This window comes from Hordeum vulgare, chromosome 2H, assembly GCF_904849725.1.
Source record: "Hordeum vulgare subsp. vulgare chromosome 2H, MorexV3_pseudomolecules_assembly, whole genome shotgun sequence".
NCBI lineage: Eukaryota > Viridiplantae > Streptophyta > Magnoliopsida > Poales > Poaceae > Hordeum > Hordeum vulgare.
The window spans coordinates 489041176-489113264 of NC_058519.1; the positions used below are offsets into that span (position 1 = coordinate 489041176).

The 72089-nt window shown below is 44.2% G+C and overlaps 1 protein-coding gene across 1 annotated transcript; it reads right to left on the reverse strand.

Moving 5' to 3' along the window:
• Window positions 1–3164: 3164 nt before the first annotated feature.
• On the reverse strand, window positions 3165–9372 carry LOC123426792 (CLPTM1-like membrane protein cnrB). The gene is made up of 12 exons (XM_045110680.1): window positions 9067–9372; window positions 7619–7765; window positions 7411–7525; window positions 7237–7328; window positions 7010–7107; window positions 6270–6307; window positions 5784–6019; window positions 5453–5546; window positions 5169–5359; window positions 4028–4247; window positions 3734–3901; window positions 3165–3637 (listed from the first exon to the last, which is right to left on the reverse strand). Exons 1-12 carry the CDS (start codon window positions 9274–9276, stop codon window positions 3453–3455), a joined length of 1794 nt encoding a protein of 597 aa, XP_044966615.1. The 5' UTR covers window positions 9277–9372; the 3' UTR covers window positions 3165–3452.
• Between the last annotated feature and the right edge of the window lie 62717 nt (window positions 9373–72089).

The following is a 72089-nucleotide window of genomic DNA, read 5'->3' on the forward strand; positions in this document are numbered from 1 at the left end:
ATAAAATTGGAGTGGATGCTAAACGTCCTACAAAAAAAATACAAATGATTCCTTATGGAAAGAAAAATCTATAAGATCCAATCCTACAAATAAAACGACTAGTGTAGGGAGAATTACCAAGGATTCTAGTACTTCAAAAGATCCTATGAAATTCCTTTGAATTAAAGTAACTTTGTTTTGAGATGTTTTATGATTTTGATTAGAGTTTGTGTCCTATTCAGAAAGGCAAGTCGGCAAAGGCTCCTTAAAAATAAAATAAGGTCCTTCCTGCGTAGCCCCCGTCCTGGAGGTCCGTTGTAGTTGAAGGGTGTGTAAAGCTCCGTTGGATCTTGGGAGATTCGGTCAGTGTTTGCTATTGTTGGATCCATTTAGATCTAGTAATCGTTCATCTGCGTTTGCGTTCGGCCGATCGCGTGGCTGTCGTTCGATCCCCTAGATCCAGCATGTGTCTAGCTCACTGCATCTTCCTTTTCAGTTTTTTTTTTGCCTTACCTTCTTCTTCCTCCCTCTCCCCCTTCCCCCTGCAACCTCAGGCGTCGTCGGCGAGCACCGCAGCTTCTCCACCGGCAGCCGCCGCGCCTGACGGCGGTGACCGAGGGTGACCACGCGAGATGCTGCAGCCGGGGCGACGGTTGAAACTTTTTTCATATACGGTTGAAGCTTTTTCTGTCAACGTTTGCAACTTTTCCCTCGTTGAAGTATTTGATTGAAGCTTTTTTCTTAACGGTTGAAGCTTTTCTATATACGGTTGAAACTTTTTTGCTTTCACGGTCGAAGCTTTTTTGTAAACGTTCGAAACCTTTTCCCTTTTTGAGCAGCACTTGGTTAAAGCTCTCTCTATCATTTGGTTGAAACTTTTTTCATCTAAGGTTGAAGCATTTGGTGTCAGCGGATGTATCTTTCCCTGATTTGCAGTGCCAGTTGAAGCTTTTTCCATTTAGGGTTGAAACTCTTTTTCCAGCGTTTGCAACACACGGGGTGAGGTGCGACCGACGAGGTGAGGACCGACGGGCATGAGCAACGGCGAGTGCGCCGGCGAGCGGCAGGGGCAGCGAATGGTCGGGGCGAGCTGAGTCCCGGAGCGCGGGGCGGCCGGGGCGGCGAGCGGTCTAGACGAGTTGAGTCACGGAGCTGCATCCATGTTGCTTCGACGGGCGGCCGAGGCGGCGAGCGGTCGGGGATGAGCTGCATCCATGAAGCTCCAACCGGCGGCCGGGGGCGAGCTGAGTGCCGGAGCGCGGGGTGGCCCCGACGGGGCGGTCGGCGCGGCGAGCGTTTGGGAAGACGAGAACAAGGTAAAAAAACGGCAGAGAAACTTTGATCTGACGGTGTCGCATAGCAGATCGGACGGCTGGGGTTAGACCCGCCGAAAACATTCGGCCTTTGCACCGGCGCCCAGTGTTGCCCTTTAGTCATTGCTATGTGGTATTCAGAGTTGGGAAACGTTTACGTTCGGCGCGCCGGCCGCACGCTACGCCGGATGCGTCCGTGTCGTTGGATGAAAACAAATCTGACCTTTCTTTTTTTAACCGTGAACCTTATCCTCTGCGTCTTCCTTATCTCTTTCTAAATCTTATCCTCTTCCTATCTCCCTTCGTCCTCCTTCACTCATTCTTTTTCTCCATCCTTTCCCAGTTGCTCCCTTCCTCCATGTCTCTTTCCCATTGGCCTTCACTTTCTTTGTTAAGGCATCTATGGTTGTCTGCACACCCTACTGCTCTCCCGTAGTGTCGCCGGGGGTGTCGGAGCTTGGTGGAGCAGCGGCATCCATGGCCTGGGAGCTTGGTGGAGCAGCAGCATCAATTGTGGAATATTGGTTGTAGTAATTTCAATCATTGATGGTAGCAAATTTCTACTACGGTTGTAGCAAAACGACGTCATCGTCATTGCGGGTCACAGCTGATATAAGATGTTTGAAACTTTTTTCAATGCGGTTGTAACTTTTGTAACTGCCAGTTGCAACTTTTTGTTTTTCGTCCATGGCTTCGCCTTCACGGTTGAAACTTTTTTCATAGTTGGATGAAGCTTTTTTCGTTGCTAGATGAAACTTTTTTGTCACCAGTTGTAACTTTTGTTGGTCATCCATAGCTCCCGTCGTATATTGGTTGAAGCTTTTTTTGTAGCCGGTTGAAGCTTTTTCTGTTGCTAGTTGTAGCTTTTTTGTTGTCGGTTGTAGCATTGGGCATCTCCCCCGGAGCTCTTTTTTTGTTGCAAGCTTACACATCGGGGATGAGCGGCGACGAGCACGCCAGCGAGCTTCAGTCGTCCCAACTGGAGCCACAATGGTCTCAACAAGAGCTTCAACCGCAGGGTGCGGTTGTTGCACGGGGCACCAACAAGGCAACCGCCGAGCCGACAAGCTACTCCGGCGAGCGGCGACGAGCTGCTCCAGCAAGCAGGAGGCTCGGGGAGGAAGGGCAATCGGACGGGAAGGAGATGCAGAGGAGTTCGTGGGAGCAGAGGAGTTCGTGGGAGCGAGGAAGAAGACGACCGATCCCAATGCGAACCGTTTTTCCCGATGCGAACGCGTGCGAGATCCAACAGTCATGGTGCTTTCGTGCCGGTCTCATTCAATGGCCCGCGGGCGACCGGACGAATGTTTTAGGCCGGCGCAGATCACTCCCCTTCAAAGTTTCAGAGACATTCTTTTTCACTTTGAAGTTTTTTTGAAAGCTGTTTCACTTTGAACTTAGCTCAGTGGTTGGTGGCTCATCGCCTCATCCGCTAACAATCGAGATAAAATGGAAGCAAACTATGGGCTGGGTCCGTCGGCCGTCGAAAAGACTATGCATGCCATGGGAGATCTGCACAACGCTGGGAGATACACATGCGAGGCGGGCACTACGGGGAAGGAGGCCGAGGTCGGCCACCCTTGCTACACGAGGCGACCTCCGCCGCGCAATCCGTCTCCACTCTCCACCCACATCTAGGAGGGAGTACCTCATCCACACGGATCTATCAGCTCGCCCTCTTCTCATCAATCCACACCATCAGCGATACGCCTTGTCCTCAGCTGCAGTCAACTCCATGTCGTGTCACTTGTCACTGCACACAGGTCCAGGGACATTCCCTCGGCCTCCTGTACCCTGTACAAGACACCAAATCTGAATAATGGCGACCGCACTACGGCCAAAAAGCATGCCATGGCAAAACCAACTAGGCACTGGCGTGAATGATATTTTTCCAGCAGGCAAAACTTATACATCAACATCCTCAAGGTCCATCTAGAAATAGCTGTTGCTAAGCATAGAAAAACAAACCCAAACAAATAAACAGTAATGGCAACAAGACTGTATTGTGTCAACGCGCCCAATCTGAACCTGTTACATCCTTCTTTCTTTTAACAGTCAGCAACGCGTGAAGCTGTTGTGTCCAGCGTCGAATTCGGCACACGGAAAATTTGTGCCCGGTGGCCCAAACAGCCAGTGCTGGCTAGATGCATGTGTTTAGGCTCACTTTGTCTTCTTGTCCTCTGTGCTCGTCTCAGCCTTGGCCTCGATCTGTTGGGCTGCCGCTGCTCCTTCCACAGTTTGGGGTGCTGCCGGTTCGTCTTCCCCTCCGAAACCGAATTCATTGACACGCTTCTTGTCAACTGGGTACACCCACCTCTGGTAGAGGTATATCAAGAAGATAACATCTGCATAGCAACAGGAAGTGCTCAGTAATGAATGCTATGTCTAAAGACAGGATGGAATGCTGGGGGGCCATCAGTAATGATGATAGTTCAGCTTACCATCTCTGAAAACCGAGAGACGATGCAACCATGGCATCTTAATCACAAATGCAAACAGATCATCAATTATAGTGTTAAGGAACTTGTAGGTCATTTGTCTCCATGGCATATGAGCAACGGACTTCAGCTTGTAGTTGATAAATAATTGTGGGCACATCATAATAAAACCTGAAAAGCGTAAAGGCCGTATACATAAGTATCATTGCTAATTCCGTTTCCAAAAAAAAGTACCATTGCTAATTTGCCTAGTGAATCGCACAAAATACGTGAAACGGTGTTGAAGGAATTACTCACCAAACATGTAAACACAACTTGTGAGGGAAGAGAGTATCCACGAGTACCAGCTCTTGTGTTTTTCATACTTGAGTGAATAGATAGCAAAGCCAGCCATAAGGAACAGAAGGACATAGGTAAGGTACTTCATTGCAAGCGCATCATACTCCTTAGTCTTATTCTGTGCGTATGACTCACGGTCCCGGAATCTCAACATGGGAATCTTTCCACTTCTATCAATCTGGAATCAAGTATAGAGAGATTGTGACAAATTGTTCCAACAGAGAAAAACTCAGTGCAACATATTTCTATATCATCAAGCTTTGTGAGAAAAGAATAACTTGTCATAAACTTGACCTCACGGTAGAGAATAATACCCTGCTTCGACAATATATGTATACTTTGACTATCAAAGTCAAGGAACAGTGATGGGATAGTCCTGAGCTAACTGTACAAGGTCATGATTCTGGATCACCAAGACATGGGTTTAAATAAGTGCACCTAGGCAAATGCACAAAACAAGCACTAATCCAGTATTGCAAATTTGCAACTGAATGATGAGAAAGAAATTCAAGTACTACATAATTTGTTACTTCATACATTCACCCATGAGCTTCATTATTTCAATCGAGTCTAGCTCTTCGTTCCATGTTTAAAGTACTCCCTTGTCCCAAAATTCTTGTCTTAGATTTGTCTAAATACGGATGTATCTAGTCACGTTTTAGTGTTAGATACATCCGTATCTAGACAAATCTAAGACAAGAATCTTGGGAGGGACCCTCCGTTCCCCAAAATAAGTATCTCAACTTTATACTAGCTCTAGTACTACAAAATTGTACTAAGCTTAAGCCACTTATTTTGGGACGGAGGGAGTAATATTTACTTTCAGATGAAGACAAACTAGGATCAGGTAGTTCCATCTAGTGCATACTCCCTCCGTCCCAAAATTCTTGTCTTAGGTTTGTCTAAAAATGAATGTATCCAAATACTAAAACATGACTAGATACATTAATATATAGACAAATGTAAGACAAGAATTTTGGGACGGAGGGAGTATTACTCATGCCAAGCGACTGGCTCTGTTTGTATGCTTGTAAGAAGATACTAACAGAACATGATAATACAATGGCCATAATGGATAAAAGTGTCATAAATGGCTTACCTCAACATGCATCGCTTTTCCTATCTTCCAAAATTCAATGCACACACCAACTCCAGAGCTAGCAAGAATCATCCATGATGTATCATTGTCAAGCAGGTACAGAAATATAATCAGCTGACAAATGAAGTTCAGAACAACAGATTTCGCTGAAAGACCTTCCATGGACTTGTTCTTATTCCAGAACTGGATATCTGATCAATGTCAAACAATCATAAACATAAATGGAGTTATTGTTGGGTTATACTCATTTTCATGGTATTAAATAAAACATGCTGTGCACGTACCATTCTTGAAAGCCAGGAAATCGAACAGAGAGTGGAACAGAGATACAATCATGGTCAAGCCCAGTAGATATGGATTCCCTTCAAGGAAAACCCTCTGCAAAAGCAGTCCAAGGTCAGTGAAACATCCTAAAAAGCAAATCTGACCAACACAGTGGGCATATAACAGAAGCAACCATTTCCAAGGAACTCGAACTAAAAATGCATATACTTGGCATCTCACAAAAGAAAGGGGTGTAAGGGACATCATCTCCACACACAACAAAATAGAACAAGTCATATCCCCAAAAAAAGGCAGAGTCTGAACGGGCAACAGTTGAAAACATCCATATACCTTGAGCTCATCAGCCTCGCCTTCAAGCATACTTCCATAACTACGATGAACTTGGAAAGACTGCTCAATCTGTAGAAATAATTGCCACTTGGTCATGCTAATAGGACTAACTTCAAGGTTCAAGGTCAGCTCCTTCACAGTCTCGTTGAGTGCTGTCAATTTGTCCCTCAACAGCCAAAATTCATTGAAGAATACAGTTGGATAGTAGCTGTTTGTAGTTGGATCCACATTCAAAACTGCATATATATGGTCAAGGAAACACCGACCCATCCCTCACTACAAGCAAATGCTAATCTTTAAAAGATAGTATTTCAAACAATAAATTAGGTTCATCAGAAACGTCATCTTCAAGTCTATAAAATTGATTAAGTATAAGAAAAACAAAGTATGGAGTGGTATATAATACGCGTGTGTCCATAGTAAATTCATAGCTAAAACAAGATAAAAAAGATAACATCACACTTAATTGTTACAGTTGAAGGATACATGGAGCAACATTTGGAGGAATGTTGTTTTGGGGATACCTGCGAAATAAAATGGTCAAATGTCAATTGAAAGTTTGGAGGACAGATGAACAGCAACGAATAACTAAAGTCATGAAACTAAAAGGAAACAATTGTGCAGTTGCTACATGGTTAATATGAATCTGAGACGAGGATCCACATATATCAAAATTAACAAAAAAGATCTAAAATAACAGCCAACACATAATTATCTAGCAGCAGTTTCAGAAGAATCTTAAGCACAAACGATCGCACAGTATAGCAGTGCCAGTTTGTGATTAGCATCCAGTGAAAAATAGTTTTCTGCGTGCAGATTGCACTTTGGCATGTATGGAAGAGTGTCTGCCCTTATACAGAAAAAAAAGTCTCCCAAGTCAAACTTCTTTACATTTGAAGAAGTCTACAGAAAAACGTGCTAACATGCACAACCACGACGTCAAATATACATAGTATGAAAATATATTTTATGACGAAACTAATTAAACTAATTTGTTGTTGTCGATGTTGATATATTTGTTCTAGACTTGATGTAAAGAAGTTTGAATTAGGACAAAGCTAGAACTTCAAATCAATTGGAATGGAGGGGGTACTGACTGATATTTCAAAAGGAAAGTAAAAGGTACAGTATAATCACACCAATGGGATTACAATGCAAAATGCATAAACAATAGTTCCAAGCATATACAAGCAGAAATGAGAAACATAGTTTGATCTTGTGCATACCGTGTGAAGTCATCAACAAGATTTATTGTCACATTTGGTTTCCAATAAGCAATATATTCAACTGGGCCCTCCTCTTTGTCGTCGGATTCTTTGTTCTCCTGCAGAAATCAAATATGGTCTTCTGTTAATTGCTTTTTCATGGGAGGTCTTCTGTGTTTCCGGGAGATAATCTATACTATAAATTTTTAGTCCATACTGTCCCAACAATAAAGAATCAAATTAATGACCTTAGGAGGTAGCTTTTCCTCAGACTCATCTGAATCTCCAAGCAAGCTCTTCTTATGACCAGCTTTTGATTTCCGCAAGTATGCCACAATAGCTAAACAGGTATAATACAGTGAGTATTTCATAAGAACATGCATTCACTAAAAAAAGACGGTTGAGATGAACAGGAAACTTACGATGTGTCCTTCCAAATGCAGATTTTTGCTCATATTCAGGATCAGTAGGGTCCACAGGGTAACCCGAACGAGAGAAATAAACATGAGCATACAAAGAGCCATTGTGCTTGAGAGCCTATATATGGCAAGTTGCATCAACCGAAAATTAGGTAATCCAACAAAATATAACCATAACATAATTTGCAGATTGCAGCAAATAGTATTCTACCTCAGTTGGATAGTATGTCAATGTGTGTGTTCGGGTACTGGTAGGCGCCCAGACTGCATATGGTATGTTTGTTTCATGCCAGATGAGTGCATCCTCATTACCAAAGTCGCTAAATTTATCATTCTCCGATAAATACATCCACATATCCTGCAGCAACATAACCATCATTAAATTTGTGTTTCAGGAAAACGCAAATGGGCGAGACTTAAAGACTAGTGCTTCATGCATGCACCGTGACCGTGCCACCTCCGAACTGTCATAAAATTTGGGTGGCGCTACTGAGGAATTTAATAAATCCAGTAACGTCCTTCTGCTTCACGGGTGCCATAAATTTCCTAAAAATACCAAATAGATAAATTTGGCAAGATAACAAAATCGGGCCAAATTTAAGGGGGGGGTTGTCTTCAACTTAATTTACTGAAAACAGGTATACTACATAGCAACCTTCCTGATTTTTAATTATCTTACTAGGTAGACCTGCATAAGACATTACCACATGCCACTGAACCAGCGATTTGACAAAAAATGGTTTTACACCTACTCAATCAAATATTTGAAGCAATTTGATACACCAAGTTACAAGCTCGGTGTGCGCGCATAAACACCAGAAAATAACTTCCCTGCCAAAATAAACAAAGTGACAATGTACCAAATAAATTATAAATTTGGCTTTATCTCGAGGAATACCTAGTCCAGACAACCTCACCAAACTCTACATGACAAACCCGTAACGAGACGTTATCCATGCAACAGTGTGATGTTTTCGGTTTCATTACGGACATACAGTACATTGCATACTGTGACGTCCTAAGCTTCATCATGGACAAACACTTCAAAGAACAACAGAAATAGTGTTTAAACATCAGTCATCTTCACAACTCACTCAATAGTGAACCAGCTAGACTGCATAAACCAAAATTGTTGAGATCCTTGGCGTATCTTTTATTTTTCCCTTGCATACTCTACTAGTTCTGAACAACTAAGAACGCCCTCAGCCTCCTCAGAGATCTTAGAACATCCAACTAACATGTGTGTCTTTCTTTTCACAGTACATCAAACGCAATGATGTGGAGCATCACTATGATCTGCTTGTTTTAGAACACAAACGTGGCATACTTGTTCGACAGCCTCCAACAGGCCCACATACAACAGTGCCTTCGCATAAAACCGACTAAATCAGCTACGCGGATTATAATAATCAGCACATATACACCCTCTGGCATATTATATTAAGAAAAAGAAAAGTTCGAGATCACAGTAAAAAAAATCTGATAAGATCGCTGCACAATTTTCGCCCAGGAGCAAGCAGAACCCAACCGCACTGCATGAGCGCGAAGCCCCCCACCTTCACTGACCCTAATAATAAACCGCTCTAAAACCGCCATAGAAACCTAATACGCCTCCTCTGCCCAAAATCGAAGTATCTGGGGGTTGGGGGGCGTTCTCACCATTGGCTCTCCCTTCTGAAAGAGGTTGGACATGAGCAACCCCGGCTCCGTGGGGGCGCGCTTGGGGCCGAAGAACTTGGACGCGAAGTACCAGAACACGGCCATCCGCAGGATGCCGGCGAGGCTCTGGCCCAGGCCGCCTCCCTGCCGCCCAGCCGGGGCCTGCCCCTGCGGCTGCGCCGCGACGGCGGCGGCAGCCGGCTGCGACATGGCCGCCGGCGAGTTGGATCGGGGCGAGGAGGGGGGAGGAGCCGCCGAGATGCGATGGGAACAAGAGTTCTTTCTGGAGGAGTTGTCTGTGATTGATTCTCCGGGGATTTAAGCGGGGGGCGTGGTTTTACGATAAATTTATAGGTTTCTTTTGCATATACAGACGTGTATTGTTGATGAATTGAGCCTCAAGTCCCTGCTCGTGCGGACGCCGGACTGCTCTGGTTTCGCTACTTTCAGAGACGTAATTTCTGGGAACTTCGGGGGTCCTGTAGGTAAAAAGGTGGATGATGCTGGGATTTGCGCAACGAGGCTAGTTGCCGTCTTTAGAGGAGGCAAATTGTTAGGTGTACCCGAGTCAAGGAATCAGCAAGATATTTTCTGTTTTGATTGACAAACATCAAATAGTACATCTCTTCGAGCGTCAACTACTCACTACGTGAACAAGAGACTAAGATTGGTGAATTCAACGAAGTACATTGATATCGACGTGAATGTCGTATTCACCAAAACATGAATGTGCATTAACGGGATAGGCAGGATATATATCCTAGAGCTTAATATATTTTATATTTTTTATCATCCAATAATTTCATTAGAACCACATGTTTTAGACCTATTGCATACTTCGCAGTTTTATGATTACAAATAAATACAAAAGATCATGCCTTCTCCGCACATGGCATTCATTCTTGTTGTATTTACTATTCAACTCAAGGTCACACAAAAAGGCCCAAAAATTCCATGAAGCAACAAGCAATAAAAGAGTGTACCGGCTAGATTCTTGCTCATTATTGTGTCTAAATCCTAAAATTTTCCAACTAAAAATGTAATTTGCCTCATAAAACAAGAAAATTGTATGAAAGAGAACGTATTCCCGGCCCTAAACAGTCAGGCAACAACTCAATCCAACCGTTGCCTCTGCTTTCTTCTCTAATCCAGATGACCCTCTATCGCCCTGAAGGGGCACGCGGGAGGCGATCCATATCTAGCCATAGTCGCCCTCGCGTGATTTCTATGTTGTCATTGTCATCGGTGTTGCTACAATAGTGATGGGTCATCAATCTCGATGGTGTGGCTCCCTCCCAACGATGTCGTGCCTTCCGAGGATGACTCAATGGTGTAGTAAGAGATTAAAAAAAGACGATGACGAGCGGAGATGAAGGCTCCAACGAAAGCCTACGTCGGGGTGGTTGCGGTGGATAAGTCTGCCACGATTGCGGATGAATTATCCCGCAAAGATAAAGTCACTTCATGGATGTATGCATAAACCGTGCTTGGTTTTCTTATTTATACCTATTAATAAAGTGAGAAGTTTTTCTGCCCTCTACGTGACACCCCGATTCAGAGAACCAAAGGCCCTCGTGTTCTAGCCCAGAGATCTATGTCTTGTGAAACATGACTATAGCTTGGTACAGATAAACCATGATTTATTAGAGTACTCAAATGGTACACGAACTACCGGATCATGATCATTGATTATGTCCGGTCGTGATCGTTGGTGTTGCAAAGAACCGGAATCCGGTCGACTTTGATAAAATTATCGGGAATAAAGAAATCTATGTGATGTTGAGATGACTTTCAATGCTTTCGTTACACCAAGAAATAAGATCTAAATCACTCAAAAATGATCGTTTTGAAGATGTTCTTCCTCTCTTTTTTATCCCGATATTACCTATAGCCCCCAAGCTTCGAGTTTATCAGTTAATGATGACTTGGTGCTCCGCGTAGCAAAATATTTTGACTTTTTAGTTGTTGGGGAACGTTGCATAGGAAACAAAAAAAATTCTACGCACACGAAGACCTATCATGGTGATGTTCATCTACGAGAGGGAGATCGGATCCACATACCCTTGTAGATCGCTAAGCGGGAAGCGTTAAGAAACGCGGTTGATGTAGTGGAACAGCTTCGTGATTCAAATCACCGTCATCCCACGATCCGTCCCGATCTAGTACCGAACAGACGGCACCTCCGCCTTCAGCACACGTACAGCTCGATGACGATCTCCGCCTTCTTGATCCAACAAGAGAAACGGGGAAGTAGATGAGTTCTCCGGCAGCGTGACGGCGCGCCGGTGATGGTGATGATCTATTCCTGCAAGGCTCCGCCCGAGCTCCGCAGAAAACCGATCTAGAGGAAGAACTACAAAGTAGAGGTTTAGGGTTGCACGTGGTAAAGTTGTGTCTCAAAAACCCTAAAACCTCTAGTATATATAGGAGGAGGGGAGGGGCTAGCCTTGGGGCTCAAGAGAGCCCCGAGGGCGTCGGCCGAGTGGAGGAGGAGGGACTCCAACTCCAATTCGGTTTGGGAAGGAGGAGTCCCTTCCTTCCTTCCCACCTCCCTCTTTTTTTTCTCCTTTGATTTTTCCCTTAACCGAAATAGCCCTATTAGGCTGGCCTCACCAGCCCACCAAGGGCTGGTGCGCCACCCATGGACTATTAGGTTCTCTCCCGGGTGGGTGGTTGATGACCCACAAGTATAGGGGATCAATCATAGTCCTTTCGATAAGTAAGAGTGTCGAACCCAACGAGGAGCAGAAGGATTTGACAAGTGATTTTAAGCAAGGAAAAATCTGCACGCACTGAAATTGTCGGTAACAAGTGATTGTGTGGTGAGATGATTCGTAGCAAGCAACAAGTAACAAAAGTAGCAACGGTGCAGCAAAGTGGCCCAATCCCTTTGTAGCAAGGGACAAGCCTTGACAAAGTCTTATAGGAGGAAAAACGCTCCCGAGGACACACGGGAATTTCTGTCATGCTAGTTTCATCATGTTCATATGATTCGCGTTCGTTACTTTGATAGTTTGATATGTGGGTGGACCGGCGCTTGGGTACTGCCCTTACTTGGACAAGCATCCCACTTATGATTAACCCCTCTCGCAAGCATCCGCAACTACGAAAGAAGAATTAAGACAAAGTCTAACCATAGCATTAAACTAGTGGATCCAAATCAGCCCCTCACGAAGCAACGCATAAACTAGGGTTTAAGCTTCTGTCACTCTAGCAACCCATCATCTACTTACTACTTCCCAATGCCTTCCTCTAGGCCCAAATAATGGTGAAGTGTTATGTAGTCGACATTCACATAACATCACTAGAGGAAAAACAACATACAATATATCAAAATACCAAACGAATACCAAATTCACATGACTATTATTAGCATGACTTATCCCATGTCCTCAGGAACAAAAGTAACTACTCACAAAGCATAATAATATTCATGACCAGAGAGGTACTGAGTAGCATCAAGGATCTGAACATAAACTCTTCCACCAAATAATCCAACTAGCATCAACTACAAAGAGTAATCAACACTACTAGCAACCTTACAAGTACCAATTGGAGTCGCGAGACGGAGATTGGTTACAAGTGATGAACTAGGGTTTGGAGATGAGATGGTGCTGATGAAGATGTTTATGGCGACGAATCCCTTCCGGTGAGAGGAGTGTTGGTGATGACGATGGCGACGATTTCCCCCTCCGGGAGGGAAGTTTCCCCGGCAGGATCGTCCTGCCGGAGCTCTAGATTGGTTTTGCTCAAGTTCCGCCTCGTGGCGGCGGCGAAACCACGAAAAAGCTCCTCTGTGATTTTTTTTTTCTGGACGAAACCCTCCATATAGCAAAAGAGGGGGCCAGTGGGCCAGTGGGCTGCCCACAAGCCCCCATGGCGCGGCCTGGGGGGGTGGCCGCGCCGTGCAGGCTTGTGGGCACCCCCTGGTGCCCCTCTGGCACTTCTTCGGCCGAGTATTTTTATAAATTGGGAAAAAATCCCCGTTGATTTTCACGACGATTGGAGTTGCGCAGAATAGGTATCTCAACTTTGCTCCACTTTCAGGCCAGAATTCCAGTTGCCGGTATTCTCCCTCTTCATGTAAACCTTGCAAAACAAGAGAGAAAAGGCATAAGAATAGTACCGTGAAGTGAAATAACAGCCAAAGAAGAGATAAATATCAACATGAAAACATGATGCAAAATGGACGTATCAACTCCCCCAAGCTTAGACCTCGCTTGTCCTCAAGCGAAAGCCTAGCTCAATAAATATGTCCACATGTTTAGGGGGAGAGGTGTCGACAAAACAAGATACGAACATGCATGCATCATGATCAAGATCAGAACAACAATACCAACATATAATTTCTCATGCTAAAGTGATAATTCCTTCACAAAGTAAAGCATGGATCAAGAACCTTACCGAGAAGTAACAAGCGATAGCCTTTAGTCATTGAAGCAATTGCAATTTATCACAACATCAGAAAGAGTCAAATAAGAGCTTGTAAAGCAAATCCACATACTCAATCATTCTTTCGTTCTCTACAATTGTTACAACTCATGTGGTACTCATGAGATCAAAGTTTCAGCTGGACACAGAGAAAGATAGGGGCTTATAGTTTTGCCTCCCAACTGCTTACCTCAAGGGTAATGTCAACAATAATAATTCATGAATGCCTACCTCCAAGTTGACATATAAATATAGATCTTTCCCAAGCATGTGAAGGCAAAACAAGGAATTGGTGAAGATCACCATGACTCTTTCAGGGGCAAAAAGTAAAGGTACAAGATAGGCCCTTCGCAGAGGAAAGTAGAGGTTGTCATGCGCTTTTGAGGTTTGTATGTGTGTCCTCTTAGTGCGGAGGAACGTCACTTTATATTGCCTCCTGTGATAAAGAACTTTATTATGCAGTCTGTCGCTTTTATGTCTTCCTCATCACAGGTTCGTACAAAGCTTATTTTCCACACACTAATAGATCATACATATTAGAGAGAAATTTTTATTGCTTGCACCGATGACAACTTACTTGAAGGATCTTATTCAATCCATAGGTAGGTATGGTGGACTCACATGGCAAAACTGGGTTGATGGTTTATGGATGCACAAGTAGTATGTCTACTTGGTGCGGGAGTTTTGGCTAATATGAGGTGGAAGCAATCGTCACATGCTAAGGGATCTCTAATCATATAACATTGTTCGGAGCCAAGCAAACACAATTCATTATGTTGTCTTCCTTGTCCAACATCTACTTCTAGGCATGCAATAGTTTAGTGAGTGTTCACAATCATAGATGGTGTCAGAGATGATATATTTATATGTGAACCTCTCCTTCTTTATCACTTCCTATTAATTGAAACAATGACCAAGGTCTACGTTTGCCTACCCTCAACAAGTTTCAATCCTCATTCTTTTTATATGTGAAGCCACCACTTCCCACAAGATCATTACATGATCTTTCATGCTTTTGTTCTATTCTCACTCTTTTGATCATGGCAAGAGGCAAAGCCCTTCAACTAAGACACTCTTTATTATATGGCTCACGAGCAAGAATACATTGGGGGTGACACAAAGCAAAACTCAAGACTAAAACACTAAGACTTTTAAACTACTAGAGAAAAAGAAAACTGAAAAGGAAAACTAAAGCAGAGGTAAAGGCAAAAGATGTGATGGTGATACGATACCGGGGCAACTCCCCCAAGCTTGGCACAAGCCAAGGGGATTGCCCATACCAATGCTCAGTTGTCTTCCTTTGGTGGTGAAGGTGGAGGAGTTGTTGAAGCGGTCTTGAGCTTGTCTAATTTCCACTTGAGCATAAAGTTCTGCTCCCTCAGATCATCATTTTCCTCCTCCAGCTTCAACACTCTTTGGCATAGCTCCTGTTTACTCTCCTGCAAGAAACGAGAAGGGATAAACAAGGTCTTAGGCTTCTTCCTTGAGTCAGGGAGGCTCGACTTCTTGAACTCCACATGTGTGCGTCCAGGTTGAGGTAGAGGAGCCTCCTCTTCATCGGAACTTGTTTGTTCCTTCCCCTTGGGATCATAGTCTTCTTCCTCATCAGTGGTCCAGCCATATGGATCAAAAAACCCATAGACCTTGGGGTTAGCAAGGTAATCAACCACATAGCTCTCCCCCTTTGTATACTAAGAAGACATCTTGACCAAGATCTGCGGCAGAAAATAGGCTCGAAACGAAAAACAAAGGAAATATGCGTGATGTAGGGGTCAGACCAAACGGAAGTATATATAATGATTTTTTCCAGACCAGAAGGAGTACCCCGTAGGAAAACGGAATCCGGGAGGCGCACGAGGTGGCCACAAGACCTCACGGCACGGCCAGGGGGTGGGCCCGCGCTGTGCAGGCTTGTCTCCTCCTCGCGCACTTTCCGGACTACTTCCAATTTTTGTATTTTTTCAAATATTCCAAAACGGAGAAAATTTTCCTATTGGAAAAGTTTTGGACTCTGTTTTCTTACCGAATCACATACCTCTTCGTTTTCGGAGTCTGAAACTGGTTGATAAATGTCCCTTAGGTATTCTTCGGGAGTTATGGTATTGATGATATTGCTTTCAACATTTATGGGAGTACCTGAGATATAATGCTTGATTCTCTGCCCATTTACCATCTCGGACAGTTACCTTCCGTATTGTTGATCTTGATAGCACCGGAACGATATACTTCCTCAACAACATAGGGACCTTCCCATTTAGAGAGAAGCTTGCCTGCAAAGAATCTTAAACGAGAGTTATATAGCAAGACACAATCACCTACATTGAACTCACGCTTTTGTATCCTCTTATCATGCCACCTCTTAACCTTCTCTTTGAACAGCTTGGCATTCTCATATGTGTGAGTTCTCCACTCATCAAGCGAGCTAATATCAAATAACCTCTTCTCACCGGCAAGTTTGAAATCAAAGTTGAGCTCTTTGATTGCCCAATAAGCTTTATGCTCTAGCTCAAGAGGTAAATGACATGCTTTCCCATACACCATTTTGTACGGAGACATGCCCATGGGATTCTTATAGGCAGTTCTATAAGCCCACAGTGCATCATCGACCTTCTTAGACCAATTCTTTCTAGACCTGTTGACAGTCTTTTGCAGAATCAGTTTAATCTCTCTATTACTTAGCTCTACTTGACCACTGGACTGAGGGTGATAAGGAGATGCAATTCTATGGTTGACATCGTACTTAGCAAGAGTTTTACGGAAAGCACCATGAATGAAGTGTGAACCACCGTCGGTCATCAGATATCTAGGGACTCCAAATCTAGGGAAGATAACTTCTTTCAGCATCTTGATAGAGGTGTTGTGATCAGCACTACTAGTGGGGATAGCTTCTACCCACTTAGTGACGTAATCAACAGCAACTAAGATGTGAGTGTACCCATTGGATTTTGGAAAATGTCCCATATAATCAAAGCCCCAAACATCAAATGGTTCAATGACAAGTGAATAGTTCATAGGCATTTCCTGACGTTTGCTAATATTACCTATTCTTTGACATTCGTCACACGACAAGACAAACTTACGGGAATCCTTTAAGAGAGTGGGCCAATAGAAACCTGGTTGCAATATCTTGTGTGCAGTTCTATCTCCCACATGGTGTCCTCCGTAGGCCTCGGAGTGACACTTCTGTAGGATCTGTCCCTGTTCATGTTCAGGTACACAACGTCTAATAACACCATCTACTCCTTCCTTATAAAGGTGAGGATCATCCCAAAAGTAATGTCTCAAGTCAAAGAAGAATTTCTTCTTTTCCTGGTACGTGAAACTAGGTGGTATGTATTTGGCAACGATATAGTTCGCATAATCAGCATACCACGGTGCACTACGTGAAGCATTGATGACACTCAATTGCTCATCGGGAAAGCTATCATCAATAGGTTGTGGGTCATCAAGAACGTTCTCCAACCTAGACAAGTTATCTGCTACTGGGTTATCAGCACCCTTTTTGTCGACAACATGCAAATCAAATTCTTGTAGCAAGAGAACCCATATGATAAGTCTAGGTTTAGCGTCCTTCTTCTACATGAGGTACTTAATAGCAGCGTGATCAGTGTGAATAATGACTTTGGAATCAACTATGTAAGACATGAACTTTTCACACGCAAACACGACTGCTAAAAACTCCTTCTCCGTAGTAGCATAGTTTCTCTGGGCACTATCTAGAGTTTTACTAGCGTAGTGAATAACATTCAACTTCTTATCAACTCTTTGCCCTAGAACAACATCAACAACATAATCACTAGCGTTGCACATGATCTCAAAAGGTAAGTTCCAATCAGGTGGTTGAACAATAAGTGCAATTATCAAAGCCCTCTTAAGTATTTCGAAGGCTTCCTCACAATCATCGTCAAAGACAAAAGGAATATCCTTTTGCAAGAGATTGGTAAGAGGCCTAGAAATCTTATTGAAGTCTTTAATGAACCTTCTATAGAAACCAGCATGACCAAGGAAACTTCTTATACCCTTGATATCTGTGGGGTATGGCATTTTCTCGATTGCATCAACCTTAGCCTTATCGACTTCAATACCTCTTTCGGAAATTTTATGTCCTAAGACGATGCCTTCATTAACCATAAAGTGGCACTTCTCCCAATTCAAGACAAGATTGGTGTCTTTACATCTCTTTAAGACTCTGATCTAGGTTGCTGAGGCAATCATCAAAGGAAGACCCGTAAACGGAGAAGTCGTCCATGAAAACCTCAACAATCTTTTCACAAAAGTCAGAGAATATAGCCATCATACATCTTTGAAAGGTGGCAGGTGCATTACACAAGCCAAAAGGCATACATCTATAAGCTAAGGTACCGAAAGGGCAGGTGAAAGTGGTTTTCTCCTGATCAGATTGTGCAACTGGTATTTGGGAGAAACCTGAATAACCGTCTAGAAAGCAAAAGTGCATGTGTTTGGATAGCCTTTCTAGCATTTGGTCGATAAAAGGCAGAGGGTAATGATCTTACCTAGTGGCCTTATTCAATTTCCTAAAATCAATCAGCATCCTATAGCCAGTAATAATCCTCTGTGGGATCAATTCATCCTTATCATTAGGGAGAACGATAATGCCTCCTTCCTTAGGAACGCAATGCACCAGACTCACCCAATCGTCGTGAGCAACAGGATAGATAATACCCGCTTCCAGGAGCTTTAGTATTTCTTTTCTTACGACCTCTTTCATCTTAGGATTTAATCTCCTTTGAAGATCAACAACTGGTTTGAATTCAGGATCAGTTTTGATCTTGTGCTGGCATAGAGTGGGACTAATGCCCTTAAGATCATCAAGAGTATATCCAATAGCAACACGATGCTTCCTCAAAGTTTTTAGTAACTTCTTTTCTTCATGCTCTGAGAGGCTAGCACTAATTATAACAGGATATATCTCCTTTTCATCAAGATAGGCACACTTAAGAGTATCAGGCAACTATTTAAGCTCGAACACAGGATCACCCTTTGGTGGAGGTGGATCCCCAAGCAGTTCAACAGGCAAGTTATTCTTAAGGATAGGATATTGTTCTAAGACAACTCTATCTATCTCATCCCTTTCATCCATATGCATATCATTTTCATGCTCAAGAAAGTATTGCTCTAAGGGATCAGTAGGAGGTACGGCAATAGAGGCTAAGGCAATAGTTTCATCCCTACTAGGCAACTCCTTTTCATGAGGTTGTCTACCAAACTTGGAGAAATTGAACTCATGTGACACGCCTTCAAAGCCAACAGTGACAGTTTGCTTCTCACAATCAATATGAGCATTGACAGTATTGAGAAAAGGTATACCAAATATGAAGGGACAAAAGCTATCTTGTGCGGTAGCAAGAACGAGGAAATTAGCAGGATACTTCGTTTTACCACACAAGACTTCAACATCCCTAACAATTCCCACAGGGCAGATAGTATCTCTATTGGCAAGCTGAATAGTGACATCTATAGGTTCTATCTCAACAGATGCAATCTCATCTTTGATTTCATCGTATAAGGATTGAGGTATTGCACTAACACTAGCACCCACGTCACATAAGCCATGATAACAATGATCTCCTATCTTAACAGAAACCACAGGCATGCCAACAACATGCCTATGTTTGTCTCTAACGTGAGGTTTAGCAATTCTACCAGCATCTTCACATAAGTGAATATTATGTCCCTCAACATCGTCAGACAAAAGATCTTTGATAATAGCAATGCTAGGTTCAACTCTAATTTGCTCAGGGGGTGTAGGTGTTCTAATATAGCCTCTACGTATCACAGTTGAAGCTTTAGAATGATCTTTATGCTAACAGGGAAAGGTGGTTTCTCAATGTAAGCACTCGGAACAACAGGATCATTATAGGCAATGACTTTCTCTTCAACTGGAGTGGGTTTAACTACATTGACTTCTAAAGGAGGATGATATTTGAACCACTTCTCTTTGGGGAGATCAGTATGAGCAGCAAATGATTCACACAATGAAGTTACTATCTCAGAGTCAAGTCCATACTTAGCGCTAAAGTCACTAAAGTTATTTGTCTCAACAAAGGATTTAACGCAATCAAAAGTGAAATGCATACCTGACTCCTTACCTTCTTCAAGCTCCCAATCTTCAGAGTTGCGTTTAATTCTCTCCAATAAATTCCACTTGAAGTCAATATCTCTCTTCATAAAAGAACCGATACAAGAAGTGTCAAGCATGGTGCGATCATCATGAGAAAGCCGAGCATAGAAGTTCTGAATGATAATTTCTCTCGAGAGCTCATGATTGGGGCATGAATATAGCATTGATTTAAGCCTCCCCCAAGCTTGAGCGATGCTTTCTCTGTCACGAGGCCAAAAATTGTAAATATAGTTTCGATCACGATGTACTAAATGCATAGGATAAAACTTTTGATGAAATTCCAATTTCAACCGATTGTAGTCCCATGATCCAGTATCATCACATAGCCTATACCATGTAAACGCCTTATCCTTCAAAGATAAAGGAAAGACCTTCTTCTTGACCTCATCCTCGGGCACACCCGCAAGCTTAAATAAACCACAAACTTCATCTACATAGATCAGATGCAAGTCTGGATGTGATGTTCCATCTCCTGTAAAAGGATTAGCCAACAGTTTCTCAAGCATACCCGAAGGAAATTCAAAGCAAATATTTTCAGTAGGTGCAGCAGGTTGAGGAGCAACTATTTGTGCTTCCGTTCGAGGTGAAGATACCCCGAACAAGCCCCTCAAAGGATTAGTATCCATAGTGACAAGTGACAATAAATTTCAGCACACTATATGAATGTTTCCTTACCAATTTCCACTTACCAAAGGCGCTTGACTCCCCGGCAACGGTGCGAGAAAAGAGTCTTGATGACCCACAAGTATAGGGGATCAATCGTAGTCCTTTCTATAAATAAGAGTGTCGAACCCAACGAGGAGCAGAAGGATCTGACAAGTGGTTTTCAGCAAGGAAAAATCTGCACGCACTGAAATTGTTGGTAACAAGTGATTGTGTGGTGAGATGATTCGTAGTAAGCAACAAGTAACAAAAGTAGCAACGGTGCAGAAAAGTGGCCCAATACCTTTGTAGCAAGGGACAAGCCTGGACAAAGTCTTATAGGAGGAAAAACGCTCCCGAGGACACACGGGAATTTCTGTCATGCTAGTTTCATCATGTTCATATGATTCACGTTCGTTACTTTGATAGTTTGATATGTGGGTGGACCGGCGCTTGGGTACTGCCCTTACTTGGACAAGCATCCCACTTATGATTAACCCCTCTCGCAAGCATCCGCAGCTACGAAAGAAGAATTAAGACAAAGTCTAACCATATCATTAAACTAGTGGATCCAAATCAGTCCCTTACGAAGCAACGCATAAACTAGGGTTTAAGCTTCTGTCACTCTAGCAACCCATCATCTACTTACTACTTCCCAATGCCTTCCTCTAGGCCCAAATAATGGTGAAGTGTTATGTAGTCGACGTTCACATAACACCACTAGAGGAAAAACAAAATACAACATATCAAAATACCGAACGAATACCAAATTCACATGACTATTATTAGCATGACTTATCCCATGTCCTCAGGAACAAAAGTAACTACTCACAAAGCATAATCATATTCATGATCAGAGAGGTAATGAGTAGCATCAAGGATCTGAACATAAACTCTTCCACCAAATAATCCAACTAGCATCAACTACAAAGAGTAATCAACACTACTAGCAACCTTCAAGTACCAATCGGAGTCGCGAGACGGAGATTGGTTACAAGTGATTAACTAGGGTTTGGAGATGAGATGGTGCTGATGGAGATGTTGATGGTGACGAGTCGCCTCCGATGAGAGGAGTGTTGGTGATGACGATGACGATGATTTCCCCCTCCGGGAGGGAAGTTTCCCCGGCAGGATCGTCCTGCCGGAGCTCTAGATTGGTTCTGCTCAAGTTCTGCCTCATGGCGGCGGCGAAACCACAAAAAAGCTCCTCTGTGATTTTTTTCCGGACGAAACCCTCCATATAGAAAAAGAGGGGGCCAGTGGGCTGCCCACAAGCCCCCATGGCGCGGCCTGGGGGGGGGGGGTGGCTGCGCCGTGCAGGCTTGTGGGCACCCCCTGGTGCCCCTCTGGCACTTCTTCGGCCCAGTATTTTTGATAAATTGGGAAGAAATCCTAGTTGATTTTCACGGCGGTTGGAGTTGTGCAGAATAGGTATCTCAACTTTGCTCCACTTTCAGGCCAGAATTCCAGTTGCCGGTATTTTCCCTCTTCATGTAAACCTTGCAAAATAAGAGAGAAAAGGTATAAGAATAGTACCGTGAAGTGAAATAACAGCCAAAGAAGAGATAAATATCAACATGAAAACATGATGCAAAATGGACGTATCAGTGGTCCCCTCCCAGTAAAAACCCGGAACCCATTCGTCACTCCCGGTACACTGCGGGCAATGCTCGAAATCTTTTCGGAGGCCAAATGAAACAATCTTATATATCAATCTTTGTTTCCGGACCATTCTGGAAACCCTCATGACGTCCGTGATCTCATCCGGGACTCCGAACAAACCTTCGGTCACCAACACCTATAACTCAACTATACCGAAACGTCACCGAACCTTAAGTGTGCAGACCCTGCGGGTTTGAGAACTATGCAGACATGACCTGAGACACTTCCCAGTCAATATCCAACAGCTGGACCTGGATGTCCATATTGGATCCTACATATTCTACGAAGATCTTACCGGTTGAACCTTTGTGCCAAGGATTCATATAATCCCGTATACCGTTCCCTTTGTCCTTCGGTATGTTACTTGCCTGAGATTTGATCGTCGGTATCCCTATACCTATTTCAATCTCGTTACTCGTAAGTCTCTTTGCTCGTTTCGTAACACAAGATCCCATGACTAACACTTTAGTCACATTGCTTGCAAGGCTTATATACGATGCTGTATTGCCGAGTGGCCCCCCACATACCTCTCTGTCACACGGAGTGACAAATCCCAGTCTTGATCCATGCTAACTCAACGGACACCTTCGGAGATACCTGTAGAGCACCTTTATAGTGACCCACTAACGTTGCGACATTTGATACACATAAGGTATTCCTCGGGTGTCAGTGAGTTACATGATCTCATGGTCATAGGAATGAATACTTGACACGCAGAAAACAATAGCAACAAAATGACACGATCACATGCTACGTTCATAGTTTGGGTCTTGTCCATCACATCATTCTCCCAATGATGTGATCCAGTCATCAAGTGACAACACTTGCATATGGTTAGAAAACCTTAACCATCCTAGATCAACTGGCTAGTCAACTAGAGACTTACTAGGGACATAGTTTTGTCTATATATCCACACATGCATTTATGTTTTCATTCAATACAATTATAGCATGGATAATAAACGATTATCTTGAAACAGGAAATATAATAATAACTATTTTATTATTGCCTCTAGGGCATATTTCCAACAGTCTCCCACTTGACTAAAGTCAATAATCTAGTCTCACATCGCTATGCAATTTACATTGGAATGAATCTAACACCCATACAGTTCTGGTGTTGGTCATGCTTCGCTCGTGGATGAGGTTTAGTCAGTGGATCTGCAACATTCAGATCCGTGTGCACTTTGCAAATATTTACGTCATCTCATTCGACATAGTCGCGGATGAGGTTGAAGCGCCGTTTGATGTGTCTGGTCTTCTTGTGAAACCTTGGTTCCTTGGCTAGAGCAATGGCACCAGTGTTGTCACAGAACAGAGTTATTGGATTTAGTGTGCTCGGCACAACTCCAAGATCCGTCATGAACTGCTTCATCCAGACACCCTCCTTAGTCGCCTCCGAGGCAGCCATGTACTCCGCTTCACATGTAGAATCTGCTACGATGCTTTGCTTGGAACTGCACCAGCTTGCCGCACCCCCATTAAGAATAAATACGTATCTGGCTTGAGACTTAGTCATCCGGATCAGTGTCAAAGCTTGCATCGACGTAACCCTTTACGACGAGCTCTTGGTCACCTCCATAAACGAGAAACATTTTCTTAGTCCTTTTCAGGTACTTTAGATATTCTTGACCGCCGCTCAGTGTTCCACTCCTAGATCACTTTGAAACCTGCCTGCCATACTTATGGCCAGGCTGACGTCCGGTCTTGTGCACAACATTTCATACATGATAGACCCTATGGTTGAAGCATAGGGGATAGTACTCATCTTTTCTCTATCTTCTGCAGTTACTGGACACTGAGTATTACTCAACTTTATACCTTGTAAGACTGGCAAGAACCCCTTCTTGGATTGCTCCATTTTGAACTTCTTCAAAACTTTATCAAGGTATGTGCTTTGTGAAAGTCCTATCAGGCGCCTCGATCTATCTCTATAGATCTTAATGCCTAATACGTAAGCAGCTTCTCCTAGGTCTTTCATTGAAAAACATTTGTTCAAGTAATCCTTTACGCTCTCCAAAACTCCACATTGTTTCCAATCAGCAATATGTCATCTACATATAATATTAGAAACGCTACAGAGCTCCCACTCACTTTCTTGTATATACAAGATTCTCCAACAACTTGTATAAACCCAAACGCCTTGATCACCTCATCAAAGCGTTTATTCCAATTCCGAGATGCTTGCACCAGTCCATAAATGGATCGCTGGAGTTTGCATACTTTGTTAGCATTCTTGGGTCGACAAAACCTTCGGGTTGCATCATATACAACTCTTCCTTAAGAAAACCATTAAGGAACGCCGTTTTGACATCCATCTGCCAGATTTCATAATCGAAAAATGCAGCTATTGCTAACATGATTCGGACGGACTTAAGCATCGCTACCGGTGAGAATGTCTCATCGTAGCCAACTCCTTGAACTTGTGAAAAACCTTTTGCCACAAGTCGAGCTTTATAAACAGTCATATTACTGTCCGCGTCCGTCTTCTTCTTAAAGAGTCATTTGTTCTGAATAGCCTTGCGACCTTCAGGTAATAGTTCCAAAGTCCACACTTTCTTTTCATACATAGATCCTATCTCAGATTTCATGGCCTCTAACCATTTATTGGAATCCTGGCCCACCATTGCTTCTTCATAATTTGCAGGCTCATTGTTGTCTAACAACATGATAGATAAGACATGATTTCCGCACCACTCAGGAGCAGTACGTGATCTTGTCGACCTGCGAGGTCCGATAGTAACTTGATCCAAAGCTTCATGATCATCATCATTAGCTTCCTCCTCAACTGGTGTTGCCTCAACAAAGATTTCCCTCTGCCCTGCGCCACCATCTTGAGGGAGCAGAGGTTCCAAAACCTCATCAAGTTCTATCTTCCTCCCACTCAATTCTTTTGAGAGAAACTCTTTCTCAAGTAAAGCCCAGTTCTTAGCAACAAACACTTTGCCCTCGGATCTGAGATAGAAAGTGTACCCAACTGTCTCTTTTGGATAACCTATGAAGACACACTTTTCCGCTTTGGGTTCCAGCTTTTCAGGCTGAATCTTTTTGACATAAGCATCGCATCCCCAAACTTTAAGAAACGACAACTTTGGCCTCTTGCCATGCCATAACTCATATGGTGTCGTCTCAATGGATTTTGATGGTGCCCTATTTAAAGTGAATGCAGTTGTCTCTAATGCATAACCCCAAAACAATAATGGCAAATCGGTAAGAGACACCATAGATCACACCATATCTAACAAAGTACGATTACGACGTCCATACACACCATTACGTTGTGGTGTTCCAGGCGGTGTCAACTGTGAAACGATTCCACGTTGTCTTAAGCGAGCACCAAACTCGAAACTCAGATATTCGCCCCCTCGATCAGATCGTAGGAACTTAATCTTCTTGCTACGATGATTTTCAACTTCATTCTGAAATTGCTTGAACTTTTCAGACGTTTCAGACTTGTGCTTCATCAAGTAGATATATCCATACCTACTCAAATCATCAGTGAAGGTGAGAAAATAACGATATCTGCCGCGCGCCTCCACACTCATTGGCTCGCACACATCGGTATGTATGATCTCCAACAAGTCACTTGCACGCTCCATTGTTCCGAAGAACGGAGTCTTAGTCATCTTGCCCATGAGGCATGGTTCGCACGTGTCAAGTGATTCAAAATCAAGTGACTCCAAAAGTCCATCAACATGGAGTTTCTTCATGCGCTTTACACCAATATGACCTAAGCGGCAATGCCACAAAAAGGTGGCGCTATCATTGTTAACTCTACATCTTGTGGTCTCAATGTTATGGATATGTGTGTCATCACAATCAAGATTCAATATGAACAAACCCCTCACATTTGGTGCATGACCATATAATATATTACTCATAAAAATGGAACAACCATTATCCTCTGACTTAAATGAGTAACCGTCTCGCAATAAACAAGATCCAGATATAATGTTCATGCTTAACGCAGGCACTAAATAACAATTATTTAGGTTCATAACTAATCCCGATGATAACTGAAGTGAGTGTTGGAAATATGCCCTAGAGGCAATAATAAATTAGCTGTTATTATATTTCTTTGTTCATGATAATCGCTTATTATCCATGCTATAATTGTATTGATTGGAAACACAAATACATGTGTGGATACATAGACAAAACACTGTTCCTAGTAAGCCTCTAGTTTACTAGCTCATTGATCAAAGATGGTCAAGGTTTCCTGACCATAGACAAGTGTTGTCACTTGATAATAGGATCCCATCATTGGGAGAATGATGTGATGGACAAGACCCAAACTATGAACGTAGCATGTGATCGTGTCATTTTGTTGCTATCGTTTTCTGCGTGTCAAGTATTCATTCCTATGACCATGAGATCGTGTAACTCACTGACACCGGAGAAATACCTTGTGTATATCAAACGTCACAATGTTAGTGGGTGACTATAAAGGTGTTCTACAGGTATCTTCGAAGGTGTGCGTTGAGTTAGAATGGATCAAGACTGGGATTTGTCACTCCGTGTGACGGAGAGGTATCTCGAGGCCTACTCGATAATACAACATCACATATAATCCTTGCAATCAATGTGACTCAAGTTTTAGTCACAGGATCTTGTATTACAGAACGAGTAAAGAGACTTGCCGGTAACGAGATTGAAATAGGTATAGGGATACCGACGATCAAATCTTGCGCAATTAACATATCGAAGGACAAAGGGAATGTTATACGGGGTTATATGAATCCTTGGCACAGAGGTTCAACCGATAAGATCTTCATAGAATATGTAGGATCCAATATGGACATCCAGGTCCCGCTATTGGTTATTGAGCGGGGAGTGTCTCATGTGATGTCTGCATAGTTCTCGAACCCGCAGGGTTTGCGCACTTAAGGTTCGGTGACGTTTCGGTATAGTTGAGTTATAGGTGTTGGTGACCGAAGGTTGTTCAGTGTCCTGGATGAGATCACGGACGTCACGAGGGTTTCCGGAATGGTCCGGAAACAAAGATTGATATATAGGATGGTTTCATTTGGTCTCTGAAAAGATTTTGGGCATTACCGTCAGTGTACCGGGAGTGACGAATGGGTTTCGGATCTTCACCGGGAGGGTCCCACCCACCCGAGATTGATCCTAGTGGACCAGGGGTGGGGGACCAACCCTTAGTGGTTTGGTGAGTCCATCCCAAGAGGGCCATGTTGGCTAGGAAGAAAACCAAAGCGAAAAGAAAAAAAGAAGAGGGAGGTGGGAAGGAAGAGGAGGACTCCTCCTTCCCCAAACCGAATTGGAGTTGGAGTCCTCCTCTCCACTTCGTCCGGCGCCCTAGGGGATCCCTTGAGGACAAGGCTAGCCCCTCCCCTCCTCCTATATATACTAGAGGTTTTACGGTTTTTGAGACACAACTTTGCCACATGCAACTCAAACCTATACCTCGTAGTTCTTCCTCTAGATCGATTTTCTGTAGAGCTCGGGCGGAGCCCTGCAGGAATAGATCATCACCATCACCAGCTCGTTGTAACGCTGCTGGAGAACTCATCTACTTCCCCGTATCTCTTGCTGGATCAAGAAGGCAGAGATCATCATCGAGCTGTACGTGTGGTGAACACGGAGGTGTCGTCCGTTCGGTGCTATATCGGGACGGATCATGGGGTGGATCGTGAGACGACGGTGATTTGAATCACGAATCTGTACCACTACATCAACCGCGTTTCTTAACACTTCCCGCTTAGCGATCTACAAAGGTATGTGGATCCAATCTCCATCTCGTAGATGAACATCACCATGATAGGTCTTCGTGTGCGTAGGAAATTTTTTGTTTCCCATGCAATGTTCCCGAACAGTGGCATCATGAGCTAGGTTCATGCGTAGATGTAATCTCGAGTAGAACACAAAAGTTTTTGTGGGTGTTGATGTTCGATTTGCTGCCCTCCTTATTCTTTTCTCGATTCGGCGGTATTGTTGGATTGAAGCGGCCCAGACCAACCTTACTCGTACGCTTACGAGAGACCGGTTTCATCGACTAACATGCAACTTGTTGCATAAAGATGACTGGCGGGTGCATGTTTCTTCAACTTTAGTTGAATTGGTTTTGACCGAGGCGGTCCTTGGAGAGAGGTTAAATAGAAATTTGCACATCACCGTTGTGGTTGTGCGTAAGCAAGATGCGATCATACTACATACCCATAGCAACCACGTAAAACATGCAACAACAAATTAGAGGACGTCTAACTTGTTTTTGCAGGGTATGCATGTGATGTGATATGGCCAAATACATGATGTGATATATTGGATGTATGAGATGATCATGTTGTAATAGTTAAATATCGACTTGCACGTCGATGCTACAGCAACCGGCAGGAGCTATAGGGTTGTTTTTAAACTAACGTTTGTGCTTGCAGATGTGTTTACTATATTGCTAGGTTGTAGTTTTAGTAGTGATAGCATATATAGCACGACAACCTAGATGGCGACACGATGATGGAGATCATGGTGTGGCGCCGGTGACGATGAAGATCATGACGGTGCTTTGGTGATGGGAATCAAGAAGCCCAAGATCATGGCATATCATGTCACTTATGAATTGCATGTGATGTTAATCCTTTTATGCACCTTATCTTGCTTAGAACGATGGTAGCACTATAAGGTGATCCCTCACTAAAATTTCAAGATAAAATTGTGTTCTCCCCGACTGTGCACCGTTGCGACAGTTCGTCGTTTCGAGACACCACGTGATGGTCGGGTGTGATAGACCCAATGTTCACATACAGCGGGTGCAAAACAGTTGCACACGCGGAACACTCGGGTTAAACTTGACGGGCCTAGCATGTACATACATGGCCTTGGAGCACAAGAGATCAAAAGGTCGAGCATGAATCATATAGTTGATATGATAAACGTGGAGATGTTCACCACTGAAACTATACTCAACTCACGTGATGATCGGATTTGAGTTAGTGGATTTAGATCATGCACCACTCAAATGACTAGAGGGATGTATATTTTGAGTGGGAGTTCTTAAGTAATATGATTAATTGAACTAATTATCATGAACATAGTCAAAAGGTCTTTGCGAATTATGTTGTAGCTTGCGCTGTAGCTCTACTGTTTTTATACGTTCCTAGATAAAATTTAGTTGAAAGATGATAGTAGCAACTTTGCGGACTGAGTCCGTAAACTGAGGATTGTCCTCATTGCTACGCAGAAGGCTTATGTCCTTAATGCACCACTCGGTGTGCTGCACCTCGAGCGTCGTCTGTGGATGTTGCGAACATCTAACATACATGTTTTTGATGACTACGTGATAGTTCAGTGCGTAATACTTAACGACTTAGAAGCAAGGCGCCGAAGAAGTTTTGGACGTCACGGAACATAAGCGATGTTATAAGAGATGAAATTGGGATTTCATGCTTGTGCCCTTGTTGAGAGGTATGAGACCTCCGACAAGATTCTTTGTCTACAAAGTAAAGGAGAAAAGCTCAATCGTTTAGCATGTGCTCAGATTGTCTGAGTACAACAGTCGCTTGAATCAAATGGGAGTTAATCTTCCAGATGAGATAGTGATGGTTCTCCAAAGTCACTGTCACCAAGCTGCTAGAGCTTCGTGATGAACTATATCATATCAAGGATAGATATGATGATCCTTGAGCGATTCGCAATGTTTGACACTTCGAAAGTAGAAATCAAGTAGGAGAGTCAATTGTTGATGGTTAGTAAAACCACTAGTTTCAAGAAGGACAAGAGCTAGAAGGGATACTACATGAAACAACAAACCAGTTGCTGCTCCAGTGAAGAAACCCAAGGTTGAACCCAAACCCGAGACTAAGTGCTTCTGTTATGAGGGGAACGGTCACTGAGGCGGAACTACCCTAGATACCTGGTAGATGAGAAGGTTGGCAAAGTCGACTAAAAGTATATTGGATATACCTGATATTGATGTGTACCTTACTCCTAGTAGCACCAGGGTATTAGATACCGGTTCAGTTGCTAAGTGTTAGTAACTCGAAGTTATGGCTACAGATTAAAATGATACTAGCAAGGGTGAGGTGACGGTGTGTGTTGCAAGTAATTCTAATGTTGATGTGATCAAGCATCGCATGCTCCCTCTACCATCGGGATTGGTGTTAAACCTAAATAATTGTTATCTAGTGTTTGTGTTGAGCATGAACATGATTGGATCGTGTTTATTGCAATACGATTATTCATTTAAAGGGAATAATTATTATTCTATTTGCTTGAATAATTACCTTCAGTGGTTTATTGAATCTTGATCGTAGTGATACACATGTTTATAATATTGATGCCAAAAGATACAAAATACTAATGATAGTACCACTTACTTGTGGCACTGCCGCTTGAGTCATGTCGGTATAAAATGCATGAAGAAGCTCCATAGTGATGGATCTTTGTACTCACTCATTTTTGAAACGTTTGAAAACATGCAAACCATACATATTGGTATTAACGCATGAAGAAACTCCATACAGATGAATCGTTTGGACTCACTTGATTTTAAATCACTTGAGACATGCAAATCATACAACATGGGCAAGATGACTGAAGGCCTCGTTTTCCTGTGAGATGGAACAAGAAAGTAACTTGTTGGAAGTAATACATTTTTGATGTGTGCAGTCCAATGAGTGTTGAGTCATGCAGTGGATATTTTTATGTTCTTACTTCACTGATGATTTGAGTAGATACACGAGTATTTACTTGATGAATCACAAGTCTGAAGTATTGAAAAGTTCAAATCTATTTCAGAGTGAAGGTCATCGTGACAAGAGGATAAATTGTCTACGATATGATCACAGAGATGAATATCTGAGTTGCGAGTTTTGGTACACAGTTAAGACAATGTGGAAATTGTTTCGCAATTCATGCCACCTAGAACACCATAGTGTGATGGTGTGTCTGAACGTCAGAGCTGCGCCCTATTTGATATGGTGCATACTATGATGTCTCTTATGAAAATACCACTATCGTTTATGGGTTATGCATTAGAGACAACCGCATTCACTTTAAATAGGGCACCGCGTATTTCCGTTAAGATGACACGGTATGAACTATGGTTTGGAGAAACCTGAGCTGTCATTTTTTGAAAGTTTGGGGCTACACACTTATGTGAAAAAGTTTCAGTCTGAATAGCTTGAACCGAAAGCGGATAAATGCATATTCAGAAGATATCCAAAACAGTTGGGTACATCTCCTATATCAGATCTGGAAGCAAAGTGTTTGTTTCTAGAAATGGGTCCTTTCTCGAGGAAAGGTTTCTCTCGAAAGAATTGAGTGGGAGGGTGGTGGAACTTGATGAGGTTATTAAACCGTCACTTCAACCAGTGTGTAGCAGGGCGTAGGAAGTTGTTCCTGTGGTGCCTACACCAATTGAAGTGGAAGCTGATGATAGTGATCATTAAGCTTGGATCAAGTTACTACAAACCTCGTAGGTCGACAAGGTCGCGTACTACTACAGAGTGTTACGTTAACCCTGACTTGGAGGTCATGTTATTGAAAACAATGAACCTACGAGCTATGGAGAAGCGATGGTGGGCCTGGATTCCGGCAAATGGTTGGAGGCCATGAAATTCGAGAGAGGATCCATGTATGAAAACAAAGTGTAGACTTTGGAAGAACTACTTGATGGTCATAAGACTATTAAGTAAAGATGGATCTTTAAAAGGAAGACAGATGATGATGGTTAAAAGTCACAATTAAGAAAAGCTCGACTTATCGCAAACATGTTTCTGACAAGTTCAAAGAGTTTACTATGATGAGACTTTCTCACTCGTAGCGATGCTAAAAGTCTATTGGAATTATGTTAGCACTTGCTGCATTATTTATGAAATATTGCACATAGGATGTCAAAACATTGTTTCCTCGACGATTTCCTTGAGGAAAGGTTGTATGTGATACAACCAGAAGGTTTTGTCGATCCTAAGGATGCTAACAAGTATGCAAGCTCCAGCGATCCTTCCATGGACTGGTGTAAGCACCTAGGAGTTGGAATATACGCTTTGATGAGATGATCAAAGCTTTTGGGTTTGTACAAGGTTTATGAGAAACTTGTATTTCCAAAGAAGTGAGTGGGAGCACTATAGAATTTCTGATAAGTATATGTGGTTGACATATTGCTGATCGGAAGTAATGTAGAATTTCTGTAAAGCTTAAAGGGTTGTTTGAAAGGAGTTTTTCAAAGGAAAACCTGGATAGAGCTACTTGAACATTGAGCATCAAGATCTATAGAGATAGATCAAAACTCTAAATCGAACTTTCAATGAAATGCATGCGTTGATAAGTTTTTGAAGGAGTTCAAAATAGATCAGCAAAGAAGGAGTTCTTGGCAGTGTTGTAAGGTGTGAATTTGAGTGAGACTCAAAGCCCGACCACGACATAAGAAAGAGAAAGGATGAAGGTCGTCACCTATGCCTTAGCCGTAGCCTCTAAAGTATGCCATGTTGTGTACCAAACCTCATGTGTGCCTTGCCATAAGTCTGTTAAGGGGTACAAAGATGTAACACCCTGATTTTTCAAAACTTTTCTTTTTAAAATATTTTTGAAGATCACTTGCAATTTGGTGGATTTTCAAATTCTCAAAGCAAGTTGGATTATGAAATCTCTCATTTCTGGTCTCCAACAACCCAAAACCATTTCCTTCTTACTAAAACCTTTCTGAGATTTATTTGTAATATTTTATTGTATTAAATAATTCTCTTCTTCTATTTTGGAAATTATGCCATCACTATGGGTTGTGAAGCAACCTATAGCTTGGATGAGCTTTAAGACCCAAAACTTTTGCAACATCTTCTCAATGCCATATGATTTCAAAATATTCAAAAATATTTCTTTGTCCAATGGATAATTATGGCGAGAATAATTATTTATTATCTCACCAGAATTATCCCTTTGTGAAGCTACCCTATGATTCCTGTTTTGAAAAATTCCAAATAAATTCCTGTAGTTACTATGGATCATATATGGTTCCAATATGTAAAAACATCCCATGGTCCAATAAAAATTTTGAGCAAAAACACTCTGCTAAGTTTTTGCTAAAACAGGACCTTTGTGAAGAAAGTGCTAGCTAGGAGTGCACAATAGAGCTACAAATTTTTGGGCATGTGTGCACTACCAAATGACACTTCCCCACCAAATAAACTGGTAGCAAAGCTTGTAATTGAGTGCTAGGAGCTCATTTGTGCTGTGGACCAGAAAGATGGTTTACAAAGGAACTATGTTCATTGGATCTTCAAACCTTGCCGATTTTTGCCAGTTTAGAGTCTCTTCTATGCTCATTCTCGTAGACATCCTATCTTGCTCTTATCCCATCCCTGCTGAAAAGACCTCGATGACACCTAGAGGGGGGGGGGGGTGAATAGGCTATTTAAAAACTTCTTCGGATTTGGCTTAAACCTAATGCGGAAATAAACTAAGAGGGTACTTGTCAAGCACAAATCCTAAATGCACTAGGCACTGCAACGTGTATCAACAACACGATCTACCAAGATAGACACAATACAGTTACTAACAAGCACAAGTAAGTTACACAAACTTACCTGAGCTATATCACACGACAAGTAGGTGAACGACACAAGATACTAGATCACACTATAGCACACGATATATCAAAAGCTGCAAGTGTGAACGTGTGGATATAGAGGGTATGCTTGAATGATTAATCTTGTACAAGAAATAGCCAACACAATATAATGAGCACAACCAATATGCAATGTATGTATGCTCAAGTAACACAAGTAAACCACAAGTAAGGAGTTAGGGTTAAGGATAACCAAGGTCACTGAGACGAAGATGTATCCCGATGTTCACTTCCTTGGAGGGAAGCTAGTCACCGTTAGATATGTCTGGAATCACTGTGAGTTGAACAGGGACCGGACGTCCGGAGAAGGCCGGAAGTCCGAGTTATTCGACTCAAACTTCTCTGGTGCAGGATTCTAGATTTCCGAAAGGGGACAGACGTCCGGCCCTCGGATGTCCGGAGGGAGCCGCAAGTCCGAGTTATATGGCATAGGTTCTTCTAGTGCAAAGCTTCGGATTTCCGAAGTTGGTTGGACGACCGGCCCTCGGACGTCCGGAGGGAGCCGGAAGTCCGAGTTATATGGCACAGGTTCTTCTGGTGCAAAGCTCCAAATTTCTGAAGCTGGTTGGACGACCGGCCCTCGGACGTCCGGAGGGAGCCGGAAGTCCGAGTTATATGGCTCTGATTTCTCTAGTAAAGGATTCCAGATTTCCGAAGCAGGTCGGACGTCCGTCCCTCGGATGTCCGGAGGGAGCCGGATGTCCGAGGCACTGGTCCTGTTTTCTGATAACAGCAGAGCAGTGGAGATGTGGTATGAGCCGAACAATGGATATCTAGTTTGAGCAAGTTCATCACAAAACCTGTGATCCCCTCTTAATAGTGTGGGATCCCTAAAGACTCAAGAATTGTAAAAGGGGTACCGATGATCCATACTTGAGTGTATACTTTTATTCGCTGATCATCACTCCGCACCGCTAACTTCAAAGGAACTAATACCTTTGAGTTAGCCCTTTCACTTGAGCTTGATGTTGTTGTTCCTTCTTGGCTCAATGTTGAAAGCAAGGCATGATGAAGTCTTCAAGTAGCTCTCCCATACACAATGTGGAAAGCCTATCTTATATATTCATCTTCATTTGTCCACCATGTGAACATCCACAAGGATCAAGCATGTAGTGCTCAGGAATGCTTATCTTGATCTTCTCCTTGTTAGCACATGAGCTTGTCCTTATCAACACATGATCATTCACAATAGCTTAAAAAGGGATTAGTGATTAATTATCTATATGTGTGTTGTGAGCAACACAAAAACACGATTAAGGGCATGACGGCACTTTCAATCTCCCCCTTTTTGGTAGTTGATGACAACATACATATAACTCTCAAAAATAGTGATAGACATGTGTGGCTTAGGAGAGTTTTGTTACGATGCTTATGAAGTTCCCCCTTATTATATGCATAGTAAAATAGGTAAGTGCGGGAGCTCCCCCTTAATGTGTGCATTGAACATAGTAGGATGATATAACACCATAATAGTTCAACAATACATAGCATATCATATGAATCAATAGGATAGCATAAAACTCATCATCATATGACACAACGATAATATCGTGATATCTCATCACCACATGATAGTTCAACAATACATCATCCATAGGTGATGGCATAGCACACCATCCATAAGTATCGTTACATGATGACACATCATTAAGTTCGACATAATACATCATACCATACATTGTGAGAGGAACTAAAATCGAAACTAAGATAAGATAATGTTCTCCCCCTTTGGCATCAAGGACCAAAAAGGAGGGAAAACCGACAATGCTATCACATACTCAAATATCACCCTCATCAATATCATCATTAATCAGGCATCATCCTCATCATCAGGCAAACCACTGCCACCAGCCTCATCAAGAAAATCAGCCCACTCAGGACCAGATGGGAAGCCAAAGTCAGAAGGAGGAGCATCAGGAAGGGCCTCATCGTCACTCACATCAAGAGCGCCCGAGTCTCTCAGACGAGCCTTGAGGGCATTCTTGAGGAGATGAGACGAGAAACCACATCATGGGTTTGACCACACTGGAAAGAGACGGCCTTCATCATAGCAGAATGTGCCTTGCCAATGAATTTGGCAAAGCGACCGAGAGGAGCTGAGCTGGATGAAGGGGTTGCTGAACGGGCAACAGTGCGGCGAGTGGAGGTGGACGATGGGGTTTTCTTGGGAGCATAGTTATCCGCCATGTGAGTGGGAATGACCCACTTGTGATGTGTGTGAGTGACAGCAACAGTGAAGTCAGCAACATGGTTAATAAGAGCCTGAATGAAGGGGGCATGAGGGAAGGCTCGCTTGTATTGGAAACTAGCAAGCCGAATCTCATGCCATAGAAAGTGAGGCACATTATTTTTTCTCTTGGGGTGCTCGTACAAATGTGACATGATGTCAATACAATAGCCAGTGCAGGATCCCTTATCACCCATCTTGGGATAGATGGTGCGGATAAGACACTGAAAGATGATAAAGTAGGGAGAACGCCAGATGGATACCTGGTTAAGATCCTTCATTCGTTCGTCTGCATCAAGTTCACGGAGTGGTTTGAGGAGATACCCACATGCCTCAATTGGCTTATGTGCATGGTTAGGATCATTCTTATGGATTTTGAAACCGGAGTTGGGAAAACCAAGTGCGACAACAGACGTATCATAAGAGGCTGTGAAGTGAACGTCAGAGGTTATCCAGCTAACAGTGTTGTTTGGACCAAAGAAACATGTGGCATAAAACTGGTGAATAGCAGCAGCGTTAAAATCGCGACGAAAAGCAAAGGGGGCAGCAAGCCCCGATGACTCAATTAGCTCAATGGCACCCGGGTATTTTGCCGGGTGCATGCGAATATGCTCAAGATCTATGAAGTGATGAACAGAGAGACCCTTAGGAACTATGACCGTAGTAAAGATGTCCGCCTGGACGTTTGTGCGGAAACATGAGTCCATAGAGTCACGTACGACAGAGAATTGATCAACGTCGCGGCGGAAAGTGAAGTAGGAGGACTTAGCAACCGTGGTGAAGTTCTTGACTTCACGACCTAAAGTAGCAGGAGGTTCAAGTGAGATGCGACGAGCTTCACCTTCGGGCTGTTCACGAGGAGGTGGTGGCATATAGGAGGGCCTGCGAGTCCCAGGCTTGGGCATAGACCTCCGAACGGCGGGTTGGTCAGCACGGTCCTCGGCGGCAAGCTCATCCTCAAAGTCAGAGCCATCAGACGACGAGGGGAGCTGTTGACACGGAGGACGCCGGGAAGTCCGTTTGAAGGGACGACGTTGCCCTTCCGAGTCCTACCCCGTGCCAGTAGGGGCACGAGCGGATGAGCCAGCAGTGTCCTTCCGGGCGGCGTGCTTAATCTTGGGCATGATGAACAAAAGCCTACATGGGTGGAAGCCCAATGGGGAAACGGTCATGGTCAAACCATATGAACGAACACGTGGACTTGAGAGAAAAGGGAACCAAACGTGAGGGGAAAGGAGGAGATACCTGCAGATCGAGAGAGGAGAGGAAGGGGAAACGAATCCCGCGGAGGAGATCGGATCCCGCGGAGGGGATCAGCCAGATCCCGGAGGTGGCGGCGCGGGCGAGTTCCCCTGGTGCTGGCGGCGGCGGCTGGGAGGAAAAGGAGGCGCGTGGGGGCTAGGGCAAAGCCCAGCCCGAGCCCTTCTATTTATAGGACCCCAATGTGTCGGACGTCCGACAGGCGTCGGACGTCCGGAGTGGATTTAGCCGTCGGACGACCGACACTGGCCGGACGTCCGGAATGAGTTTAGCCACCGGACGTCCGAGACACGTCGGACGACTGAGACAGGGGCAAATACTGGAATTTGGATGATGAGGTGAGAGTATTCTCGCATGTGTAGCAACCAAAAAGGGACCTCTCAACTAACATATTTTGGACATGGTCTGATGTAAGTCTTTTAGTATGATTACAGTGATAAGTGTGGGTCCAAAATATCGTCAAACGCATGAGTGTATATAATCATGCACAAGTTATCCTCTTATAAGAGCAAGGCACATGACACAAGGGTCATGGCACAAATTTGTCTCATTCATATGACCATGTAGAGCTAGGAGAACACCAACACTAAGCATTTCATCAATGTGATTGGCAGGGACATGCAGGGAATTACAAAGTGGAAAAGGTATTATGTTCATGCCATGATGCAACCTACACAATGTTGACTCTAATGTTGTACATGCATGAAGTAAATACTTGTTACCGGAAAAGCATTGGTATGGCGTAGAAGTAGCCGAGTCCTGTCTTGACTCTAATTTCTTCGTGACCAGCACCATCTTCTTCTGAGAATAAGTCAAGATAGCAATGCTTCTCCAAAGTACCTAAAACACCAATTAAGCACAATATGGTCCCCAAACTTATTGGGTCCGAAGTAGTTAGTCCAACTACAATATATATAGGGTAAGATCACTCAATTATGTGCATATAGATATAAGTTTTACTTTCAAGCACACCCTAACCTTTTAATGGATACGTCTAATTTACCATATACATATACTGGATCAAAGATACGATAGACACGACATGTGCATCTACACATAGCAGATATGCCTACACAATCCTATCAAAATCCAAGGATATACAATTTGTGAACACATAATTTTCTATTACAGAACATTCATGTCGTCCAAAATGGATCAGGGTGACAAATCAACATATGGTAGCACCCCAAGTTCAACACATGAACCGGTCAAGGCATCAAACCATGTAAGGCATGCATTTTGCACAACCTTACATGCATGTCTCACCCCGGTAGATGTATAAGTGTAGGTAATATGATTATAACTCCCACAACATTGTGAAATAAATAGTGCGAGCTCTACCGGGAGACACATGAATTTCTCGACACGTTATGTAGGTCAACTGAAGATAAAGCCGAAATAAAATGACCATGAAAAACACTACCAAGCCACAAATACCATGTGTGAGAGAACAAAATGACATTTAGAGTTATCAGTGGTGGTAGGTGCCAAACGAGCACAAAGATCATTTTATACTCACACAAGTGTGATATGGGAGTTCAACCATAAGCATAATATTTAGATGTCATACGTTAACATCCCAATTAGTTAGATCATAGTGTGGATAATTAATTCGAAAGGCATGCATCAACAATGCCCTTCTTTTAGATACGATCTAGCGGCTAAGCCATGAGCATTGGTGTAGTAGGACATTATACTCACGCACATCTAAGGGATTTAGATACCAACAGGGCTTATTATGCGAATTAAGATATGTGGAGCATGACACGCCACACAGTTATAGGATAACCCCATGTGGTAGATTCTGAGTGGCATACATCGGATGTTTTATCTAACCAGGGGATGTGAGATGCACAAAGCATATCATACTCCCATAATGTGATAATCCATGTATTTATCATACAAGGCAATCAATCATCCAACTAAGGTGATAAGTGGATGCCAATTTAAACTTCGGATGGCTTTGACATCAAACTAATTGATTGGATAATCTTGCACCGAATACTACATGGAGTCCAATACATATATACACATTTTGGGTTAGTGGTGTGCATAGAGCAGAACACTCCCCCTTAATGTGATGAGCTATTAATGCCTCAAAAGACCCACACAACGGTGCAACTAGGATGCAAGTAATGATCAGGACTACACACAACTATATGACATATATAACGACCTACACCTGATAGATAACATATAACAATCATACTAGTAGGCGCTACATGTCAAAGTACATGCTAGGTACCAAACCTAAACATGAGAAGGAGTGGGGCAGGCAACTTTCAATGTAAACAATTTAATTACAAGTCACCGCAAAGAGGCACATTGGATACGGGATATGGGCTCGATAATCCAAGTGACTTGGCTTGAGATGATACGAATGATGAAGAGTCCTCAAATCTTCGTTGTGTATCCAAGTCTCCAATGTCCTCCATAGTCACCTATTGATCAAGTTTGAGTTTGTTGGTCCCCAACTACGTTGGGTCCTAAGAGGTTAGTCACAATAGGCTTGGCAACCCAAATGGTTCTTTTCTTGACACCATTTTGAGCTCCATCAAACTTGGCAAACACATTGCCAACCTTATCCTTCCCAAGGGAATAGCTATCATCAATAGTGATTGGGTTGGATAAGTTACCTCTCGTGCAAGACGAAGCGATGTGACCCTTCTCACGACATAAGTAGCAACATCTACCCTTTGTTTTCTTCCCAGTTGATTTCTCACCTCGGGGAGTGTTGGCTTGGGTCTTATTGGGAAGAGGCCTTCCTTCAACTTGTAGTTGAGTGTGTGATTGAGTTTGTGGCCGCTTCCCTTGTTGCTTGTGACTTTGAGACTTCGTATTCAGAGGGCAAGATCTAACATGGCGCCCTTTAACTTTGCACTTGAAGCAAATGATTTTGGCCAAATTCTTAACTCGTTCTAGGCCACTCTTGTTCTTGTTTGAGTTTACTCCAACATCGTTTTTGTCATTCAGAGATGTTTGCTCACACAGGACGTTGTTGAGTGTGGACATCCCTTCATGACACTGTTCCAAGTCTTTCTTTAAAGAAGTGACTTGGGCCTTGAGCTCTTCGATTTCCTCTGCACGGTTAGTGTCAATGCAATTACTAGAGGAAGTGTAAGCTTCATTGTTAGAGCAACAAGGCAAGGAAAGTAATTCATCACACGAGGTAGCAACATTATGAGTAGACGAATTACGAGGACTAGCACATGGAAATATAGTACTTTGATTAGAAGTGGTGCCATTGTCCACATAAGGCTCACTTGATGTTACCTTGGTGATGATAGCCTCATGAGCTAACTTTTGCACATTATGGGATGTTAGAAGATCGGCATGGGAGCTTGTGAGCATTACATGGTTTTCTTCCAACTTCCCATAATTGCTAGTTAGTAAATCAAGTTGAGCACGTAGCTCAACATTCTCCTTCAATGTTGATACTTTAAAAGAGATAGGGTTAGATGCATAAGTATCATCAACAATATGAGAGGAGCAGGTAGCGATTAGAGACTTCTCATGAGTAGATTGAAGCTCCTCATAGATCTTAGAGGTTTTGATGAGCTCTCCCTTGACATTCTTGCATTCAAGGAGAAGGACCTCAAAATTCTTTTTAAGTTTATCATGAGCAACTTCAATCTCTCCTTTTGAAGATCTTAAGTCTCTACATGCTTGATGACTCTTCTCAAGTTCATGTTCAAGTTGTTCACTTTTAGCTTGTTCATGATTAAGTGAATCATTACAATTTTCAAAGTAAGCAAGAACATCTTGGAATCTTTGAAGAGCGTTATTTTTAGCTTTATGAAGAATTTTACTGATCACATAGATATTTTCAGTCAAGTCATCATCATCATCCTCATCGCAAATATCATCGTTGTTGCACAGGGAAGATGATACCTCATTATTACCTCTTGCCATGAGGCACATGTGAACTGGAGGAGTTGATGATTCTTTTGGTGAATCAGATTCTTCATTAGTCAAAAGTACTTCATATTTCTTGGTTTCCCTTAAATGATTAGTCATAGAACAACTAGGGAGAAACAAGATATTTTGATCAAGAGGACACGGGAAAGCAGGCATATCACCACAGACATTTGTCGAGGGATCTTTAGGTGAAATGCATGACCTATGAGCACAATAATTTACACTATGTGTGGTGCTCGATATGCTCGTGTCCATGGAGGCTATGACATTTTCATCATCATGTATTTCTTCACTCACCATATCGTTACCTTGTGAGATTGAAGATGCTGAGGTGTGCAAGCAATCGGATATGGAAGTAGTGGTGGAATCTTTATGATCGAAAAGAGTGAAGAGCTCGTGCACCAACTCCTTCATCATAATATTGTCTTCATCAAGATTGGACCCACCATATATATCTTCAAGTTTAGTCCAAACTTCATGAGCTGAGTTGCAAGTCGAGATAGACTTAAACACTTCAGGACTTATGGTTCGATGAATGGCAAGAAAAGCCTCACAATCAAGATACATTTCATTAGTAGATGAAGATGCATCATCCTTTTTGTCGGCAATCCCTACAAGAACAATTCGTAAAGTATTTGGGCCCATGGCCCGAAAGTGATGAAGCATACGAATTCTCCATAGGGTATAATTTGTGCCATCAAAGTCAAAGGTGTCATTGTGCACTAATCCAATAGTCGACATCGATACTCTCTAGGTCGTGAAACCTAATTAAAGAGAGACCTTGCTCTGATACCAATTGAAAAGACCTCGATGACGCCTAGAGGGGGGGGGGGGTGAATAGGCTATTTAAAAACTTCTTTGGATTTGGCTTAACCTAATGCGGAAATAAACTAAGAGGGTACTTGTCAAGCACAAATCCTAAATGCACTAGGCACTGCAACGTGTATCAACAGCACGGTCTACCAAGATGGACACAATACAGTTACTAACAAGCACAAGTAAGTTGCACAAACTTACTTGAGCTATATCACACGACAAGTAGGTGAACGACACAAGATACTAGATCACACTATAGCACACGATATATCAAAAGCTGCAAGTGTGAACGTGTGGATATAGAGGGTATGCTTGAATGATTAATCTTGTACAAGAAATAGCCAACACAATATAATGAGCACAACCAATATGCAATGTATGTATGCTCAAGTAACACAAGTAAACCACAAGTAAGGAGTTAGGGTTAAGGATAACCAAGGTCAGTGAGACGAAGATGTATCCCGATGTTCACTTCCTTGGAGGGAATCTAGTCACCGTTAGAGAGGTGGATGTTACCACGAAGGCACACCAACGCCATGAAGGCTCACCCTATTCTCCCTTTGAGATAACACCACGAAGGCGTTTCTCAACCACTAGTGGTAAGCTTTTGAGGTGGCTTCCAAACCCTCACAAACTTTTTCGGGGGTAATCACACGGATTGATTCCTCTCCGAAGAACTCCTACCGCCTAGGAGTCTCCAACCTCCAAGAGTAACAAGATCACAGGGAATGCTCAAAACTTGCTCAAATCTCAAATAGCTTGGGTTGAGAGAAGGAGAGGGAGACGATCTATCTTTTGATTGGAACAACTTTCAAAGGGGCTCACAAATGCTCTTGGGATCTAAGATTTGGTGTGAGCAAATGTGTGTGAGGTAGAAATGTGTTCTTATGAGGATATGGCTGTGTTGGACCCCCCTCCCACGAAGTGGGAGGGGGTATATATAGTGGGGAGTGTAAAACAGTCGTTGGGGACACTTTAAGTCACACAGGGTTCGGACATCCGGCAGTTCAGGATGTCCGGGTGTCCACAAGGAGTCGGACTTCCGACAGGGGTCGGTCGTCCGAGGGCTGTAGATATGTATGGAATCACTGTGAGTTGAACAGGGACCGGACGTCCGGAGAAGGCCGGAAGTCCGAGTTATTCGACTCAAACTTCTCTGGTGCAGGATTCCGGATTTCCGAAAGGGGACGGACGTACGGCCCTCGGACGTCCGGAGGGAGCCGGAAGTACGAGTTATATGGCACAGGTTCTTCTGGTGCAAAGCTCTGGATTTCCGAAGCTGGTCGGACGACCGGCCCTCGGACGTCCGGAGGGAGCCGGAAGTCCGAGTTATATGGCTCTGATTTCTCTAGTAAAGGATTCCGGATTTCCGAGGCAGGTCGGACGTCCGGCCCTCGGATGTCCGGAGGGAGCCGGATGTCCGAGGCACTGGTCCTGTTTTCTGATAACAGCAGAGCAGTGGAGATGTGGTATGAGCCGAACAGTGGATATCTAGTTTGAGCAAGTTCATCACAAAACCTGTGATCCCCTCTTAATAGTGCGGGATCCCTAAGGACTCAAGATGTAAAAGGGGTACCGATGATCCATACTTGAGTGTATACTTTTATTCGCTGATCATCACTCTGCACCGCTAACTTCAAAGGAACTGATACCTTTGAGTTAGCCCTTTCACTTGAGCTTGATGTTGTTGTTCCTTCTTGGCTCAATGTTGAAAGCAAGACATGATGAAGTCTTCAAGTAGCTCTCCCATACACAATGTGGAAAGCCTAGCTTATATATTCATCTTCATTTGTCCACCATGTGAACATCCACAAGGATCAAGCATGTAGTGATCAGGAATGCTTATCTTGATCTTGTCCTTGTTAGCACATGAGCTTGTCCTTATCAACACATGATCATTCACAATAGCTTAAAAAGGGATTAGTGATTAATTATCTATATGTGTGTTGTCAGCAACACCAAAGCACGATTAAGGTCATGACTGTACTTTCACCTACTGAGCTCTAGAACCTCCCAAAGTCTGCTGGCAGAACCCGTTGTTGATGTTCCTAGTCGGAGCAGAGCTTGTATGTTCAGGCAAGCAGTGGATGGTGACTGATGGAGGGTTGGTCGACGCAATAGACAAGGTGTCAAGGCTTGCGTGGCATCAGGGTGACCGCAACCATGGTGATCACGGTACTGGCATGCCACAGAGCGTGCTCTGCGCAGCTCCAGTGACAGACGAGCCGCCCCGAGCCGTCAGTCGATGCCCCCCTTGTCCTAAGCACCGACGAGGTCCCTGGTAGCCGCGTGGCACCTCCCGAACCCTCTGGTTAGCCGGAGAAGGCCGCCGTCGCTCCGAGCCAAGCTCCGCCACGGGCAACACAATGGGCTTCGGCCACTGTGGTCGTCCGCACGCCATTAATGGCTCCGGACCCGTCCTGTCGCTCCCCTGACCTCCTCCATCACCTCACCACCGCGCTGCGCCAGCCAGCTCGTCGTCCTTGCTCCAGTGGCAAGCCCGAGCCTCGCCGCTTTGGGAGAGCTCGACAGCGCTCGTCGCTGGCCTATTTAAGGTGCTGCCCGAACCCCTCCTAGCTCTCACCCCTGTCCTCCACCTCTGGATTAGCCCTAGAGACCCGAGCAAGAGTCGGGAGCTCATCTCCCTCAGCTCCGGCGACAAGCTCCGCCGCCAAATCCCCTCTATCGCCAGCCTCCTCCGCCCGTCCCCAGTCGAATCCAAGGCCACCAGTGTGTTCCTTGGGTCCCTCTGGTGCTCCTCGAGCCGTCGGTGAGTTGAATCCCTGCCGGAACCGTCGCCGTCGACGACCACCGTAGCCTCCACCCGCCGGAGAAGAAGGGGCGACGCCGTCCGTCCACCTCCGGAGGAGCTACGAGTACACGGAGGATCGCCGTCGAGAGCCCGTTCCATTCCCGTCATCTCCCAGCCTCGTTGCCGTCTCTATCGCCGGTGAGACGCCCTCCTGTGTTTAAAAGGGCAGGCCCCACCATTTAAATATTTTTATTTACAAGTCCAAATCACTTGATTCTCTTTGCATTGGGTTGGTATTCAAATTCTTTACAATCTGGTAAATTTTGGTATTTTTCCCATACTAATAGAATTTCTGGTTAATAAAAAGATATTTAATGCTTTTCCTTTTCCTTTGCTATTTCAAACACATTTTCAGAGGGAATCTTTGAAGGCCAAGAGTGTTTGAACAACCCCACTGATCAAGGCAAGCCATCATATCCATGTGATGTAGTTTTGCATAGCATAGCTCACATATTCATGCATTATACTTGCTTAACTTACTAAGAAATAATCATTTAATATACCATCATATAGAGATATATGCTTATGATTATGAATCACTATGGTTGATGTGATATGGTGGATGATCATGAGTCATGTGACCGGGCATAATCGTACAACCACCTCTTGCCGGTATGGGAAGGCTGTGACTTGGGCTGTCCACGTGATCTCTCACCGATATGCCCCAAAGAGGGAGGGTTATGCACGTGTGCCAACTTGGCCCGGTGGGCGGTGATAACCCTGTGAGCCCAGTTAAGTTGAGTTGGGCCCGTCCCCGTTTGGGGCAGTTTTGTTTGGCTACGACGGTGGCAGGTGTCATGAGGACACATGTGTCATGAGGACACACGGCCACCCAGGGCAGGACTCCGGAAGGGAGTGGTTGTCGGGGATATGATGAGAGAGTCACGGGTCAGGCAAGTCTCATTGGATTAATGCTGGTCCACCCAAATGGGATCATGAGGTCAATGCTCCAGAGTGTGGGTAAAGTGTGCAACCTCTGCAGAGTGTCAAAACTATTCGAATAGCCGTGTCCACGGCAACGGATAGCCCGACCAGACCTCAATAGATGGTCACCCGTGTGGATGTTAGTAATGATGGAAGAACTCTCTAGTTGAGTGGAGATGCTTGATAAGCATTCCGGTGGTTGTGAGACAACCCCGGACATGAGTAAGTGAATGTTATAAAGCTAAGTGGTATAATTCTTAATTTGTTGCCATGCTATTGTTTGCTGCATTGCTTGGTTATTATGAGTTTTCGAGTACATTCCAAGTACTCACCTGGCGTATCATGCCAGATGCAGGAGAAGCCGAGGACGGAGGTCTTGAGGATGCGTACCAGGAAGCGTCCACAACAGTGGCCGTGTGTATGGAGTTGCCGCTATGTTCCGCTACGCCGTAGAAGTACTTAGTAGTTTCGAGGCACCGCTATGTCTCATAAATAATGTAGATATTGTGCTGCACCAAGGGTGACTTTGGACTCGCTATCATTGGAAGATATGATCTTGTAACATTATGCTATAAATAAAGTCAGTTCAGTTCTGTGCCAAGTTGTTGAGTGTTTCCAGAAGAGATGATCTCTGGGTTGGAAACACTGGTAATCCGATTCATTGAGTCGGGGTGCCACAACGCTTGGTATCAGAGCCACGCTGACTGTAGGACACCCTAGTCACCGCTTTAGCACAATGAGTAGTATAGGGTCATGAGTATGCATTTGCTTGTTGCTTTTGGATGCTGCGTTTGATTGTTGCATGGCATGCATCATGATTCATTGTGTTACTAACCTTTGGCTTCGTGAGTGTAGATGGCACCAGTTCCGTATCATTTCTAGTATGAGCCTGCACCATCCTCCTTCCCATAACTGCTGCAGAACGTCTGGTTTCGATTGTACCCGCATGGCGAGGAACGAGTGTACCAGGTGTTTTGGGAGCAGCTTGCCGAGTCCGTGTACGCGTTCCATGCTCAGGCTTACCTGGTTGTCAGCTCGGATATTGACAGCTATACTCGCTCTACTAAGGGCAGAACGGCTTCTACTCCAGAGATGGCAATCCAGTTTGCTGTGGTGGAGGCTCTCACCGACTTGCACTACCAAGAGGTGGAGATGCAGACTCATCCAGGTTTCTTCCATTACCCCACCTTGTCGCCTTCGACAGGGCGAGTCATTTTTGCTCCCGTAGACCCGACATGTGATCGTGCGACTACTGTGCTGTCTCGCTATGTGAGCGCCAACTATCATACGATCGTGTCCCTAGCTGAGGAGCTATCCCGTCTTCGGGCGACACTTTTCATTGCAACTGCAGTTCCACCCCACCCCAGTCTTCTGTTCCACCCTCAGATGCACCACCAGTTCCACCACCACCTGGATTTGAGATCCCAACTAGTTCTTTAGCACCGCCAGACACTTCGTTTGGCAGTCGCCGTGAGACTCATTCTAAGTGGGCCTCTGATACATCTCCAATGTATCTATAATTTTTGATGGTTTCATGCTATTATCTTGTCAAACTTTGGATGTTTTGCATGCCTTTTATATATTTTTTGGGACTAACTTATTAACTCAGTCCGAAGTGCGAGTTCCTATTTTTTCCATGTTTTTGACCCCTTTCAAAGGAGATTTTGAAACGGAGTCCAAACGGAAGAAAATCCCCGAAAAGATTTTTTCCGGAATGGAAGAAGATCGGGAAGCTTGAGAACCAAGGTAGGGGAGCCTGAAGGGCCCCACAAGCCCCCACCCCGCGTCCAGAGGGGTAGGCCGCGGCCCACAGGCTTGTGGCCCCCCTGAGCGTCGCCTGACCTAGGGGTTGCGCCTATAAATTCCCTAAAAATCCCAAAAAAATCAGGAGATCATCGAAATTACTTTTTCGCCGCCGCAAGCTTCTGTCTCCGCAAGATCCCATCTGGGGCACGTTATGGTGCCCTGCCGGAGGGGGGATTCAGACACTGAGGGCTTCTTCATCAACACCATGACCTCTCCGATGATGCGTGAGTAGTTTACCATAGACCTACGGGTCCGTAGCTAGTAGCTAGATGGCTTCTTCTCTCTCTTGGATCTTCAATACAAAGTTCTCCATGATCTTCATGGAGATCTATCCGATGTAATCTTCTTTTGCGGTGTGTTTGTTGAGATCCGATGAATTGTGGATTTATGATCAGATTATCTATGAATCTTATTTTAGTTTCTTCTGATCTCTCTTATGCATGATTTCATATCCTTCTAATTCTCTTCGAGTTGTGGGTTTTGTCTGGCCAACTAGATCTATGATTCTTGCAATGGGAGAAGTGCTTGGTTTTGGGTTCATACCGTGCGGTGACCTCACTCAGTGACAGAAGGGGTAGCGAGGCACGCATCATGTTGTTGCCATCAAGGGTAAAGAGATGGGGTTTTCATCATTGGTTTGAGATGATCCCTCTACATCATGTCATCTTGCTTAAGGCGTTACTCTGTTCGTCATGAACTCAATACACTAGATGCATGCTGGATAGCGATCGATGTGTGGAGTAATAGTAGTAGATGCAGAAAGTATCGGTCTACTTGTCTCGGACGTGATGCCTATATGTATGATCATTGCCTTTGATATCGTCATGACTTTGCGCGGTTCTATCAATTGCTCGACAGTAATTTGTTCACCCACCGTGATATTTGCTATTATGAGAGAAGCCTCTAGTGAACACTATGCCCCCCAGGGTCTACTCCACACCATATTTTCAGCCTTACACTTTTTACTTCGTTGCACTTTCCGCCTTCAGATCTCACTTTGCAAACAATCTTGAAGGGATTGACAACCCCTTTGAAGCGTTGGGTGCAAGCTTGTTTGTGTTTGCGCAGGTACTGTGGACTTGATGAGGCCCTCCTTCTGGATCTATACCTTGGTTCTCAAACTGAGGGAAATACGTACTGCTCCTGTGCTGCATCACCATTTCCTCTTCAAGGGAAAAACCGACGCAAACCAGAGAAGTAACAAGAAGAATTCGTAGCGCCAAGGAAGGACTTTTGTTGCCGCAGCAGCCTCATTCCTTGCCACTCCTGCTGCCCCGATATTGAGGCTTCGTGCTCCTTCGGAAGCAGGACCATCTCGTCAACGTCTCCGCGTAGACTTTGCTCCGAAGATTGAGGTCAACATCATCAGTTCAGACTCTGACTCAGGATCAGGCGACGAGGAGTCGGAGGTCTTCCAGTGTTCGTACCATCCGCGCCGCTAGAGCCGAGGTTGGAGTTGTTGAGCATGCATCTTTGCATATGTCAACTGCCGTGTGAGCGGTCTAGTCATGATATGTTCCCCTACTAGCTTGCCAAGAGTGATGTCAATTTTCATTGTATAATTATGTTCTTTGCTTATTCACCTTTTCATGAGAATTTCTTCGGTGTTTTATGACCATGCTTTTCCCTTATGGATGTTGCTCATCGATTCGGTACTTTGCAATGGGAACAATAATTTAGGATGAAAGGGAGCTGTAGCCAAGGCAACGATGGAACCCCCATCCGTCGGTCCGCCAGGCAGGCATGTCAACCACCAGAAGACCTAGCACCTCCACCACCCGAGGCACCAAATACTGAGCAGATCATGAGAATGTTTGAGGAAAAGAGGAATCATGATCTCATGGAATTCCTGAGAAGCATGCAAGCTATGGCAGGCCAGAATAACCACAACGGGGCACGATCCAGGTTGTCAGATTTTCAGCGTACTAAGCCTCCCAATTTTGGCCAAGCCGCGGATCCGATTGAAGCCGACGACTGGATAAGGACTACGGAGAAGAAGCTAGACATAGCCCGTTGTGAGGAAGCAGACAAGGTTCCCTTTGACACTCACTACCTAGAAGGTACAACAGCTATATGGTGGGATAATACTAAGGTAACATGGCCCTATGGAGAAGATATTACATGGGAAAGATTCAAGGAATCATTCCGCAAATATCATATTCCTACGGGTATTATGAAGGTGAAGCAAAGAGAATTCCTTGCTCTTACACAAGGAAACATGACGGTAGCCGACTATCTGAGCAAGTTTAACAATCTCGCATGATACTCGACCCATGATGTATCCACTGAGGAAAGGAAGGTTGATCACTTCCTAGGCGGTCTAAACCATGCCCTCCGTAGTCAGCTTTGTATGCTAGACTTTCCAAACTTCCAGACACTGGTAAAGAAAGCCTTCATAGACGAACTAAAGCTTAATACTGGATACAATGACCGCAAGAGGAAGTTTGAACCCAAGAAGGACAGCAAGGAGCAGATTGCACAAAAGCCACGTACCTCGCAGCCAAATACCACTGTCTACAAGCCCACTTGGAACAACAGTAACAACACTAACAAGGCAGTGAGCCAGAACAAGGCCTTCGACAAACAACCAGTGCTAGAGGATTGTCGTTGCAACAACACCCGTTTCACTTGCGGCCAAAGTGGACACTATGCAAAGCAGTGCCCCATGATGCGTCCATTTTGCATCATGTTTTTATGTTGATATTTATCGCTTCTTGGGTTGTTATTTCACTTCACGGTACAATTCTTATGCCTTTTCTCTCTTATTTTGCAAGGTTTACATGAAGAGGGAGAATACCGGCATCTGGAATTCTGGCGTGAAAGTGGAGCAAGTTTGAGATACCTATTCTGCGCAACTCCAAACGTCGTAAAAATCAACGAGGATTTTTTTCCCGGTTTATCAGAATACCGGGCCGAAGAAGTGCGAGAGGGGCGCCACGGGGTGGCCACAAGCCTGCACGGCGCGGCCACCCCCCCAAGGGGCTTGTGGGCACCCTGCTGGCCCAGTTTCCCCCCTCTTTTGCTATATGGAGGGTTTCTTCCAAGAAAAAAAATGAGGGAGGAGCTTTTTCGTGGTTTCGCCACTACCACGAGGCGGAACTTGAGCAGAACCAATCTAGAGCTCCGGGAGGACGATCCTGCCGGGGAAACTTCCCTCCCGGAGGGGGAAATCATCGCCATCGTCATCACCAACACTCCTCTCATCGGAGGGGACTCGTCACCATCAACATCTTCATCAGCACCATCTCATCTCCAAACCCTAGTTCATCACTTGTAACCAATCTCCGCCTCGCGACTCAGATTGGTACTTGTAAGGTTGCTAGTAGTGTTGATTACTCTTTGTAGTTGATGCTAGTTGGATTATTTGGTGGAAGAGTTTATGTTCAGATCCTTGATTCTACTCATTACCTCTCTGGTCATGAATATGATTATGCTTTGTGAGTAGTTACTTTTGTTCCTGAGGACATGGGATAAGTTATGCTAATAGTAGTCATGTGAATTTGGTATTCGTTCGGTAATTTGATATGTTGTATGTTGTTTTTCCTCTAGTGGGGTTATGTGAACGTCGACTACATAACACTTCACCATTATTTGGGCCTAGAGGAAGGCATTGGGAAGTAGTAAGTAGATGATGGGTTGCTAGAGTGACACAAGCTTAAACCCTAGTTTATGCGTTGCTTCGTAAGGGGCTGATTTGGATCCACTAGTTTAATGCTATGGTTAGACTTTGTCTTAATTCTTCTTTGGCTAGCACAAAAGATACAACGATCGAACGAGGCGAGGCCTCCTGCCTGGGAACCTCCTAACTACTCGTGATCATCAGCGGCCTCCACGTAGTAGTAGGCACCGTCGGGGTAGCAGTCATCGTCGGCGGGGACCTCCATCTTCTGGGCTCCATCATCTGGTCGCAGCAAACGGATCAAGGGGACAAGGGGGGAGCAAAGCAGCGGTGAGTACTCATCCAAAGTACTAGCAAGTCTTACATCAGAACTATACTAAATATGCACCAGTATCAAAGAAGGGGGTTATATGTGGACTGACTGCAGCAATGCGAGAATAGAGAGAGAGAGAGGGCCTAGTCCTATCGAAGGCTAGCATCTTCAGGGTCTTGCAGCAATAGACGAGAGTAGAACAGGGGTAAAACATTAATAGCCATATTGTTGCAGCAATATTAAAGTGAGGTCACGCCTAAAGATCCTCCCTCGACTCCGTGCGAGGAAGCAATCCCGAGTCAAACTAATTCCAGTTAAGTAACCATTGTAGTTGTATAAGATCGAGGCACAACTCCAAGTCGTCCTGTAACCGTGGACACGGCTATCCGAATAGTTAATTTTCATCCCTGCAGGGGTGCACCACATGTCCCGTCACGCTTGATAACACTCTGGCCGGACATACTTTTCTGGCTCCTGCCCGGCCTCGGAATATCGACACGTCGCAACCCCACCTAAGACTAATCAGAGAGGTCAGCCCGCCGGTCTAAATCCTAAGCGCAAAGGGTTCATGGGCCCAGTTCCCCTCCGCGCTCCTGCACGATGTGAGGGCGGCCGACGTCAGTCCTAGCATCCCTTAATCACAAGCGCAATGCATCTCGAGACCACTCGGGCGCGCGCCACTACAATTGCTGACATCTGAAAAGCTTCGGCTGATACCGCGACGCCGAGTACCCATAATTCTTCCCGCGTAGCCGGTTAGTGCGAAAAGGTCTCCAACCAACCCAGATCAAATACCCAAATCCATTAACATTTTAATTAGGCCAACAACACAGTCTCACGAGAATCCACCCGTCTTACAACTAATCACGAAAGATCCCAGTAACATGGTCGAGTAACTGTGTGGTTGTAACATCGAGGGGAATCTGAGGTATCACCCTCGTTGGATTCCGAACAATGTACCCGTCAAGGTGGGCTTAGAGGAATCACCCTCGGGGGTCCCACACTTGAGGAGTTGCACGACAGAGGCGTCATCAGGAATGGTGAAAGAGGAATCACTCTTGATAACCACGACCGACTAGCTATACTACAGAGATATCATTAGGAGTACTTAGCGAGGTGTCACCCTCGGTACCCGATAGTATCTCTGTAGCGTCGTACAACGAAGGGGGTGTATGTGCTGTGTCGGGTCTGGCTCGTCGATCAAAGATCGAGATTTGATAACAAGCGGGGCAACTGAACTACGGGGTCAGAGGGGATGACTGCTCCACCTATACTAAGCATATTTAAAGTACATGACTGAAAGTAGCAGTTCATCAAAAATAGGCTATGCATCAGATATAGGAGCTAACTACAACAGTAGCAAAATACTAATGCAAGCAGTAGGAAGAAAGACATAGGCGATATAGGAATGATCAAGGGGGGGGGGTTTGCTTGCCTTGCTGCTCTGCGGCAAAGGACTGATCGGCAGGGTCGTAGATGTATCCGACAGCAGCGTCAGTCTCGGGGTCTACCGGTAAGAAGAGGGGGAAGAAACAATAAATAATAGCAACGGTGTAACACAAAGCATGACATGGCAAGATGCAGGCTAGACATGAGCTAACGCAGCAACATCCGTCATAGACGGGTCAGAAGAATATCTGACGATATTTTCCGGGTCTCGGGCTACTACCGGTCATACTGGAAACGATGGAAATGTTCCACGTTTGCTATGCTAGGGACGCGTGACAGACGAATGGACCGTGTATCCGGGTTCGTCTCGTTCTGCTGATCAACTTTCATGTTGAAAATGTTTTGATCTGACTTACGGTTTATTTAATATTAATTTTTAAAGTTTTATTCAATAATTAGAAATTAAAAACAGATTTAAATAATTTTAAAAAAATGCTATTATGACATCAGCATGATGTCATGCTGACATCAACAGTTGACTCGTCAACTGACCAGCGGGTCCCGAACGTCATAGGCACAAGTTTTAATTAAGATTAAAATATTAATTAATCAGATTAATTTAGTGGGGGACCCACGTGTCATATTCTAGTTATTCTAATTAATAGATTATCTTATATATCTATTTAACTAATTCATTAAATAATTAATTAATTATTATATCTAATTATTTATTTATTTAATAAAAAACATATATTTTATTATGTATATTTTAATTTCCATTTTCTTCAAAGCGGGTGTGGGGCCTCCCTGTAAGTGGGTGTGGAGGTATGGCCCCACCGGTAAGTGACATAGGCCACATACATACTAAACACACATACACCCAATCATACATAATGTATTTTCTTACGTACATGCATTCATACATATTAATACATACATACGTACATGCTTTATACATATATCATTTTTTGTTTCTCTCTCTAACTCTTTCTCTAACCTCTCTGCTAACAAACAACATCTCACAGAACCTTCTCATCTCAACAAAAAGAGGGAGGAGACAACCTCCACCTCTACCTGCATGAACCTAACAGCGTCGGAATGCGGCGGCGTTCGTCGGAACGGATCCGGAGGGGAGAGAGGAGAAGAGGGATTGTTCTCACCGAGCCCGTAGAGGTGCAAAACGGGCTCGAGATAGGGCGATGGCCGACGTGGTGCTGCAGTCCGGCGAGGTAGGCGGAGGAGCTCCGGCGTGGAGGCTGTGGCGAAGATGGCCGATCCGGGTGGCGAGGCGGAGCCGTCGGGTCGAGGGAGGCCGGAGGTGAGGACAGCCGGAGGTTCGATCGGCGACGAGGGGAAGGCCTGAAGGGCCGACGAGGGGAGGCCCTCGCGGTAGGGCGACGGGGATGGAGAGGCGTCGGGGCCAGTGGGGGGGGGGGGGGTGAGGTGGATGAGAGGAGGGAGCACGGGACGATGGGGGTCGTTGTGGGAAACAGGGGCGATTCCCAGGGGAGGAATCGGCGGGAGGGGGCGAGGTGGAGGCAGGCTCCCGCAGGGGGGGGGGGTCGCCAGGAGGAGCGCAGGGGAGGGGCGAGCTCGGTGGGGGAAGATCTGGGGCTCGTCGGTCGTGAGGAGGGGGCTGGGAGGTTGCGGCATGAGTGGGGGTTGGTGGGCTCGAGGGGGAGAAGGGATAGAGAGAGTACCGAGAGGTGAGGGTGGCCTCTCGTGGGTGTCGTGGGAGGGGGCCGAGAGAGTAGGTGGGGGTGGGGCCCGGGTGGTTGATGGGAAGCAGGGGGCGAGAGGCTGGGGGTGGCTCTCGCGGGGGAGCCTCTCGCGGCGGCGGCCGAAGGGAAACGGGAGGAACCGGGGTTGGCGCTAGGGTGTAGGTGGTGGGGGCGGTTGGGGCGTGGCCAGTTGGGCCTCTTGGCCCAGCTCGGCCAGGGGTGGGGGTTGTTTTGCTTTTTTTTCTTTTTTTCTTTCTCTTTCTTTATTTGTATTTCATTTTCAGTTTTATTTTACCCTTTTGCTTATTTATTTATATATATTATTTTTCTGCATTCTAGTTTAGAAAATATATTAACCACTATTATCTGGTACAACTCAAACATTTTTATTTTTCTTACATGTGAAAATTTAATTCATTTGTCTTTAAATTAAAAATGATAACTGTTTTGATTTTTATTAAGTGACAACCTAGCTCAGTTAAATATGATGACCTAGCATCCTTAGGGTGCGGTTACTGTAGCTTAATTACCGGGGTGTCACAGCAGGTGTGCCCGAGGATGAGGTCAAGAAGAAGGTCTTTCCTTTATCTTTGAAGGATAAGGCGTTGACATGGTATAGGCTATGTGATGATACTAGATCATGGGACTACAATCGGTTGAAATTGGAATTTCATCAAAAGTTTTACCCTATGCATTTAGTACATCGTGATCGGAATTATATTTATAATTTTTGGCCTCGTGACAGAGAAAGCATCGCTCAAGCTTGGGGGAGGCTTAAATCAATGTTATATTCATGCCCCAATCATGAGCTCTCGAGAGAAATTATCATTCAGAACTTCTATGCTCGGCTTTCTCATGATGATCGCACCATGCTTGACACTTCTTGTACCGGTTATTTTATGAATATAGATATTGACTTCAAATGGAATTTATTGGAGAGAATTAAACGCAACTCTGAAGATTGGGAGCTTGAAGAAGGTAAGGAGTCAGGTATGAATTTCACGTTTGATTGCGTTAAATCCTTTGTTGAGACAAATAGTTTTTGCGACTTTAGCGCTAAGTATGGACTTGACTCTGAGATAGTAGCTTCACTATGTGAATCTTTTGCTGCTCATATTGATCTCCCCAAAGAGAAGTGGTTTAAATATCATCCTCCTTTAGAAGTCAATGTAGTTAAACCCAATCCAGTTGAAGAGAAAGTCATTGCCTATAATGATCGTGTTGTTCCCAGTGCTTACATTGAGAAACCACCTTTCCCTGTTAGGATAAAGGATCATTCTAAAGCATCAACTGTGATACGTAGAGGCTATATTAGAACACCTACACCCCTGAGCAAATTAGAGTTGAACCTAGTATTGCTATTATCAAAGATCTTCTGTCTGAAGAAGTTGAGAGACATAATATTCACTTCTGTGAAGATGCTCCTAGAATTGCTAAACCTCACGTTAGAGACAAACATAGACCTGTTGTTGGCATGCGTGTGGTTTCTGTTAAGATAGGAGATCATTGTTACCATGGTTTATGTGACGTGGGTGCTAGTGTTAGTGCAATACCTCAATCCTTATACGATGAAATCAAAGATGAGATTGCACCTGTTGAGATAGAACCTATAGATGTCACTATTCAGCTTGCCAATAGAGATACTATCTACCCTGTGGGAATTGTTAGGGATGTTGAAGTCTTGTGTGGTAAAACGAAGTATCCTGCTGATTTCCTCATTCTTTCTACCGCACAAGATAGGTTCTGTCCCATCATATTTGTGTTCTGGAACGTCGCATGGGAAACAAAAATTTTCCTACGCGCACGAAGACATATCATGGTGATGTCCATCTACGAGAGGGGATGAGTGATCTACGTACCCTTGTAGATCGTACAGCAGAAGCGTTAGTGAACGCGGTTGATGTAGTGGAACGTCCTCACGTCCCTCGATCCGCCCCGCGAACAATCCCGCGATCAGTCCCACGATCTAGTACCGAACGGACGGCACCTCCGCGTTCAGCACACGTACAGCTCGACGATGATCTCGGCCTTGTTGATCCAGCAAGAGAGACGGAGAGGTAGAGGAGTTCTCCGGCAGCGTGACGGCGCTCCAGAGGTTGGTGATGACCTTGTCTCAGCAGGGCTCCGCCCGAGCTCCGCAGAAACGCGATCTAGAGGAAAAACCGTGGAGGTATGTGGTCGGGCTGCCGTGGAAAAGTCGTCTCAAATCAGCCCTAAAACCTCCGTATATATAGGTGGGAGGGAGGGGACCTTGCCTTGGGGCTCAAGGAGCCCCAAGGGGGTCGGCTGAGTCCAAGGGGGGAGGACTCCCCCCCAAACCGAGTTGGACTTGGTTTGGTGGGAGGGAGTCCCCCTTCCTTCCCACCTCCTCCTTTTTTTTCCTTTTCTCTTGATTTTCTCTTCTTGGCGCATAGAGCCCTTTTGGGCTGTCCCACCAGCCCACTAAGGGCTGGTGTGCCACCCTCAAGGCCTATGGGCTTCCCCGGGGTGGGTTGCCCCCCCGGTGAACTCCCGGAACCCATTCGTCATTCCCGGTACATTCCCGGTAACTCCGAAAACCTTCCGGTAATCAAATGAGGTCATCCTATATATCAATCTTCGTTTCCAGACTATTCCGGAAACCCTCGTGACATCCGTGATCTCATCCGGGACTCCGAACAACATTTGGTAACCAACCATATAACTCAAATACGCATAAAACAACGTCGAACCTTAAGTGTGCAGACCCTGCGGGTTCAAGAACTATGTAGACATGACCCGAGAGACTCCTCGGTCAATATCCAATAGCGGGACCTGGATGCCCATATTGGATCCTACATATTCTACGAAGATCTTATCGTTTGAACCTCAGTGCCAAGGATTCATATAATCCCGTATGTCATTCCCTTTGTCCTTCGGTATGTTACTTGCCCGAGATTCGATCGTCAATATCCGTATACCTATTTCAATCTCGTTTACCGGCAAGTCTCTTTACTCATTCCGTAATACAAGATCCCGCAACTTACACTAAGTTACATTGCTTGCAAGGCTTGTGTGTGATGTTATATTACCGAGTGGGCCCCGAGATACCTCTCCGTTCACACGGAGTGACAAATCCCAGTCTTGATCCATACTAACTCAACTAACACCTTCGGAGATACCTGTAGAGCATCTTTATAGTCACCCAGTTACGTTGCGACGTTTGATACACACAAAGCATTCCTCCGGTGTCAGTGAGTTATATGATCTCATGGTCATAGGAATAAATACTTGACACGCAGAAAACAGTAGCAACAAAATGACACGATCAACATGCTACGTCTATTAGTTTGGGTCTAGTCCATCACGTGATTCTCCTAATGACGTGATCCAGTTATCAAGCAACAACACCTTGTTCATAATCAGAAGACACTGACTATCTTTGATCAACTGGCTAGCCAACTAGAGGCTTGCTAGGGACGGTATTTTGTCTATGTATCCACACATGTAAATGAGTCTTCATTCAATACAATTATAGCATGGATAATAAACGATTATCTCGATACAGGAATTATAATAATAACTATATTTATTATTGCCTCTAGGGCATAATTCCAACAGTCTCCCACTTGCACTAGAGTCAATAATCTAGCCCTCACATCACCATGTGAATTACATTGTAATAAATCTAACACCCATACAGTTCTGGTGTTGATCATGCTTTGGCCGTGGAAGAGGTTTAGTCAGCGGGTCCGCTACATTCAGATCCGTGTGCACTTTGCATATATTCACGTCCTCTCCCTCGACGTAGTCGCGGATGAGGTTGAAGTGTCGTTTGATGTGTCTGGTCTTCTTGTGAAACCGTGGTTCCTTTGCTAAGGCAATGGCACGAGTGTTGTCACAGAACAAGGTTATTGGATTCAGTGCGCTTGGCACCACTCCAAGATCCGTCATGAACTGCTTCATCCAGACACCCTCCTTAGCCGCCTCCGAGGCAGCCATGTACTCCGCTTCACATGTAGAATCTGCTACGACGCTTTGCTTGGAACTGTACCAGCTTACTGCACCCCCATTAAGAATAAATACGTATCCGGTTTGCGACTTAGAGTCGTCCGGATCTGTGTCAAAGCTTGCATCGACGTAACCTTTTACGGCGAGCTCTTCGTCACCTCCATACACGAGAAACATCTCCTTAGTCCTTTTCAGGTACTTCAGGATATTCTTGACCGCTGTCCAGTGATCCACTCCTGGATTACTCTGGAACCTACCTGCCATACTTATGGCCAGGCTAACATCCGGTCTAGTGCACAGCATCGCATACATGATAGAACCTATGGCTGAAGCATAGGGGACGGAGCGCATATGCTCTCTATCTTCATCAGTTGCTGGGCACTGAGTCTTACTCAATCTCGTACCTTGTAGAACTGGCAAGAACCCTTTCTTGGACTGTTCCATTTTGAACCTCTTCAAAACTTTATCAAGGTATGTGCTTTGTGAAAGTCCTATCAGGCGTTTTGATCTATCCCTATAGATCTTAATGCCTAGAATGTAAGCAGCTTCTCCTAGGACCTTCATAGAGAAACTTTTATTCAAGAAATCCTTTATGCTCTCTAAAAACTCTACGTTGTTTCCAATCAGTAATATGTCATCCACATATAATATTAGAAACGCCACAGAGCTCCCACTCACTTTCTTGTAAATACAAGATTCTCCAACCACTTGTATAAACCCAAATGCTTTGATCACCTCATCAAAGCATTTGTTCCAACTCCGAGATGCTTGCACCAGTCCATAAATGGATCGCTGGAGCTTGCACACCTTGTTAGCATTCTTAGGATCGACAAAACCTTCGGGTTGTATCATATACAACTCTTCCTTAAGGAAACCGTTAAGGAACGCCGTTTTGACATCCATCTGCCAGATTTCATAATCGAAAAATGCAGCTATTGCTAACATGATTCTGACGGACTTAAGCATCGCTACGGGTGAGAAAGTCTCATCGTAGTCAACTCCTTGAACTTGTGAAAAACCCTTTGCCACAAGTCGAGCTTTATAAACGGTCACATTACCGTCAGCGTCCGTCTTCCTCTTAAAGATCCATTTGTTCTGAATGGTCTTGCGGCCCTCAGGTAGTACCTCCAAAGTCCACACTTTGTTCTCATACATGGATCCTATCTCGGACTTCATGGCTTCCAGCCATTTGTTAGAATCTGGGCCCAACATTGCTTCTTCATAATTCGCAGGTTCATTGTTGTCTAACAACATGATTGATAAGACGGGATTACCGTACCACTCTGGAGCAGCACGTGGTCTCGTCGACCTGCGTGGTTCGACAGAAACTTGAACTGGAGTTTCATGATCATCATCACTAACTTCCTCCTCAACCGGCGTCGCAATGACAGAGGTTTCCCCTTGCCCTGCGCCACCATCCAGAGGGATGAGAGGTTCGACAACCTCGTCAAGTTCTATCTTCCTCCCACTCAATTCTCTCGAGAGAAACTCCTTCTCGAGAAAAGCTCTGTTTTTAGCAACAAACACTTTGCCCTCGGATTTGAGATAGAAGGTGTACCCAACTGTCTCTTTTGGGTAACCTATGAAGACGCACTTTTCCGCTTTGGGTTCCAGCTTTTCAGGCTGAAGCTTTTTGACATAAGCATCACATCCCCAAACTTTAAGAAACAACAACTTTGGCCTCTTGCCATACCACAGTTCGTATGGTGTCGTCTCAACGGATTTTGATGGTGCCCTATTTAAAGTGAATGCAGCTGTTTCTAATGCATAGCCCCAAAACGATAACGGCAAATCAGTAAGAGACATCATAGATCGCACCATCTCTAATAGAGTACGATTACGACGTTCGGACACACCATTACGCTGTGGTGTTCCAGACGGTGTTAACTGTGAAACAATTCCACATTGTCTTAAGTGAGCACCAAACTCGAAACTCAGATATTCACCCCCACGATCAGACCGTAGGAACTTGATCTTCTTGTTACGATGATTTTCCACTTCACTCTGAAATTGCTTGAACTTTTCAAATGTTTCAGACTTGTGCTTCATCAAGTAGACATAACCATATCTACTTAAATCGTCAGTGAAGGTGAGAAAATAACGATATCCGCCGCGTGCCTCCACGCTCATCGGACCACACACATCGGTATGTATGATTTCCAACAAGTCACTTGCACGCTCCATTGTTCCTGAGAACGGAGTCTTAGTCATCTTGCCCATGAGGCATGGTTCGCACGTGTCAAGTGAATCAAAGTCAAGTGACTCCAAAAGTCCATCAGCATGGAGTTTCTTCATGCGCTTTACACCAATATGACCTAAGCGGCAGTGCCACAAAAATATGGCGCTATCATTGTTAACTCTAACTCTTTTGGTCTCAATGTTATGTATATGCGTATCGTTATCAAGATTCAATATGAACAATCCTCTCACATTCGGTGCATGACCATAAAAGATGTTACTCATAGAAATAGAACAACCATTATTCTCTGACTTAAAAGAGTAACCGTCTCGCAATAAACAAGATCCAGATATAATGTTCATGCTCAACGCAGGCACTAAATAACAATGATTTAAGTTCATCACTAATCCTGACGGTAACTGAAGTGACACTGTGCCGACGGCGATTGCATCAACCTTGGAACCATTTCCTACGCGCATCGTCACTTCATCTTTCGCCAGCCTTCGCCTATTCCGCAGTTCCTGTTTCGAGTTGCAAATATGAGCAACAGAACCGGTATCGAATACCCAGGCACTACTACGAGAGCCGGTTAAGTACACATCAATAACATGTATATCAAATATACCTGATTTTTCTTTGCCCGCCTTCTTATCTGCTAGATACTTGGGGAAATTGCGCTTCCAGTGACCCATACCCTTGCAATAGTAACACTCTGTTTCCGGCTTAGGTCCAGCTTTGGGTTTCTTCGTCGGATTGGCAACAGGCTTGCCGCTCTTCTTCGAATTGCCCTTCTTGCCTTTGCCGTTTCTCTTGAAACTAGTGGTCTTATTCACCATCAACACTTGATGCTCTTTACGGAGTTCAGACTCTGCGACTTTCAGCATCGCAAACAACTCGCCGGGAGACTTGTTCATCCCTTGCATGTTGTAGTTCAACACAAAGCCTTTATAGCTTGGCGGCAGTGATTGAAGGATTCTGTCAGTGATAGCTTCTTGCGGGAGTTCAATCCCCAGCTCAGCTAGACGGTTTGAGTACCCAGACATTTTGAGCACATGTTCACTGACAGATGAGTTTTCCTCCATCTTGCAATCATAGAATTTATCGGAGGTATCATACCTCTCGATCCGGGCGTTCTTCTGAAAGATAAACTCCAAGTCCTGGAACATCTCAAATGCTCCATGACGCTGAAAGCGACGTTGAAGTCCCGGTTCTAAGCCATACAAGACTGCACATTGAACTATTGAGTAGTCCTCCTTACGTGCTAACCAAGCGTTCTTAACATCCTGATCAGCCGTAGCGGGTGGTTCATCTCCTAACGCTGCATTAAGGACATAATCCTTCTTCCCAGCTTGTAAGATTAGCTTAAGATTACGAGCCCAGTCTACAAAGTTGCTTCCATCATCTTTCAACTTAGCTTTCTCTAGGAACGTATTAAAATTCAGGATGACTGTCGCGTGAGCCATGATCTACAACACAAATATATTCAAAGTGGACTTAGACTATGTTCAAGATAATTAGAGTTTAACTTAATCAAATTATTCGCTAAACTCCCACTCAAAAAGTACATCTCTCTAGTCATTTGAGTGGTTCATGATCCACTTACACTAGCTCAAGTCCGATCATCACGTGAGTTGAGTATAGTTTCAGTGGTAAGCATCCCTATGCTAATCATATCATCTATATGATTCATGATCGACCTTTCGGTCTCATGTGTTCCGAGGCCATGTCTGCACATGCTAGGCTCGTCAAGCTTAACCCGAGTGTTCCGCGTGCGCAACTGTTTTGCACCCGTTGTATGTGAACATTGAGTCTATCACACCCGATCATCACGTGGTGTCTCGAAATGACGAACTGTAGCAACGGTGCACAGTCGGGGAGAACACAATTTCGTCTTGAAATTTTAGTGAGAGATCACCTCTTAATGCTACCGTCGTTCTAAGCAAAATAAGGTGCATAAAAGGATTAACATCACATGCAATTCATAAGTGACATGATATGGCCATCATCACGTGCTTCTTGATCTCCATCACCAAAGCACCGGCACGATCTTCTTGTCACCGGCGCCACACCATGATCTCCATCAACATGTTGCCATCGGGGTTGTCGTGCTACTCATGCTATTACCACTAAAGCTACATCCTAGCAAAATAGTAAACGCATCTGCAAGCACACACGTTAGTATAAAGACAACCCAATGGCTCCTGCCGGTTGCGGTACCATCGACGTGCAAGTCGATATTTCTATTACAACATGATCATCTCATACATCCAATATATCACATCACATCATTGGCCATATCACATCATAAGCATACCCTGCAAAAACAAGTTAGACGTCCTCTAATTTTGTTGTTGCATATTTTACGTGGTGACCATGGGTATCTAGTAGGATCGCATCTTACTTACGCAAACACCACAACGGAGATATATGAGTTGCTATTTAACCTCATCCAAGGACCTCCTCGGTCAAATCCGATTCAACTAAAGTTGGAGAAACCGACACTTGCCAGTCATCTTTGAGCAACGGAGTTACTCGTAACGATGAAACCAGTCTCTCGTAAGCGTACGAGTAATGTCGGTCCAAGCCGCTTCAATCCAACAATACCGCGGAATCAAGAAAAGACTAAGGAGGGCAGCAAAACGCACATCACCGCCCACAAAACCTTTTGTGTTCTACTCGAGAAGACATCTACGCATGAACCTAGCTCATGATGCCACTGTTGGGGAACGTCGCATGGGAAACAAAAAATTTCCTACGCGCACGAAGACCTATCATGGTGATGTCCATCTACGAGAGGGGATGAGTGATCTACGTACCCTTGTAGATCATACAGCAGAAGCGATTAGAGATCGCGGTTGATGTAGTGGAACGTCCTCACGTCCCTCGATCCGCCCCGCGAACAATCCCGCGATCAGTCCCACGATCTAGTACCGAACGGACGGCACCTCCGCGTTCAGCACACGTACAGCTCGACGATGATCTCGGCCTTCTTGATCCAGCAAGAGAGACGGAGAGGTAGAGGAGTTCTCCGGCAGCGTGACGGCGCTCCGGAGGTTGGTGATGACCTTGTCTCAGCAGGGCTCCGCCCGAGCTCCGCAGAAACGCGATCTAGAGGAAAAACCGTGGAGGTATGTGGTCGGGCTGCCGTGGAAAAGTCGTCTCAAATCAGCCCTAAAACCTCCGTATATATAGGTGGGAGGGAGGGGACCTTGCCTTGGGGCTCAAGGAGCCCCAAGGGGGTCGGCCGAGTCCAAGGGGGGAGGACTCCCCCCCCAAACCGAGTTGGACTTGGTTTGGTGGGAGGGAGTCCCCCTTCCTTCCCACCTCCTCCTTTTTTTTCCTTTTCTCTTGATTTTCTCTTCTTGGCGCATAGAGACCTTTTGGGCTGTCCCACCAGCCCACTAAGGGCTGGTGTGCCACCCTCAAGGCCTATGGGCTTCCCCGGGGTGGGTTGCCCCCCCGGTGAACTCCCGGAACCCATTCGTCATTCCCGGTACATTCCCGGTAACTCCGAAAACCTTCCGGTAATCAAATGAGGTCATCCTATATATCAATCTTCGTTTCCGGACTATTCCGGAAACCCTCGTGACGTCCGTGATCTCATCCGGGACTCCGAACAACATTCGGTAACCAACCATATAACTCAAATACGCATAAAACAACGTCGAACCTTAAGTGTGCAGACCCTGCGGGTTCGAGAACTATGTAGACATGACCCGAGAGACTCCTCGGTCAATATCCAATAGCGGGACCTGGATGCCCATATTGGATCCTACATATTCTACGAAGATCTTATCGTTTGAACCTCAGTGCCAAGGATTCATATAATCCCGTATGTCATTCCCTTTGTCCTTCGGTATGTTACTTGCCCGAGATTCGATCGTCAGTATCCGTATACCTATTTCAATCTCGTTTACCAGCAAGTCTCTTTACTTGTTCCGTAATACAAGATCCCACAACTTACACTAAGTTACATTGCTTGCAAGGCTTGTGTCTGATGTTGTATTACCGAGTGGGCCCCGAGATACCTCTCCGTTCACACGGAGTGACAAATCCCAGTCTTGATCCATACTAACTCAACTAACACCTTCGGAGATACCTGTAGAGCATCTTTATAGTCACCCAGTTACGTTGCGACGTTTGATAGACACAAAGCATTCCTCCGGTGTCAGTGAGTTATATGATCTCATGGTCATAGGAATAAATACTTGACACGCAGAAAACAGTAGCAACAAAATGACACGATCAACATGCTATGTCTATTAGTTTGGGTCTAGTCCATCACGTGATTCTCCTAATGACGTGATCCAGTTATCAAGCAACAACACCTTGTTCATAATCAGAAGACACTGACTATCTTTGATCAACTGGCTAGCCAACTAGAGGCTTGCTAGGGACGGTGTTTTGTCTATGTATCCACACATGTAAATGAGTCTTCATTCAATACAATTATAGCATGGATAATAAACGATTATCTCGATACAGGAATTATAATAATAACTATATTTATTATTGCCTCTAGGGCATAATTCCAACAATTTGGTAGACCTTTTCTCAATACTGTCAATGCTCATATTGATTGTGAGAAGCAAACCGTCACTGCTGGCTTTCAAGGTGTGTCACATGATTTCAATTTCTCCAAGTTTGGTAGACAACCTCATGAAAAGGAGTTGCCTAGTAAGGATGAAACTATTGCCTTAGCTTCTATTGCCGTGCCTCCGACTGATCCCTTAGAGCAATACTTGCTTGAGCATGAAAATGATATGCATATGGATGAAAGGGATGAGATAGATAGAGTTGTCTTAGAACAATATCCTATCCTTAAGAATAACTTGCCTGTTGAACTGCTTGGGGATCCACCCCCACCAAAAGGTGATCCTGTGTTCGAGCTTAAATAGTTGCCAGATACTCTTAAGTATGCTTGTTTGGATGAAAAGGAGATATATCCTGTCATTATTAGTGCTAGCTTCTCGGAGCATGAAGAAAAGATGTTACTAAAAACTCTGAGGAAGCATGGTGCTGCTATTGGATATACTCTTGATGATCTTAAGGGCATTAGTCCCACTCTATGCCAGCACAAGATTAAAACTGATCCTGATTTCAAACCAGTTGCTGATCATCAAAGGAGATTGAAACCTAAGATGAAAGAAGTAGTGAGAAAAGAAATACTAAAGCTCCTGGAAGCATGTATCATCTATCATGTTGCTCATAGCGATTGGGTGAGTCCGGTGCATTGCGTCCCTAAGAAGGGAGGCATTACCATTGTCCCTAATGATAATGATGAATTCATCCCATAAAGGATTATTACTGGCTATAGGATGGTGATCGATTTTAGGAAATTGAATAAAGCCACTAGGAAAGATCATTACCCTTTGCCTTTTATCGACCAAATGCTAGAAAGGCTGTCTAAACACACACACTTCTGCTTTCTAGACGGTTATTCTAGTTTCTCCCAAATACGAGTTGCACAATCTGATCATGAGAAAACCACTTTCACTTGCCCTTTCGGTACCTTTGCTTATAGATGTATGCCTTTTGGCTTATGTAATGCACCTGCCACCTTTCAAATATGTATCGTGGCTATATTCTCTGACTTTTGTGAAAAGATTGTCTAGGTTTTCATGGATGACTTTTCCATTTACGGGTCTTCTTTTGATGATTGCCTCAGCAACCTTGATCGAGTCTTGCACAGATGTAAAGACACCAATCTTGTCTTGAATTGGGAGAAGTGCCACTTTATGGTTAATGAAGGCATCGTCTTAGGACATAAAATTTCTGAAAGAGGTATTGAAGTCGATAAGGCTAAGGTTGATGCAATCGAGAAAATGCCATACCCCACAGATATCAAAGAGATAAGAAGTTTCCTTGGTCATGTTGGTTTCTATAGAAGGTTCATCAAAGACTTCTCTAAGATTTCTAGGCCTCTTACCAATCTCTTGCAAAAGGATATCCCTTTTTTTTTGACGATGATTGTGAGGAAGCCTTCGAAATACTTAAGAGGGCTTTGATAACTGCACCTATTGTTCAACCACCTGATTGGAACTTGCCTTTTGAAATCATGTGTGACGCTAGTGATTATGTTGTTGGTGCTATTCTAGGGCAAAGAGTCGATAAGAAGTTGAATGTTATTCACTACGCTAGTAAAACTCTAGACAGTGCCCACAGAAACTATGCTACTACGGAGAAGGAATATTTAGCAGTCGTGTTTGCATGTGAAAAGTTCAGGTCTTACATAGTTGATTCCAAAGTCACTATTCACACTGATCATGCTGCTATTAAGTACCTCATGGAGAAGAAGGACGCTAAACCTAGACTTATCAGATGGGTTCTCTTGCTACAAGAATTTGATTTGCACGTTGTCGACAGAAAGGGTGCTGATAACCCAGTAGCAGATAACTTGTCTAGGTTGGAGAACGTTCTTGATGACCCACAACCTATTGATGATAGCTTTCCCGATGAGCAATTGAATGTCATCAATGCTTCACGTAGTGCCCCGTGGTATACCGATTATGCAAACTATATCGTTGCCAAATACATACCACCTAGTTTCACGTACCAACAAAAGAAGAAATTCTTCTTTGACTTAATACACTACTTTTGGGATGATCCTCACCTTTATAAGGAAGGAGCAGATGGTGTTATTAGACGTTGTGTACCTGAACATGAGCAGGGACAGATCCTACAGAAGTGTCACTCCGAGGCCTACAGAGGACACCATGCGGGAGATAGAACTGCACACAAGGTATTGCAATCAGGTTTCTATTCGCCCACTCTCTTCAAGGATGCCCGTCAGTTTGTTTTGTCTTCTGACGAATGTCAAAGAATAGGTAATATTAGCAAACGTCAGGAAATGCCTATGAACTATTCACTTGTCATTGAACCATTTGATGTCCGGGGCTTTGATTATATGGGACCTTTTCCAAAATCCAATGGGTATACTCATATCTTAGTTGCTGTTGATTACGTCACTAAGTGGGTAGAAGCTATCCCCACTAGTAGTGCTGATCACAACACCTCTATCAAGATCCTGAAAGAAGTTATCTTCCCTAGATTTGGAGTCCCTAGATATCTAATGACCGATGGTGGTTCACACTTCATTCATGGTGCTTTCCATAAAACTCTTGCTAAGTACGATGTCAACCACAAAATTGCGTCTCCCTATGACCCTCGGTCCAGAGGTCAAGTAGAGCTAAGTAATAGAGAGATTAAACTGATTCTGCAAAAGACTGTCAAGAGGTCTAGAAAGAATTGATCTAAGAAGCTCGATGATGCACTGTGGGCTTATAGAACTGCCTATAAGAATCCCATGGGCATGTCTCCGTACAAAATGGTGTACGGTAAAGCATGTCATTTACCTCTTGAGCTAGAGCATAAAGCTTATTGGGCAATCAAAGAGCTCAACTTTGATTTCAAACTTGCCGGTGAGAAGAGGTTATTTGATATTAGCTCGCTTGATGAGTGGAGAACTCAGGCATATGAGAATGCTAAGCTGTTCAAAGAGAAGGTTAAGAGGTGGCATGATAAGAGGATACAAAAGCGTGAGTTCAATGTAGGTGATTATGTCTTGCTATATAACTCTCTTTGAAGATTCTTTGCAGGAAAGCTTCTCTCTAAATGGGAAGGTCCCTATGTTGTTGAGGAAGTATATTGTTCCGGTGCTATCAAGATCAACAACACGGAAGGTAATTGTCCGAGAGTGGTAAATGGGCAGAGATTCAAGCATTATATCTCAGGTACTCCCGTAAATGTTGAAAGCAATATTATCAATACCATAACTCCGGAAGAATACCTAAGGGACATTTATCTGCGTGTTTCAGACTCCAAAAATGAAGAGGTATGTGATTCGGTAAGAAAACAGAGTCCAAAACTTTTCGAGTAGGAAATTTTCTCTGTTTTGGAATATTTGAAAAAATACAAAAAATGGAAGTAGTTCGGAAAGTGCGCGAGGAGGCGACAAGCCTGCACGGCGCGGGCCCACCCCCTGTCCGCGCCGTGAGGGCTTGTGGCCACCTCGTGCGCCTCCCAGACTCTGTTTTCGTGCAGGGTACTCCTTCTATTCTGGAAAAAATCACTATATATACTCCCGTTTGGTCTGACCCCTGCATCACGCAGGTTTCCTCTGTTTTTCGTTTCGAGCCTATTTCTGTTGCAGATATAGATCGCTATGACTTCCCCAAAGGCTCCGAAGGAGAAGATCTTTGAGAAGGTCATAAATCCCTACCTCGCTGGAGTGCTGCAACACCCTCAATCTATCGAGATGCGTGAGGGGATGTTGCACATCCGTGATGTTGAGGGGCCCAAGAAGACTGGAAGCATGGAGACGAGACTAGAAGCAATGGAGCAACAAGTCTTCAAGTGCCAAGGGATGGTGGAGCGTGGAGTCAACGCCAACCAAATGATGATCACGGAGTTCACCAGTAAGCACATGATTGATGCCAATGACATGGGGAAGCACCTCTCCGGGCTCTATGACAGGATTGATCAACTCCAGGCTCAGATCTATGACCTGCAGAACCAAAACTGTGAGTATGAGTATAGATTTAAATCAATACGGTTGGGTGCAGATTTGAGGATTCCGGAGACTCGTTCATCTTTCCATGATGGAGCACCTATGCCTTGGAAGACGGAGGATCAAACCCATGTTGCAACAACTCCTCCACCACCACCAAAGGAAGACAACTGAGCATTGGTATGGGCAATCCCCTTGGCTTGTGCCAAGCTTGGGGGAGTTGCACCGGTATCGTATGACCATCACATCTTTTGCCTTTACCTTTGTTTTAGTTTTCCTTTTTAGTTTTTTCTTTCTCTAGTAGATTAAAAGTCTTAGTGTTTTAGTCTTGAGTTTTGCTTTGTGTCACCCCCATGTATTCGAGCTCGTGAGCCATATAATAAAGAGTGTCTTAGTTGAAGGGCTTTGCCTCTTGCCATGATCAAAAGAGTGAGAATAGAACAAAAAGCATGAAAGATCATCTAATGATCTTATGAGAAGTGATGGCTTCACATATAAAAAGAATGATGATTGAAACTTTTTGAGGGTAGGCAAACGTAGACCTTGGTCATGATTGCAATTAATAGGAAGTGATAAAGAAGGAGAGGTTCACATATAAATATATCATCTCTGACACCATCTATGATTGTGAACACTCACTAAACTATTACATGCCTAGAAGTAGATGTTGGACAAGGAAGACAAAATAATGAATTGTGTTTGCTTGGCTCCGAACAATGTTATATGATTAGAGATCCCTTAGCATGTGACGATTGCTTCCACCTCACATTAGCCAAACCTCCCGCACTAAGTAGAGATACTACTTGTGCATCTATAAACCTTCAACCCAGTTTTGCCATGAGTGTCCACCATACCTACCTATGGATTGAATAAGATCCCTCAAGTAAGTTGTCATCGGTGCAAGCAATAAAAATTGCTCTCTAATATGTATGATCTATTAGTGTGTGGAAAATAAGCTTTATACAAACTTGTGATGAGGAAGACATAAAAGCAACATACTGCATAATAAAGTTCTGTATCACAGGGGGCAATATAAAGTGACGTTCCTCCGCACTAAGAGGACACGCATCCAAACCTCGAAAGCGCATGACGACCTCTGCTTCCCTCTGCGAAGGGCCTATCTTGTATCTTTACTTTTTGCCCTTGAAAGAGTCATGGTGATTTTCACCAATTCCTTATTTCGCCTTTATCTTGGCTACCGTCATATGCTTGGGAAATATCTATATTCATATGTCAACTTGGAGGTAGGCATTCATGAATTATTATTGTTGACATTAACCTTGAGGTAATCAGTTGGGAGGCAAAACTATAAGCCCATATCTTTCTCTGTGTCCAGCTGAAACTTTGATCTCATGAGTACCACGTGAGTTGTAGCAATTGTAGAGAACAAAAGAACGATTGAGTATGTGTATTTGCTTTACAAGCTCTTATTTGACTCTTTCTGAGGTTGTGATAAATTGCAATTGCTTCCATGACTAAAGGCAATCGGTTGTTACTTCTCGGTAAGGTTCTTGATCCATGCTTTACTTTGTGAAGGAATTGTCACTTTAGCATCAGAGACTATATGTTGGTATTGCTGTTCTAATCATGATCTTGATGCATCCATGTTCGTATCTTGTTTTGTCGACACCTATCTCCCTAAACATGCTGGACATATTTATTGAGCTAGGTTTTCGCTTGAGGACAAGCGAGGTCTAAGCTTGGGGGAGTTGATACGTCCATTTTGCATCATGTTTTCATGTTGATATTTATCGCTTCTTGGGCTGTTATTTCACTTCACGGTACAATTCTTATGCCTTTTCTCTCTTATTTTGCAAGGTTTACATGAAGAGGGAGAATACCGGCAACCGGAATTCTGGCCTGAAAGTGGAGCAAGTTTGAGATACCTATTCCGCGCAACTCCAAACGCCGTAAAAATCAACAAGGATTTTTTTTCCCGATTTATCAAAAATACTGGGCCGAAGAAGTGCCAGAGGGGCACCAGGGGGTGACCACAAGCCTGAACGGCGCGACCATCCCCACAGGATGCGCCATGGGGGCTTGTGGGCACCCTGCTGGCCCACTTGCCCCCCTCTTTTGCTATATGGAGGGTTTCGTCCAGGAAAAAAAAAGAGGGAGGAGCTTTTTCTTGGTTTCGCCGGCGCCACGAGGCGGAACTTGAGCAGAACCAATCTAGAGCTCCGGCAGGACGATCCTGCCGGGGAAACTTCCCACCCGGAGGGGGAAATCGTCGCCATCGTCATCACCAACACTCCTCTCATCGAAGGGGAGTCGTCACCATCAACATCTTCGTCAGCACCATCTCATCTCCAAACCCTAGTTTATCACTTGTAACCAATCTCCGTCTCGCGACTCCGATTGGTATTTGTAAGGTTGCTAGTAGTGTTGATTACTCTTTGTAGTTGATGCTAGTTGGATTATTTGGTGGAAGAGTTTATGTTCAGATCCTTGATGCTACTCATTACCTCTCTGGTCATGAATATGATTATGCTTTGTGAGTAGTTACTTTTGTTCCTGAGGACATGGGATAAGTCATGCTAATAGTAGTCATGTGAATTTGGTATTCGTTCGGTAATTTGATATGTTGTATGTTGTTTTTCCTCTAGTGGTGTTATGTGAACGTTGACTACATAACACTTCACCATTATTTGGGCCTAGAGGAAGGCATTGGGAAGTAGTAAGTAGATGATGGGTTGCTAGACTGACAGAAGTTTAAACCCTAGTTTATGCGTTGCTTCGTAAGGGGCTGATTTGGATCCACTAGTTTAATGCTATGGCTAGACTTTGTCTTAATTCTTCTTTCGTAGTTGCGGATGCTTGCGAGAGGGGTTAATCATAAGTGGGATGCTTGTCCAAGTAAGGGCAGTACCCAAGCGCTGGTCCATCCACATACAAACTATCAAAGTAACGAACGCGAATCATATGAACATGATGAAAACAAGCATGACAGAAATTCCCATGTGTCCTCGGGAGCGTTTTTCCTCCTATAAGACTTTGTCAAGGCTTGTCCCTTGCTACAAAAGGGATTGGGCCACTTTGCTGCACCGTTGCTAATTTTGTTACTTGTTGCTTGCTACGAATCATCTCACCACACAATCACTTCTTA

Bases quoted from the DNA above. Each gene is read 5' to 3' on its own strand.
- LOC123426792 (XM_045110680.1), bottom strand. From the start codon at position 9,276: ATGTCGCAGCCGGCTGCCGCCGCCGTCGCGGCGCAGCCGCAGGGGCAG. The intron at 7,526-7,618 runs GTAGAATACTAT...TGCCATATATAG, and splicing joins TGACATACTATCCAACTGAG to GCTCTCAAGCACAATGGCTC. The intron at 5,360-5,452 runs GTACGTGCACAG...GACATTGATCAG, and splicing joins TTTCCTGGCTTTCAAGAATG to ATATCCAGTTCTGGAATAAG.